Source organism: Cetorhinus maximus, chromosome 12, assembly GCF_964194155.1.
Source record: "Cetorhinus maximus chromosome 12, sCetMax3.hap1.1, whole genome shotgun sequence".
NCBI classification, from domain to species: Eukaryota; Metazoa; Chordata; class Chondrichthyes; order Lamniformes; family Cetorhinidae; genus Cetorhinus; species Cetorhinus maximus.
The window spans coordinates 45,793,770-45,865,858 of NC_135890.1; the positions used below are offsets into that span (position 1 = coordinate 45,793,770).

The 72,089-nt window shown below is 43.3% G+C and overlaps 1 long non-coding RNA gene across 3 annotated transcripts; it reads left to right on the top strand.

Annotated features, from left to right (window-relative positions):
* Positions 1–13,883: 13,883 nt before the first annotated feature.
* On the top strand, positions 13,884–43,821 carry LOC144687414 (uncharacterized). 3 transcript variants are annotated; one of them, XR_013578135.1, is made up of 8 exons: positions 14,481–14,717; positions 15,313–15,507; positions 26,326–26,400; positions 31,110–31,248; positions 33,176–33,335; positions 35,673–35,752; positions 42,912–43,000; positions 43,801–43,821. It is a non-coding gene; the product is annotated as an uncharacterized LOC144687414 (long non-coding RNA). The 3 variants fall into 3 exon arrangements; XR_013578137.1 differs by lacking the exon at positions 43,801–43,821 and having other exon boundaries at positions 31,110–31,240; positions 42,912–43,075; XR_013578136.1 differs by lacking the exons at positions 15,313–15,507; positions 43,801–43,821 and having other exon boundaries at positions 13,884–14,717; positions 42,912–43,075.
* The last annotated feature ends 28,268 nt before the right edge of the window (positions 43,822–72,089 follow it).

Below are 72,089 nucleotides of genomic sequence, written 5' to 3' on the forward strand. Positions count from 1 at the left end.
TTATTCTGAGTATTCTGAAATATCTCCTTAAATGTCTGCCTCTGCTTCTCTATTGATCTATCCTCTAGCCTAGTATCCCAGTTCACTTCAGCTAGTTCAACTTTGATCCCCATATAGTTACCCTTATTTAAGTTAAAAACATTAGTCATAGACTCACTCTCCTCCCTTTCAAACTGGATGTAAAATTCAATCGTATTGTGGTTGCTCCAACAAGGGGTGCCTTAACTCTGAGGTCATTAATTAATCCTGTCATATTACAAAAGACCAAGTCTAATATAACCTGCTCTCTGGTTGGTTCCAGAATGTGTTGCTCTAAGGAACTATCACAAAAGCATTTTATGAACTCCTCAACCAGGCTACTACTGCCAATCCGCTTTTTCCAGTTTATATGTTGATTAAAATCACCCATGATTATCGCTGTCCCTTTATCGAAAGCACCCAATATTTCTTCTTGTATACTTTGTATACTACATTGTGGCTACTGTTAGGGGGCCTGTCAACCATTCCCATTAGTGACTTCTTTCCCCTACTATTCCTCATCTCCACTCAAAATGATTTTACACCCCGATCTCCTGAACCAAGGCTATCTCTAACTATTGCACAAATGCTGTCCTTGATTAACAGTGCTACGCCTCCACCTTTATCCAGCTTCCTATTCTTCTTGAATGTCATATACCACTTAATATTCAGGACCCAACTCTTGTCATCCTGCAGCCACATAGAACCATAGAAAAGTTACAGCACAGAAGGAGGCCAGTCAGCCCCTCTTGTCCATGCCATCCCTAGGACACCCAGGTGCCCTTTCTAATCCCACCTTCCTGCACCCGGCCCATACCCCATACCACTTAAGGTGCAGATCCAGGTACTTTTTGAAAGAGTTTAGAGTCTCTGCCTCTACCACCAACTTGGGCAGCGAATTCCAGACTCCCACTACCCTCTGCGTAAAAAAGTCTCCGTAATGGCTATCAGATCATACTTATTTACTTCAATATACACTATCAATTCAGTTACTTTGTTATGAATGCTACGTGCATTCAGATACAGAGCCTTTAGTTTTGTCTCTGTGATTTGAATGCAGAATGTCATCTTCATAATACTGTAAACTGACTAGCAGATCTCATGCGATGTTGCACATAGGCAGTTTGGGATCTGGAGCTTTCAACCTTGATTTGGTGATTGGTTGGGGGGCGGGGAAGTTACAGATTGTCAAAGACCGAGAGGGGGATGCCTGGTGCAAGGGAGACCTATGGCTACATTGTGAGGTCTAAAGGAGCACCTCAATCCTCCTTGCCCTCAAGGAAGCCTAAAATAGACCTTTTAAACTTATGACCTGAGCCTTTTATGTTCCAGGATCCAGCACCCAACTTGTTTGCCCGACAGGGGAGCTAACACTACTCGTCTACTCCCTAAATCCAGTTGCCTCATCCCCACACTCCCCCCACCCCCGACCTTACTCCAGTCATTGCCCCCACACAGGTCAGTTTGAAATTGCAGATTGGGTCCTCATAATGTAATTGCCAATCTGCATATTTAAAGTAGGTCCCTGCTTCCTTCCTGCAAGTGCCCTTCACTCCTGCTCAAAAGAGCAGGTTAATACTGGGGCACAAAGAAAGACAGCAGGATCAGGGAGGGCATGTGACTCTTGTTATTTTAACTTTCTCCCAACCTTGTTTCCACCAAGTGTCAGGGCAGTTAAAATCAGAATCTTAATGCCTTAATGCCTAGGTGCTAAATTGACCTGTCCATTTTGGGTTACTGCTAAACCGCTCTCTGGAAATCTAGGCAGTGTTGCTGTTCGTAAATTCTCAGGGTGAATCCGATTAGAGTTGCCTGGGAAGTTCTCCATTTTCTGCCCTTGAAAGGTTTCAGTGGTAGCTCAGGAACTCATTCTGATGTGGGGGGTACAGGAGGGTGGGTGGAAGATCTTTCCATGTCTCCCCAGCAGACATAGGGATTTTGGGGCCAAAGGATATTGCAATGATTATAAGTTTGTTTCCCCTAAAGCTGTGAAAGGTAAAAAATGCAGTATGTTTTTATATTCTCCTTCCCCAAATGATCTTCAGAGCATTGGGCATTTGGGCTTCTGTTGTCCAGTGCCATCAGTATACTGGAACAATGCAAGTGGCTTTGGGCTGGAAAATGGCATACTCCTCTGGTAAGAAGACACAATGCACCTAACGTCCAGTGTCCCTGTTGGGTATCCAATGGGTGCCCATAGTGGAACCTTCAGTCCTATTTTCTCCTCTGCTGCAATTGGAATTGCAATTGAAACCAACTGAACAGTTGATTTCAAACTCTGGCCTGCTCAGAGAGGTACAGTCCTCTGATGGAGAATATTGTTACAAGTATTTCCAACACAGAAGCAGTTTATATTTTCTTTCCATTTTGTGTACCTTCATATATCCCAGCTTTGCACCTACCTTGCCCAAAATTCCCTGTATGAATGAATCCCTGCAGTCCAGGTTCCACCCTGCTCACAACACCAAATGACCCTAGTGAGAATTTACAAATGATATTCTCTGATTTTGAACACACTGCTTTATTCCTGCTCACCCTTCTTGACCTCTTCAATTCAGTACACCATGTCATCTTCCTCCAATCTTCTCCATGGTCCAGCTTCACAGAACTGTCCTCGTACAGTTTATTCCTACCTATCCAAATTTAGCCAGTACATTGCTGGTCAACGTTTCCTTCCATGGTTCTGCGACATGTACCTCAACCCTCTCCTCTTCCTTTTCTACATGTTGCCTCTTAGGTGTTGGAAAAGCTTTCACATGTACACTGATACCCATGAGCCATGCAATTACACAGGGCCTCACACGTTTGAGTGATGTACTTTTGGCTTGTACATTTCTTACACTAAAGGTGTTATACATATGTGATGCTTGAAATGTGGCATAGGTCCTGGCTTGGACCACAAAGAAAAATTCTCTGAAATTCCCCATAACAGTCCACCTACGCTGCCGAAGATGATAATTACTTTTTCAGCAGCTGGCTAATGCTATTTCTCCTAGCCCTCCCACCCACACCACCCATTCTAATGGGACCCAAGTTACTACGACAATACTGTAGAGACCCATTAACAATGTTTTAATTGGGTGACCTCCCACGGATTCTGGATACTTCAACTGGGTTGACTGGTGGCTGCTCCCTGGCACTCATACTAGCAGAACAATTCAACAGAATTTTGCGGCCATAGTATGCACATATGCCATTGAGAAATTTATACTAGCAGACCTCTCATTGCATTGCCTTTGTTGGGTTCACAGTTACACTGTTGCAAGGGATAGGGATAGTATTTGGAGAAAGGGGGAGGCACGCATTTCCAGGAAAAGATTGGGAAAGATTTTTTTGTAGCAGGTATACCCCAAAATAGTGAAGAAAAAAATTCTTGATAGGTTCCATGGAGGTAAATGGTGCTTTTCTTATACACTGAAAGGTGCTGGATAACTAGTATTTGTTTCTTCAAAGAAGTAAACTTACTTATGTAGCAATTAATTGGAGTGCACTCAAGGTAGTAGATTCAAACTCAACCAAATGTTTGAGCACATTTTCTACAATTAGCTCAGTGTAATATCAAGGAAGTACTGCATTGTTCAAAGTACTGTTCATTTAGTTGAACAATTAAACCAGAGCCTTATTTGTTTACTTAGGCAGGCATTTTTCAAGGTCAAGGAGTTATTCTGTGTCCCATCTAGCTTCTTCCCTCAACTAACACCAGCGAAAAGATTGTTCTGTCATTTACTTACTTTGGCCCTTGCTACGTCTAAGTTGACTATCATGTTTGCCTACAAAAATACATGGCTACATTTCAAAGGTAACCCAAAAGCAAAAAAAGGCAGATGCTAGAAATCTGAAATAAAAATTTAAAATGCTGGAAATACTCAGCATGTCAGGCAGAATCTGTGGAGAGAAACAGAGTTAATGGGCAGAATTTTGCCCTCGTCGGGCGGGTGCATTGAGCAGGCCCCGGCATGGATTTCACGTTGGCTGGCCAATTAGCAGCCTAATGTCCTACTTGATCTATTTATTAATGTTACGAAAACCCCCAGGCGAGGTTCCCCAAAGTTCCAGACGAGACCCCTCAATTTGTCACCGCCTGGCTGGGACATCCCCAAATTGTTATGCCCTGGGTGAGGAGGGATGAACTGGCTCCCTGTCTTTATTCAGCAGCCACCACCCCCCTTCTGTTGGTCGCAACAAGATTTAATCTAAAAAGGATCCCTTTCGCGGTTAACTTTTTCCCCCAGACCCAATCATTCTGGTTTTGAAGGAGCTAATTTGATCAGGCTTTCTTGAGTTAAAGGTAAGGGTAAGTTTATTAACTACTAAAGGCAAGGAAGGATAAAACACATGTATATATGGTCATAGAGGTTAAAAGTAAGAATTTAGCTTGAAGTAAGTGAATATATATCTATATAATAAAAAGGCATACGGAACAGCCCTTGACTTGTGGGGAGTAGATGATTGAGCATTGCGGCCATTGCAATTCGAGATTTCAGTAGAATTGACTCCGGTAGACGAATAGTCGGATTCAAGGTTCCAGTAGAGTTGACTCCAATAGACCAGTAGTTGATTTCGAGGTCCCAGTAGTGTTGAATTCGGTAGAGAAGGAGAGAGATCGGGTACCTGCACAATGGCGATTTTCAGGGGTGCGTGGCTATTACTTCTGAGTCAACTTCCAGCACTTGCTCCCTCAGAACACCCACCAACAGACAGACACCAGGGTAGCTTTTCAGCTACTTTTAACCCTCCTTTGTATATTCCAAGTGGGAAGTGAATTTACAAATCTGTCTGGACATTGCTCACAGGATTCCTTGATGAGATGATACTCATCTCACCCTATGTCCCATTGTGTCTACTGGAGGGAGCAATTAGTTTTTGGATGTCTTTAGAAGTACCTAATCTGGCAGCAGGGTGAGATTCCATTACCTCTTAGGGAGCCACCCTGCAGCATTCCAGCCAGTGGCTTCTGTGCATTTTTAAAAACTCAGGCCTTATTTTTAAAGTCCATTATTTTCAGACACAATTTGGTGATTTTCTTCATTATCATGACAATTAGTGTCGTGACTAAAACTGCCAACTTCCTTCTTAATAACTTCACCCACCAGCAGCTAAGGGCTCAGCTTCTCCACCGCTTCCTTACTGTTTCCCCTTGGACTTCTATCCATGAGACTTTGTTGAATGAACTGAACACATTGTGCTACAGTGAAGATACAATAAACTTGCAGTCCTCATTGACTGGAATCTCAGCATTGCTCATAAAAGTCAATTGCTTTATTTTAATTCCATTGAGAAGAGTTTATGTGGTATCCATTTAAATTAATGGATAATAAATCATGTGGAACACAAATTGAGTGCACTGACCTCTGCCAAAATTCCTGATATTAGGCCCATCAAAAGTTGTGTGCCAACTTGTAAAATTTCTTCCTTTTTAAATATTTACACTGACCAATGATTAAGACAAATTTCTCTTGCATGTTTGTGACACATAAATCCCAGTTAATAACGTAATACTTGCAATGTTATTGCATTATTCAATTTGGAGAAACAAACTTCTCGAAGTTTTGTAAATATCCTTGTGGATAGAGGTTGACAAAAGCTATTTGGGCCATTCTTACATTTTAATACATCAATAGTGCAATGTATTTGTGACGCATCATTTTTATCAAGGCTTCATTTTTAATCCTTGCAACTCAATTTCTCTCCCTTCTGACACAAACATAAGTTGCTCCACATGGAAGCTGGAACACCACCACCTGGAAGTTCCCCTCCAAGCCACTCGCCATCCTGACTTCTAAATATATTGCTGTACCTTCACTGTTGCTGGGTCAAAATCCTGGAACTCCCTCCCTAACAGCACTGTGGGTGTGCCTACACCATGTGGACTGCAGTAGTTCAAGAAGGCAGCTTACTAATGCCTTCTCAAGGGCAGTTAGGGGCGGGTAGTAAATACTAGCTTAGCCAGCAATGCCCACATCCCATAAATGAATAAAAAAGTGTTTATCTTCCATAGTTTCCTTTGGAATAATTTGGCTTATTTTTGGGTGTACGATAAAGAGGAGCTCCACATTTAATAACATCCAGTTGAACAATGTTTTGTTCCTAAACAAAAACAGAATTACCTGGAAAAACTCAGCAGGTCTGGCAGCATCGGCGGAGAAGAAATCAGTTAACGTTTCGAGCCTTCATGGCCCTTCGGCAGAACTGAAGCATAGTTAGAAGAAGGGAGAAATATAAATTGGTTTAAGGTGGGTGGGTGGGGTGGAGAGAGAGACATTGAGGGTGTGGTGATTGTGGAGATGAGCAGATAATCAAAAGATGTCACAGACAAAAGGGTCAAAGAGGTGTTGAAGGTGGTGATATTTGTCTGAGAAAAGTGCTAATTTGTCTTTTCTCAGACAAATATCACCACCTTCAACACCTCTTTGACCCTTTTGTCTGTGACATCTTTTGATTATCTGCTCATCTTCACAATCACCACACCCTCAATGTCTCTCTCTCTCTCTCTCTCTCTCTCCCCCCCCCCCCACCCCCACCCACCTTAAACCAATTTATATTTCTCCCTTCTTCTAACTATGCTTCAGTTCTGCCGAAGGGCCATGAAGGCTCGAAACGTTAACTGATTTCTTCTCCGCCGATGCTGCCAGACCTGCTGAGTTTTTCCAGGTAATTCTGTTTTTGTTTTGGATTTCCAGCATCCGCAGTAGCTTTTAGCTTTTTGTTTTTATCTTAATGTTTTGTTCCTGTTCATCTAAAAGGAGTTTGCATTATTGATTGTAGAATTCAACAATACTGAAAAATCATTTTACCATTTCTGAGATAAAAGCTGTGTGACAATTCAAATGCAGGTGTCCTAGCTGTGCTTATTGGTCATGAGATACTCAGTAGATTATTAAGATTCAAACAATCGTTGGCTGACAAACAAGTGGCAAGCTGAAAGATTCTGCAAAAGCTAGACCATGGAAAATGTGTTCAAAGGTAACAAGAATAGTACTAGAGTCCAATGGTGGAGACAGGTGATGACAGTGTACTGTGCTTTCTTTCAAGTTAGCTTTTAGTTTCTAGTTGTGGTTCAGTTGTGTAATTTCAGTGCATTGATATCACTGCTGTTAGGCGACATATCAATTTCAAGCCTTTTCCAGTATTGTAAATCAATATGTTCTCTGCTTGTTTTAGGTTCATTGCTGCTCTTCTAAAGTTACAGGACGGATACACCCTACACAAGTACCTTTATTTCATTGCAGTCAAGGTTACAAAATATTAGAACAACCCTTGCACTTTTTGCAAAGTTTGACAGCAGCTATATAACATTATATACGGCTAGTGTTACAGCACAACGGTTGGTAAATGCTGAGTTGTTCAAATCCCAGAGAAACTTGAAACAACTGCCACAACTATTTTACAATTGGTATTTATTTCAAGATGCGTGCCTCGTATTCAGTAGTAATAAGACCACCGAGTCTTATAGGTTTCTTACAAAACTAAATTAAACCTTTATTAATAGAAAAAAATGATTTTAAGCACATACATGGGTTTACAAGTCACTCCTATGATAACTCCTACCTCCCCTAGTTAATCTAACTCCCAGTTACACCTCCGTCAAGGCAACAGTAAAACACATAGGCCAGGGTTTTCAGCTTGGCTTGTGGGCACGCACCCGACACACGTGAGCGTGAAATAGTGCGTGATATTTCAGTCAGCGGGCGCGCACGGGAGTTGGCAGCGTGCCTGCAGACAATTAAGAGGGCTGTTAAGCCCATTAATTAATTAATTAAAGTGAAATTTTCCCTGCCATCCAACCTTACAGTTGGCAGGCAGGCAAAAAGGACAAGGCCCTTTGCATTTTTTGAGAAGCCTCATCTGGAGTGGGATGAGGTTTTGAACAGTGATTAACAAAATAAAATTTTATACTCATTTTTAACCTGTCCCTGCTCATGTGACAGAGCCACATGAGGGGACATCTTTTCCTTATTTTTGAATTCTTTATTTTTAATGTTAGAAATCTTCAGCTCCCTGAGGCAGCTCTGTCCCTTCAGGGAGCTTTCACTGACTGCACCCACTGCGCATGTGCAAACTTCAGCACTCGTGCTCCTCCCGCCTCCGCCCCGGCAACGCTGAGGTTATCGGCGTACGTTTCGCACTGGCTGGCCGTGAAATTCACGGTTGGGGCCTGATTGCGGGTGGTGGACAGTTGTGTGGCCGCTCCCGGGCCTGCCCACCGCACCCGCCCGACGAGGGGAAGATCCTCCCTATAGATTTTATAAGACCCTGGCAAAGCAACATAATACCCTGAACCGTCGAATTCAAAGTGAGTTTTCTTTCTTCACTTCAGTTTGTGTAGACAGCAACTTGAGGCTTACAGGCTGGAGGCTTTTCACACTTGATAGATCTTAGAATTCCTTCGTCTCACACATTGGACAGCATTTTCCCAGCGGGGAGGGGGCGCTCGCTGATACATAAAATGACACGCGGTGATGTTGGGTGTGCATCCCGACGTCACCATGCGTCATTTAGATTGTCAGCTCAGCGGGCGCGCAGCTGTCTCGGCTGCATGCCCGCCGAACTGTCAAAAGCTTATTAAGGCCTGTTAAAAACTAATTAAAACAATTAAATGAGCTGCCCGTCCAACCTTAAGGTTGGCGAGTAGATGAAGAGCCTAGGCGGCTTTCGCATATTTCACGGAACCTCATCCACGGACGGGGTAAGGTTTCATGAAGTGTTTAAAAAATCAGTAAAATTTTTTCCAAAATTTCATTAACATGTCCCAGCTCATGTGACACTGTCACACGAGGGGACATGTTTCAAAAGTTTAAAAATCCTTTATTTAAAAGTTTAACATTGAAACAAATCTCCCTGAGGCACCTCCTTGCCTCACGGAGATCTCTGCGCTCTTTAGCGCGCATGTACGAAAGAGTGCATGGAACCACTCAGGGAATACTCTCCCCGTCCACACAGGGAGCGCACAGCACTTCCGGGCGAGCATCACGATGGGCGGGCCTTAATTGGCCCGCCCACATAAAATGGTGGCGTGGACCCAATCGCGCCCACCCCAGCACAACCACCCTGACGGCCATAACCTCATCTCCTTTATACAGGTTTCTCCCTTTTTAATGTAAATCCCATTTTCCCAATATGTCTTTTCAACTCTACTTTTCTAATAATAAAAACCCTTCATAGTATGAATTTTAACAGTAAGCTTTGGGAAAAATAAACACACTGTTTGGCTTCTTCTGGCTAAATGTAACATTTCCCCACCTCTTTTGAAATTCAAATTACCCTGGTTTATCTAAAAATGCAACATTTCCCTTTACACCTCACATTCTAAAACTTCAGCCATGTTTACCTATTTAACATTTCAAACCTAGCTTCTCTTTTTGATACATCAAAGCCTTCTGACCAGCTGCCTTTAATTCAATTATGTCTCACACACAAATACACACACAAAAAAAACCACACACAGACACACCCTACTCCTATCTTACAATGAATTCCAATAACATTATGAAAATTGTTATATTATCCTAACAGCTAGGCAAACTTGATGGCGTATTACAACAAAAACAGAAAATGCTGGGAAAACTCAGCAGGTCTGACAGCAACTGTGGAGAGAAAAACATAGTTGATGTTTCAAGTCCATATGACACTTCTTCAGAGCTGGAGAGAAGTAGAAATGTGATTAAATTTGTACTGTTTAAGGTGGGTGGAGCAGGTGAAGCTGGATAGAAGGCCAGCAGTAGGTGGGAGTAAAGAAGAGACTGATAAAGATGTCATGAACAAAAGGACAAGGGAGTGTTAATGGTAGTGGTAAGGGCTAAAAAAGGTGCTGATAGTGGCAAAGGTTTTTGTTCGACATCTTTATCAATCTCTCCTTGTCCCTGCCTATTGCTGGCCTTCTATCCAGCTTCACCTGCTCCACCCACCTTAAACAGTGTAAATTTCATCGCATTTCTACTTCTCTCCAGCTCTGAAGAAGGGTCATACGGACTTAAAATGTCAACTCTGTTTCTCTCTCCACAGATGCTGCCAGGCCTGCTGAGTTTTTCCAGCATTTTCTGTTTTTGTTTCAGATTTCCAACATCCGCAGTATTTTGCTTTTATCTTGATGTGATATTAATTTAACCTACATTTAGTATTTTATCAGGCAATACTTGCAGAATGATTTGCATGTGGCCAGTTCAACAACGGCAGTGCCATGTGTTTGCCTCTGACCTCAAGCTGTTTGCCCATCTGGTGGTTTATCACCGCCTCCGTGCTTTAACATCTGAGTCAGCAGATGGAGATTGTACACTTCATGCTGCAAATTGTAATTTTTGCTTTGAGGGCACAGATACAGTTGGAGTGCCTTTATTTAAGTTTGCAGATTTTTTACATGTTGAGGGGAGAAAAAAAAGCCTGACTATTGCTGCATTTAATGGCGGAAGAGTGATTTGTTTAAAGCCAAATAAATATTGAATACCCCAGCTAAGTACTGAAAATTCCCCAAAATAGAATGTGCTTATCACTGAAGTATGTGAGAAGGCAGTCTGCAGTCTGTGTCCTCTGTGCAAATGTGCAAATGTTGCATCTGTGCTAAGGAATAAGAAATATGTGAATACTGTTTATTTAAATTAAATAATCTTAACAGCAGGGTCTCATTTAAATAAATCTTGATGAAGACCCATTCAATAATTGTTCGGCTTCACTCGCTGGCCAGCAGATGGAAGTGGGAATTTGGGATGGTGAATTGATTCAGCTGATTTATTCTTATGAGGCCCAACGATAAATTTACTTCAATCCTCAGGCCTCTTCATTTGGACACGTGGAGGGGGGCACATCCAGGCAATCAGTGGGTGGAGAGGTTCCACATCGCTTGTTGTGTTCAGTCATTGAGGACTGTGGATACCCTCATGGTAAGTGATTAGGGATGGCTGGGGACTTCCTCTCAAATGTAGGGGGGAGGTTTAAGGGATCCTTGAGGGGCCTGGGAGAAACACTCCATGGCCCACAAAAAGCTCAAAGAGAAGGACATTTATATCTTGACCCCTTCTGATCAGTTGGCTCCTGTGCCATAGTTCAACTATTGGGCAGCAGACAGTACCGTACTCCCTTGGTTCACCATTACTATTACATTGCAGAGCAATTATATCACCAGACTGTGACTTTTACATCTCAACGAGCCCACAACCTGCTTTAAGCACCAGCCTCATTGACAGCCTCAATCGCTGGTTTTAATATTATGGCAATTTAGAGGCAGGATTTAAAATTACAAGACTTAATCCCCTCTGACCCTTTCCTCCCGTTGGAGGAATTGGAGGGAGGGGGTGGCAGGAATGCCAGGATGGGTAAAAGCCGAGACTGTTGTCTCAGGTAGACAATGAATACCAGCCGGGCACCTGTGAACATTGAATGAAGGGGGGAAACTAAAGGCAGAGACTTGAATGAATGACCTGCACTTCCCTAACAAAAGAGCAGAAATTTGAAACCAGAATGGAAAATGCTAGAAATGCACAGGTCAACCAGCCTCTGCATAGAGAAAAGAGAACTTAAAGTTACAGATGTGGGGCTGAGTACTGATGAAGCGTTACCTGGCATTTACTGTTTCCAGTTGCTGCTACATGTTTCTGTTTCCAGTATTTTCTTTTTTTAATCTCCCATTCCTCTCTTTGCCAAGGAAAGAGTGTGGCAAAAACGATTCAAACTCAATGAAACGGTAGCCAGGAGAATCCCTTGGAAACGATCCCGCTCCTTTGGCATTACTTCACTGGAAGACCTGCTGAAGCCCACTTTTATGCATGAAAAACTGGGAAGTTTCCAGCACACATCTAGCTAATAACAGAAAGCTGGAAATAGCCAGCAGATCGGACAACATCTGTGGAGAGAAAAAGGGAGTTAACGTTTCAAGTTGAATTTGGGCCTTTTTCCAGCAGTCACCAACAGTCCCTTTATGGATTGCAGGTTGGAAATGCTTGCAAGCTCCAACTAGAAAAATTACATTTTGAATCTGGGCCTGAAATGAAGCTTGTGATCTTTTCCAACATTGCCAAGGCCCTGACTAATTTCGCAGTGTCCCGAATACAAGTGCAGATTGGGTGCAGGCCTCTGCACCGATAAATTGATCGTGTTTCTTATCTGCTGCTTATTTTTTTAATTTTGTGGGCTTGAGCTTTTTGTTAGCATTGTTGCCCCGGTGAATGCTTGCAAATCAGAACACCAGATCTGTTAGTACCAGTAACCAGAGATAAATTAATGGGAAGATAAACTTAAACTTTGTCTGTGTTCCTTGAGGCTCCTTGATGGTACACGAGAAGACAGTTGGCTGAACATTCCTGATATAGGACATCTGCTGTTATGGAACATGAATCATGACAGTTGCTCCCTGATAATGTTTGTGAGTTGAACTGGAAATCTGATTTTAGACAAAAGGGCCATAATTTCTACGGTGGTGAATAATTGCAAAAAACTATATTTCCTTGAAAAGAATGGACTATTAATTAAATAAGTAACTGAAATATACAGTGAAAATAAATAATTTCGATGAAACTGTAATGCTGTTCCTCTGTCTCTTCTTGAGCAGTAAACTGGCAGAAGATTCACCTGTCCGGGAATGCGCAATTATTGTGCAGAATAAAATCCTGGTTCACTGATCAGTTAGGGTAGACTACCCAAATTCTTGGGTAGTTTTTTGTCTGTGCCACATGAAATCTGTAAAGTCCTTTAACAGTGTGAGTCCTCAAAAAGGATGAGTCATCCACTCCAGGAGGTACTGAAGATGAAAATCCACTCGGTGTGGTCTCTGCTTCTCCATCAGAGACGGCCCCAAAAGTCGAACCTGCCACTTAATTTCCTTGTGCGGGGGTCCTCCAGGCCACTTGATTTTCCGTTGACTTTCTGCCAAGAATAGGCATGTGTTGACCAATGGGATTTAAATAAGGCCAACTCACCTTGCTACCTAAACAAGCCTCCCAGAGTTAAAATCGGAACCTCAGATTCAAAAATATTTGACTATCCTACAATTAAGTGAACAAAGCATCCTAATCTGTGTTTGTTTAATAGCTCAGTTCCTTTTCCTGAAGCCTGCAGTTTGAATAAAGTAGAATCAACATATGTATTGAATTCAGTTGGAATGCGGTTCTGTTTTTAAGCTACAGCTGGACTTAAACTCTTTGGCGCTGATTTTGCACATTAGAATGCATCACTAGCATCCTTTTCCTGAGTGATCAGAGAAGGTTATATCAGGTCAGTGTCCTGTTTCCACGTGATGTGCATTTCCAGGCTGGGACAGATGTGAGTGGGGCATGCATGCCTGAAGAAGACACAGAAACATAAATTCATTACAATGATACCAAAGCTGCAATGCCTTCCAAGCTATTCCCCTTCATTAACATTGCTCATTAGAGAGGTAAGAAAATGTTAATAAAACTCTGTGGTTGGCAGTTGCCATAGTGTCCCTGGGGTGCATAACTTATTAGAGAGATAGCAATTCTTGTGTATGTTATTGAAAGGGAGTCTTGATAATAGGTTGCACTGCGAAACCAGCAAATTTTAAAAGCTTATTTTTTTCTTTCTCAGCTGTTACCATTTCCCTTTGCACAATAGGTGTTTCCCTCAAGGGCCTATTGTACTTTGGTTGCTTGAAGGAAGAGGAGATGGGTGAGGAAAACCCTTTGGATGCTACAGAAGTGAAGCAACATTCTAGAAGTAGAGTTGGTACCTGCCATTACACTGGCAACAGATTAAATCAGCACTAACACAACTACATATATGGAGATGATGGGAGCGATTCTTTTGGAGGCTCCAAGGCACAAGAAAAGTGGTAACGTTCTGCTGAAGGATCTGCAGGTAATATCATGGCATTGGTGGCAGTGAAGGTGACAACGATTATAAACTTTTCTTTTGCCTCTGACTCAGAAATAAATGCCAGACCACAGTATATCAGTATGCAATGCAAGAGCAAGCCAGGCAATAGAGAATAGTTTAATACTTTATCAAATGGTATATTCCCAAAGTCTAGCGTGACATTGTGGCCACTCATATGCTCCAACACAGAAGAGTACCTCTTAAACGATTCCTAATTTTAAAAAAATCCTAACTCAGATCAAGTCTCATTCACTCATCACTCCTGTGCCCTCTGATCTACATTGGCTACATGTTCGACAATGTCTCAGTTTTAAATTTCTCATCCCTGTTTTTGAATCCCTCTCTGGCCTCATCACTCCCTATCTCTGTAAACTCAACCAGCCCTACAACCCTCTGAATTAACACTATTCCTCCAATTCTGGCCTCGTGCGCATTCTCGATTTTAGTTGCTCCACCATTGGCAACCATGCTTTCAACAACTTATGCTCTTAGTTCTCTAGAATTTCCTCCCTAAACCTCTCCACTTCCCTCTTCTCCTTTATAATACTCCTTAAAACCTCTCTTTGTCCAAGCTTTTGATCACTTGTATTAATAGTGCTTTGTGTGATTCAGTGTCACATTTTGACTGATAGCACTCCTTTGAAGTACCTTGCGATCTTTTACAATGCTATATTAATGCAAAATTGTTGTTGTTTACTGCAGCTATGTTCAGCTTGTGTGTGGCAGAATATTGCAAGTGAATTCCTGATTTTCCAGGCAGCATAATGCTTTCATTTCAAATCAGCACCAAATCTTGTGCAATACTCAACCTGTGAAAGGTTCAATCCTCAGAAGACCAAACGTGTGCAACTCATGACCTGGACACCAGTGGAGAACAGGTACGAGGTGCATTCTACCAAGGCTTCCATCACTGAGTAAACCACTGACCTACTAAAGCATCGAGTTTGATGCTGTGACAGGTCAGAGTGCATCCTTCATACAGCCCAGCTAACATTTCCAGGATATTTGTAGCATTCTGCATTCTCCATAACCTGGTAATTGAAAGTGACATGTAAATGGAGCAGCTGCAGTGAAAGGTCCTTTGAGGATCAGCTGAAAGATGGTGCTGAGGCACCTGAGGAACCTGGCAGACAGTTGCAAGTGTAATTTGACAGATATTGATATGGTACACCTTATCCTAATGTCCCCGTGGACCCTTTGCAGTTCCAGTCCTCTTTGCATCTTCCCCATCCCCTGCAATAATTCACAGACGAGACCTGTGCCACCATTCTACATGTCTACCAGACAGAACACACTTTTTGCTGCACACATCTTTTCCCCAACCACGCTCTGCCGCTCCTGTGCCAACATGCTTCATTTTCCAAACTGTGATGTGCCTGCTATCGAAGACCATCTGTTTTTTTGATTACCTCGCCTGCTGATTTTTCTCACTGCAGTCCGTATGGCTAGAGTTTCTTTTTATTCTTTTCACAGGATATGGGCATCGCTGGCTAGGCTAGAGTTTGTTACCCATCCCTCACCGATCTGGAGAAGGTGGTGATGAGCCGTCTTCTTGAACCGCTGCAGTCCATGTGGTGTAGGTACATCCACAGTGCTGTTAGGAAGGGAATTCCAGGATTTTGACCCAGCGACAGTGAAGAAACGATGATATATTTCCAAGTCAGGATGGTAAGTGGCTTAGAGGGAACTTGCAGGTGGCGGTGTTCCCATGTATCTGCTGCCCTTGTCCTTCTAGATGGTAAAGGTTGTGGGTTTGGAAGATGCTGTCAAAGGAGTCTTTATGAGTTGGTGCATCTTGTAGATGGTACACACTGCTGCCACTGTGCACTAGTGGAGGAGCAGGTGCCAATCAAATGGGCTGCTTTTTCCTGGATGGTGTTGAGCTTATTGAGTGTTGTGGAAGCTGCACTCATCCAGGAAAGTGGATAGCATTCCATCACACTCCTAACTTGTGCCTTGTAGATGGTGGACAGGCATCGAGGAGTGAAGGGTTGAGTTATCCACTGCAGAATTTCCAGCCTCTGACTTGCTCTTGTAGCCACAGTATTTATTCACTTCGCCCTTGCTGTTGTTTAGGAGAGTGACATTGAGGGGCTGGGTGGTGTATGAGGTGCATCTGGTTCAGAAGGCCCTGCCACAGCCTTACCTGCAGAAAGTGGAGAATGCCATCAATTGGTTGCTATTACAACTTATTGCCAAGCAACTTACATTAAAATTCTGGCAGGAAACTGCTAGTTAATGCGAGCTTTTATGTCAACGATAATGGCCTGGATTTTAATTTTCAGTGGTGAAGTGACTGGCATGGCATGGATTTCACTTTTCATGGCATTAATTTCATTCTGGCACCAACTAGAGGGGATATCTGGCATCCAGTGATACTGATGTCATCAAACAGGCTAAGTAGCCAATCACATTAAAGAATTCTCATAGCTAGCAAACCTGGAAGTAACAATCAGGTTTTATAATTGTTTTCAAAATAATTTTACAGAAAGCAAAATAAAGATTGGAACTTACACATGGGATTAAGGTGGAGCTGAAATATCATAAATAAACTTTAAAAATGGTATTTTAAAAACATATAGAATATTTATCATGGAATGAAGAAACTTGACATTCCCCAAATATAAAATAAAATTTTTAGGGCCAGAGATGCTACTCAGCAGTAATTATGACTTAATATGCCATTAAAAACTCAGTTACACGTCATTCAACAAGGTGTAACCTTTTCAAAAGTTTTTACAGTGAAAATAATAGTGGAGAAAGTGGAGGTTCATGTTAATTCAGTGATTTTTATTGATGTTTAGCTGCAAGGACTTCAATAGTGCACCTGGTGGAACAATGGGGAATCACTGACAGCGCCCTTTGCATTTTTGTGCATTTTAGCTGCGCATGTGTGGATGTCAGATGTTGCTGTCAGTTTCAGAGTAATGACAGCAATCACTGACAATTTTGACATCAATGCAGCCATAAAATTTGGGCCATTGTGACTAAAAGACTGGAGAGTGAAAGCAGACAAGTGTTGATCAAATCCTGCACTGGAGCCTTGCCTCCTGCTTCTTCATCCGAGTCCTGGCATTGTTTTTCAAATGACTGCTCCTTAAAAGGGGAAAGAAGACATAGCTTGGCCAGGCCTCCTCCTGTCATCATCATCATCCACCTCCATCTGGTTATGTGCAGAAAGTCAGAGACAGAGTAATGCATTGTGTAGTTAACTTTATTAGCTAGTCATATCCTGAAATTGTTGTGCTATCTGCAGATAGTGGAAAGACACTAACATGCAACATGCATGTACTGCACAGGGAAAGAACTGGCAAAACATTATGTAAACATAGAAAGCTGGATGTGCGTATGAGCAAAGACATGTTTAGGGAATCCACTGGTCATGGAGAGAGAGCTAAGGGCAAGAGCAGACAATTTTGAAAAGCAGCAGTCATGTCAGGCCAAATGTGAGGCTGGAGTAACTGGGACACCAAGATTATGCATTGTTAACTTCAACCTTACTGAGCAGTCAGGAAATGAGATGGAAGAAAATAGCCAAATAATGGGAAGGCTGCTTTAATTAGCAATTAATATTTATGGTTAAAAAATGAATTCAGTGCTAGCATCCACAAATAATTATCCACCCTGTCTTCGTGGCAATGTCAGGCACCCTAACTCATAAAACCTACGTCTTGATTCAATAAGCAAGTACTGGACGTCTGTCTATGAGATGGAAAGTGCCTTAAGTTCAGCACAACTCACTTTCTTCAGTTCCTCCTGGGGATATAAGGAGCTAAAAGAGGCTCTTGGATAGATTGCCTCTCCGGAAACCATGAGCTTCTTGGTTGTGATATTCTGACAAATCTTTTCAAGTCCCACTGTTGTTTTGTTTATTCCAATTCAGAACATTTTATACTTCATCTAAATTTCGCTCTCTTGTGTAAAGCCGTTAAATAAATCAGTGAGAACTGTAACCTTCAAGCTGTAGGGGGTTTAATGCCCTTTTTCTGATCTCAGCAACAAATACACTGATTTCAGCAAAGCCCGTAAGCCATATGGCAGAGAATTCCCTCATGAGCATCATTTGCAACTTATTGTTTTGAATTGATCTATCTCAGCACTGATACAGATCCGTGAAGTGAAAGTATACTGAGTAGTGTAGCAGTAATTTCAGCAAGTCTGTCTTAGTTTATGAAATGTGTCAAATTGTTGTTGAGATGTTTGGGAAACTCCTTATGGAGGAATATTTTGGGTGTGTGGGAAGGGAATTATTGTGTGTGCGTGTGTTTGTATATGCGTGCGCATGGGTCTGTCTATCTGTGTTGGGGAGGATTTTCTTGTCTGGGTGCCTTAGAGCACTTTTGATATCAATGTACTGCTGATCTATGAGTATAACATAACCTGCATTGTCAGGTCAAACTATATTGTAGGTGATCATTGGACCAGTGGTGAATTAGATGAATTTATGCTAATTTATTATATTACAGAAACTAGCTACTTAGCCTTGGTTAATACATTTAGCCTAGTTGTTGGTGCTGATAGAACATTTAAAATTAAAAAAACGGAAGTTAATTTGCCAGGGAAACCAAATTGAAGTTTGAGGTCTATTGTGCCTATGACAGCTCTTTGAAAGAGCTGTCAATTAGCCCACTTCCCTTCTCATCCCCCATAGACTGGAAAATTCCTCCTTTCCAAGTATATATTCAATTCCTTTAGAAAGTTACAATTACATTTGTTTCCACCAATCTTTCAGGCAGTGCATTCCAGATCATAACAATTCACTGAGTGAAAACATTCTACTCATTTTACCCTAGCTCTTTTTTAAACAATTATTTTAAAGCTTAGTGAGCAATCTCTGTTTTTTTATTTCAGATTTCCAGCATCCACAGTATTTTGCTTTTCTGTTCTTTCTACTTCCTTTAAAATGCGGTGATGGAAACCATCTGATCTTGAGGATGTGTTCTTTTTTCGTACCATTATTTTCTTCATTATTGTTTATTTTGTTTACATTAGTTTTGGTGAGCCCCTATTGTTCTTTGTATCTCTCTCAGTTGTCAAGATTATACTCTTTTGCATTTTTGTATGCTTATTTTTTTAACATTATGTTGTCCCTTACCTCTTTTGTCATCCATAGCGTTTTTTTTTTGGCAAGTAGACCTCTTGCCTCTTTGAGTATAAACTCTTCAGAGTATTTGCTCATTAACTGATTTACCTATGTTACATTGGACAGTCTCATGTTCATTCTGTTAAAGTCATCTTTACCTAAATCTAGAATCCCATTAGATCTGCTTTTTTACACTTCCAACATAAAGGAAGCAGGGGGCTCTGTAGCACTAAGGAAACTCGGAAATAAGTGCAATGCCTCTGTCAGTGGCTCTTTAAATCAGTCACAGTATTTATATTTCTGGGTTTCCTGACTAAATTGAGCGGGCGTGATGATGACCCACATTAATCGATTTCAACTCCCAAATTTAAATGGACACTGCAAATGTGAAATTTGATGAATTTTGGAGTTGGAAGCAGAATAAAAGAAATTGACAGAATGGGCTGCCCATGTGCAAAGGCTGTGCTTCACTTTAGTGATGACTCCCTGGATCTGATACTGGGATGGGGGGTGGTGTGTAAGGGCTCAGAGGGAGATGCTGTACCCCGCTGACAGGAGGAAGAAGCCAGAATGTGGAATAAACTCCATAGCTGGAGTTTGCCCATGAGGTAACCAGCAGGAGCATGGTGCCATGGTTGCGGATTCAGTGCCGAAAGTAGTTTAATGACCTAAGTAGAACAGAAAAGATAAGCACATTGCCAACCCCCTGTACTCTTCCTACTCAAACCTACTTCACACACCACCCTACCTTGCTGGTACACCCATCCCTCTCTGGTGGTGCACTTCCTCACATCCACCGCTACTCTGTCATTTTCATACAATGTCAGGCCTCTCCCTCATAGTCACCCTCAACAAATGCTCTCCATCTGTTCATTCATAAGTCTCTATTCCCCTCTTGCAGGAGAAGAGAACACAAAACATGAGGGAGAGACAGTGAACCAGTAGCCTTCAAATATCTCACAACTGATCCTTGTAGATGGGGAAGTGCTGGACATCAGTGGAGTCTCAGTAAGTTTGCTCATCAGAGACAGGGAGATTGGGGACTCCCAGCTACCTGATGGTAGAGTTAAATATTGGACAGTCATATGGCATACAACACTCACTCATGTTGATATGATGTCAGCAATGAATGAAATATGATCACGTGCATAATGATCACATAAAACGTCCTCACCTCAACAGTCCTAATTCGTGTCTTTAACCTGCTGGAGGGCCTTCTATCCACCTGCAGGAGGCAGTGCAGGAGAATATTGATGACTCCTCAAAAGAGGTCACTCTCTCAGGGTACACCATCACGGAACTCGTGTGGTTAATGAATACTCCCAGGTGAACTGGGGGTGCATTAATTAGCGCTTGTGTGCAGTCGATGACTTCCTGCTCTGTGGCGAGCCAATCAGTGAAATAAAGCCGGGTGTCCGTTCACTTTGACTGCCATGATTGGTGTATAACTGCTGGCCCTGGAAAACAAGCCATCAGCCACTTTTATTCTGCCTCTGTACAGCATGCAATGTCTCTGGCAGAACTGTGGAAGGATCCGGGTCAAGGAAGTTGAGCCTAGTGGTGAGTTTGACAATCACTAGTAAAGCATGGCCACCATGTCCACTTGGCTGCAGGTTTTGGGCTGCAAATGCCTGTCACCATCTGACGTGGGACCCTGAGACATTGGTGTTCTGACATATCGAGAAAGCTTATCCTCAACCTTTGGAACCCATGTGGCAGCAAGAGCCTCCTGTGAGTTGCACCTCTCTGCTCTCTCCTGTGGACAGGCAGGTTTGTGAGGAACAGACCCCTGCTGCTTTTGCTGCTCCTGCTGGTGCTTTGCTGCTGCTCCTGATTCTGCTGGTCATCTTGGTCCTTATCTGAGGTCCAAAGTTGAACAGCATAAGTGGCATCTGTGCTGATCTGATGGATCAGAGTTCCAAAGTGCAGTCGGACATACAAACCTCCAAGGTTGTCAAAGTTATATCACACGACAAGAACAAAGCCTTTCAGACAAGTAAACAAGAAAGTGGCAGTGAAGTTTCAGTACTCCCGACGTATTGTCTTCAGCCCCTCAAATGGTGCTGGCACTCACCAGTGCTTTCATTGGCAACTTCTGGAAGCCGGGAAACCTGCAGACCTCCTGTTAAATTGTAAAAGATATATTAATATCTGTGTAACTGAGCGATTAAGAGATTGAAAGAGGGTTGAATGCATGCAACACTGCAGCTAAATGCAGAAGCCAGTGAACTGGACACTTCTTAATGCAGTGTCAATTTCCCCAGTTTTAACCCTCCCACCTGCTCCTAAACCCATGTGCCCCTGCCCATTAAAATTCAACCCTCAGTAGCTGTTTTATATTTCTCCATTTTAAACATAACTTGATCATATTTTGATTGCTCTTAGACAAATGTTCTAGCTTAAACAATAGTAAAGAGTAAGATCATGGGAAAGTGCTAAATGAATAAAATGATAAAATACTGAAATTATAGGGAAACTAGAGATTAGTGAAGAAACTCACAGGGATAATTGAAAGCAGAAATATAGTAATGGGTAAAATAAGGAAATTGAAGCTGGAAAATCTCTCCACCAAGTTGGCTTTCACTATTCAGTGAACTGAAGGAGTAAGTAACCAAATCAAAATACATTAGTAATAAGGGCTGATTATGCAGTTCTGGCGCAGTAGTATTCAGACCATGGCTTCTCAGATATTGCATTCACCAAAAATACAGACAACTAGTCTCTTCAGATAATGGGATTAGGTCATTTACACTACCCAGCTCTCAGCTCAGGCTCAGGGTCAAGGAAATAATTTCCTGAATAACAGCTTTAAAAACTGTCTTCTCACTTAACAGAGGGCGAAATAATATAGGGTGGCGGTGGGGGGGGGGGCTGCATTTTCAACTTCACATCAGTGGAAAACTAATGATAACGGATTATCCGCTTGTTACCCTGCCTGATCTTTCTCGTCTCTGAAATCAGTCTGCTTCTGTTGAAAGAGAAGGTTCAGTGCTTGTTTCGTGCAAGAGACTTTGGAGTTTGAGATGGTTCTTATCTTATGACATCTGAATCATACAAAGAAATAGCAATCAGCTGCATTTCTTGTGCCATTGCTTGGGTGACCTGGCCCTGCTCCTACATGTTCTTTGAAGAGTCCTCTGAGAGACTAAGCCAAAGGCCATGCATGTGCTGCCATCATAAGAAACACAAGTCAAATGTCATTTAACTCCAGTTATGCTATTTTTACAAGGCCAAGGTTCAATCGGATTGAAACCAGACAGACCACTTGGCTTCGAGCTGTGCACCAAATATGACTGGCACATCCCGCCCTGTTGACTCTGCGAAGTCCTCCTTACTAACGTCTGGGAGCTTGTGCCAAAATTGGGAGAGCTGTCCCACAGACTAGTTAAGCAACAGCCTGACCTGGTCACACTCACGAATCATACCTTACAATGTCCCAGACACCACTATCACCATCCCTGGGTATGTACTGTCCCACCACCAGGACAGACCTGCAGCAGTAGGGTTTGGTACATACAGGGTTAACTTGGGAGTACAGTACCACCCACAAAGTGATGTAAGAAGGCACATGACCCAGAGCCAGGGTCACTCTAGAGATTTGTAAAGACCTAGGATGGAGTCAGTTCCATTCCTGTACCCTCAACTGTATATATGTATATACCTACGAGCTGTTAATAAAGACTTGCTGTTAATATTCTCAAGATTACGAGGCCTAACTTATGGTGTCCGAAGCAGGATTATTCAAGACCCACCAGTCGCAGCGGCACAGTGGTATAGAGTTGGGAGGGAGTTGCCCTGGGAATCTCAACATTAACTCTGGACCCCATGAAGTCTCATGGCATCAGGTCAAACATGGGCAAGGAAACCTCCCGCTGATGAATCAGTGCTCCTCCATGATGAACACCATTTTGGAGAAGCACTGAGGGTGACAAGGGCACAGAATAGACTCTGGGTGAGGGACTTCAATGTCCATCACCAAGAGTGGCTCAGTAGCACCACTACTGCCGAGCTGGCCGAGTCCTGGACATTGTTTCTAGACTGGGTCTGTGGCAGGTTGGTGAAGGAATCAACAAAAGGAAAAAACCTACTTGACCTCGTCCTCACCAATCTATCTGTTGCAGACACATCTGTCCATGACAGTATTGGTAGGAGTGACCACCGCATAGTCCTTGTGAAGACGAAATCCCGTCTTTGCATTGAGGACACCCTCCATCGTGCTAAATAGGATAGATATTAAATAGATTTAGCAACTGAAAACTGGGCATCCATGATGTGCTGTGGGCATCAGCAGCAGGAAAACTGTACACAACCACAATCTGTAACCTCATGGCCTGGCATATTCCCCCACTCTACTGTTATCATCATGCTGGGCTTTCAACCCTGGTTCAATGAAAAGTGCAGGAGGGCATGCCAGGAGCAGTACCAGGCATACCTAAAAATGCAATCTGCTGAAGCTACGACACAGGACTACTTGCATGCTAAACAGCAGAAGCAACATGCAAAACACAGAGCTAAGCGATCCCAAAATCAACAGATCAGATCTAAGCTCCCAGTCCTGCCACACCTGGTCATGAATGGTGCTGGACAATTAAACAATTGACTGGGGAGAAAGCTCCACAAATATCCCCATCCTCAATAATGGGGGAACCAAGCACATCAGTGCCAAAGGCAAGACTGAAGCATTTGCAACCATCTCCATACAGAAGTGCCAAGTGTAAGATCCCATCTCAGCCTCCTCTTGAAATGCCTAGCATCAGAGATACCGGTCTTCAGCCAATTTGATTCACACCAGGTGATATCAAGATACAGCTGAAGGCACTTGTCACTGCAAAGGCTATGGGCCCTGACATTATTCCTGAAATAGTTCTGAAGACTTGTGCTCCAGGACTAGCCACACCCCTAGTCAAGCTGTTGCAGCATAACTACAACACTGGCATATACCTGGCAATATGGAAAATTGCCCAGTTATGTCCTGTCCACAAAAGGCAGGACAAATCCAACCCAGCCAATTACCGTCCCATTAGTCTACTCTCAATCATCTGCAAAGTAATGGAAAGGGTCATCAACAATGCTATCAAGTGGCACTTACTCAGCAATACTTCGCTCACTAATGCTCAGTTTGGGTTCTACCAGGGCCACTCAGCTCCTGACCTCATTGCAGCCTTGGTCCAAACATGGACAAAAGAGCTGTAGTCAAGAGGTGATGTGAGAGTGACTGCCCTTGACATCAAGGTAGCATTTAACTGAGTATGGCTTCAAGGAGTCCTAGCAAAACTGGAGTAAATGGGAATCACGGGGAGAACGTTCCATTGGTTGGAGTCATACCTAGCACAAAGGAAGATGGTTGTGATTGTTTGTTGTGGTTGTTGGAGGTCAGTCATCTTAGTTCCAGGACATCACTGCAGTAGTTCCTCAGGGTAGTGTCCTCGGCCCAACCATCATCAGCCGCTTCATTAATGACCTTCCTTCCATCATAAGATCTGAAGTGGGGATGTTCACTGATAATTGCACAATGCTCAGCACCATATGTGACTCCTCAGATACTGAAGCAGTCTATGTCCATGTGCAGCTAGACCTGGACAGCATTCAAGCTTGGGCTTATGAGTGGTAAGTAACATTTGTACCACACTGGTGCCAGGCAAATACCATCTCCCCATGACATTTAATGGCATTGCCATCACTGAATCTCCCATTATTAATATCCAGGGGGTTACCATTGACCAGAAAGTGAACTGGACCAATCATATAAATATTATGTCTATAAGAGCAAGTCAGAGGCTGGCAATTCTGTGGCGAGTAATTCACCTCCTGACTCTCCAAAACCTGTCCACCATCTGCCAGGCATGTCAAGAATGTGATGGAATACTCTTGCCTGGATGAGTGCAGCTCCATCAACACTCAAGAAACTCCACGCCATCCAGGACAAAGCAGCCCGCTTAATAGGCACCCGATTCACCATCTTAAATATTCACTCCCTCCACCACTGACACACAGTGGCAGCAGTGTGCACCATCTACAAGATGCACTGCAGCAATGCACCGGCTTCTTCGATAGCACCTTCTAAACCTGTGACCTCTATCGTCTAGCAGGACAAGGGCAGCAGATGCATGGGAAGACCACCACTTGCCAGTTCCACTCCAAGCCACCCTGACTTGAAACTATATCGCTGTTCCTTCACTGTTGCTGGGTCAAAATCCTGGAACTCCTTTCCTAACTATACTGTGGGTATATCTACACCACATGGACTGCAGCAGTTCAAATAGGCAGCTCATCAACCACCTTCTCAAGGGCAGTTAGTGATGGATGCTAAAATCTGACCTAGCCAGTGACACCCAAATCCTGTGGAAAAAAAAGGCCACTAATCACTGGCATGACAGGTCTAATGGTCCCCTGCAGATCCTAGTTTCACCATACATGCCATCCCACCTATCCTCATAGAACTGATGAAGTTAGAAGTGGGCAAATGCTCACCAACTACCAGGCCAAACAAGAATTTTCTCAAAAGTCTGCATCTGGCATAACAGCTCCAGGCTTAAATTCCAACTCTTCCAGAATATTCCTACTGGATTTATGGTAGGACTGCACTAGCAGGATGTGGTTTTCCAGGCCTGCAATTTCCTCCAATTTATCCTCATCCTTATTCAAATATTAAATGTAGACAGAGGATGGTGTGCGACAGGATTAAAGGGTACAGTAGTGTTAGTCATTAACAGTTAGCGCAGGTCCACGCACAGATCCAAAATACTATTGAAAAGGTAATTGGGTTGGCCCTAGTTAATACTTTATTATGAGCTCTTGACCCATGTTAGGCCTGTTACTAGATACTCCCCAGAGAGAGAGGCAGCAGCAAAATACAGAGGGCAGTGGTCATTTAAAGGGGAGTGATAACCTGGAGGGAAGAATTCCTTTCCACGTTTACAGAGGCTGTAATTGTTCAAAAGTATATATATTTGTTTATTTGTTCACGCTGTTTGACAAAAAATACTTAGTCAAAAATCAGTGGCTGGTAAAAGTAAATATGGAGGCAGGCAATAGAGTCTGTGGGCAAGTTACAGAACAGTGCAGCTAACAGCCATTGTGGGGGAAAGAAACATTTTCCATCTCCCCCCCTTATTCTCGTGGCCATTTGATGGGTAGTGAAATGCAGGCGGTGCTGAATGAGGTGGCTGCAAGGAGAGTTGTCTGGTTTGTCATTCTAGAGCACCTTCCCTACAGGGTAGTATTGCAGCATTCTTGGTACAAAGTATGATAGGGTTATCTAAAGTAGGGTGGGAGGAGGTGTTTGTGGAGCGTAGACACTAGCATGGACCAGTTGGATTGAATGGTCATTTTCTGTGCTGTACATTCTATATAATTCTATGTAAAGTGATGCCCAAACTGAAGATTGTATACTCTCTCCACAGAGCTGGGAACAGACTTTGAAGAAGACGGCATATCCTAAGAAGCTGTCAAGATATATCAGCAGCACCATTTCCCAGGTGGATAACCCAAGCACGCAATACCATAAAGTGATTGTTGTAAATGTATTCCTATATTATAATTCTTTCAGGACTTATGAAGTATCTATATTGGAACCCATAAATCATAAGATCATAAGAAATAGTAGTAGGAGTAGGTCACTTGGCCTATTGAGCATGCTCCGCCATTCAATAAGATTATAGCTGGTCTGATTGTGGCTTTAACTCCACTTTCCTGTATGCTCCCCATTATCTTTGACTCTCTTTTAGATCAAAAATCTGTCTAGCTCAGCCCTGAATATATTCAATGACCCAGCCTCCAATGCTCTCTGGGGAAGAGCACTCCAGAGAATAATGACCCTCTGAGAGCATAAATTCCTCCTCTCCGTCTTAAATGGGAGATCGCTCATTTTTAAACTGTGCCCCCTAGTACTACATTCCCCTACTGGGAGAAACATCATCTCAGCATATATCCTGTCAAGCCCCCTCAGAATCATATATGCTTTAATAAGACCCAAGGGCAGAATTTTCCGTCCCTATTGGCATCGGGTGTCATGGCGGGTGAATGGACAATATGGTGAGAAGTCCAAAAATCTGTTTCACACTGTCATGAAACCAGTTTGCCATCGTCTGTTCTGCCTGTCAAGAAAGTCATTTTAATACAGCTGCATATCATCATAAGCCCTGCTCGTTGGAATCATCCTCCATGTCAAATTTGCCGCCCACGTCAGCGGGAAAACACACCGGTGCAGAACACATCTCGACAAGTGTGATGTGCAGAAGTCAGGGCTTACCATCAGGGCCTTGCTCACATGGCAGACATCTGAGCAACAGAGGATGCTGGAGCCCTACAGCTACCGGACCCTGGAGGAACACGTGCATCACATGCTCGGTGGATTCTGATGCATATGGCTCTGCTGTGAAGTAGCTCATGGAAGGTAAAAGGTCACCATTGGGGGTCTGCTTCAGGACATCAGTGTCTTGGCCATGGTCTGCTACAGGTGATCATCAAGGGGGTGAAGAGGGTGGTCCATCTGTGTGTGGGAGAGGAAGGTGTACCGGGGAGGGTGAGGTTGGGAAGGAGGAACAATGGTGCTGTGCGGAGTGAAGTTGGGAGGGGGGAACGATGGTGTTGGGAGAGTGGGAGGTTGGGAGGAGGTTAGAGGGAGTACGGGGGAAGGAGGGTATAATGGGGGAGAATGCGGCAACTGAGGAGGTAGATGTAAGGGGGAGGAAGGTGTAAGGGATGGAGTTTGGAGGGGAGCAGGCCTTTGAGGGAAGGAAGGAATTTGGAGAGGGACAGGACTTTGGAGGGAGGAATGAGTTCGGAAGGAGGAATGAGTCCAGGAGGAGGAAGGAGTTCGGGGAGGAAGGTGTAAGGGGGAGAAAGGAGTAAGGGGTGGGGGGATGTCCAGGTGAATGTGCAAGGGAAGAGTTTGTGGAGTCGTAGACTGCTACCTGGGGAGTGAAATGAGGGTGGGAGTGCTAGGAGGGAATGGTGAGAATGAGAGAGGGCAAAGTGAGCCTGTGGGGCGGGTGGCTGAGGATGCAACGATAGCATTAGAAGGGACGGCATGGGTAGTTGGTGGGGACTCGGAGGCAGACACAGACCCTGGCGATGGGAAGGAGGTCAGGGAGGTCAATGTGGATGGGGGTGGGATTCTCTGAAAGATAGGGAACGTGTATTCACTTGGATATCCCAGAAATAAAAGGGTTCTGGCTGGTAGTGGAGGTGGAAGGTGATGCCAGCAGGGTCAACAGTAATGGGGAAAGGACATGGGTGACTGGGGAGGGGAAAGGACGGGTGAGCTGAAGACATACTTCACTACAACCATCTTGCAAAATCAAAAGTGAGCGGAGCCTCATGTTGGGCAGGAACAAATGCTGCATGGGAGTGTGATCAGTGGGTGGGCAGGGATGCAGGTCAGCTCAGATGGATAATTGAAGCATTAAAAATGCTCGGGACATTGAGATGAGTGTGATGGAGGGAGGATCCGCATGCGTGGGAGAAAGACCCTGCCACACACACATTTCCCTCCAGAATCAGTCATGGGCTGGCTGCGTGCAGCTGAACTGCTAGTGCGGGGGAAGCAGGGGAGGATTTGCCAAGCTTGTCAATGAAGCTGAAAGACAACATTACACATTATTCAGTGGAAGTGAATATATTTCCGATTATAAAGTGACAAAATGTGTCCACCCGTGCAACCACTTGTGACCATAACTTATTAACTTTTCTAGGCCTACCATTTCTTCTAGGTGCTGCCCTGACAGCTGCAGCAAGGCTGGAGGCAGCCTGTATAATGGTTGGCCCTGTTTCCTCTGATGACTTTGGCGTGTGTCCTCTGGAGAGCCAAGGCCTTGAGGGGCCCCAACTTGCTTTGGCCGTCCTCCTGTGGGCCAGCTGCTCCCTCTGCGGTGACAGAGGACAAGTTTGAGGGGGTCACAGGCAAAGGGGACTTGCAGAGAGCGGATAACCTCTGAGATTCCTGAGTGAATGGCCCATGGGTGCACAGCTGCTGCACCCCTCCCTTCGGGTGCACAATGGCCTCGGCCTAACTCCTTGAGGGGAAAGAGCACCTGAAGGGACTTCGAGGTGCCCCGTTTCCCTCTCGAGTTGCCACTGCAGAAACTCACCCATAGCTATCACGATGGAGTGCAGGCCTGTGCACATCTCCACATTCTGCTGGACCAGGGTCTCTATGGCGTCCACCATCCTCCCCATGGAGACCTCCATACGCATCATCAGAGAGCTCGCAGGGGCTTTCCTCCAACTCGTGTGTCATTATGTTGAAGGCTTCCAACAGCTCTATGTGATGTTCCCCTGCTTTCTCCTGACTCTCCATGATGAGTTGTAAGGCTGGATCTAGAGGCTCATCATCTGAATCGGACCTAATAGATGCTTCTTCCCCAGCAGTCCTCTGAGCTCGGCTGAACTTGCCTCCTCCTGCTGTGGACATGTGTCCATGCGGTGACCACAAGATTGTGAACCCGAGCCTGCTCTAGACCGAGGTGTGTGTCTCTGCACTGGTGGAGGGTGTGGGTAAGCACTGTGACGGATCTTCCAAGCTGATTACTTCCAACTCTTCAATGGAGGAGGAGTCCTCTTGGCTGGAGGTGAGGACCTGGATGGAGCTGAGGGATTGATTGGCTGAGGGCGTTGGTCACTCGGCAGAGCTCCCTGTGAACCAAAGTAGAGATAATTAGTGCATGGCAGCAGAGTCAAAAGCAGGAGAGAGAGCACTCACAGTTGTGTTGAGAGAGGGATGATGTGGTGTAGGATCCTCACGTGGGTGGTCGCCGCTGACCTCACTGTCACTGCAGGCATGGTCCACACCCTAACCAGAGTGTGATGGCACACTTCTCAAAGTGAGTGAGGAGTCTAATGTGGGCCACTCCACCACCCCCCCCCCTCCCCGTCTGTGACCTCTCCCTGTTGCTTTGATCCATGCAAACAGGTGGAGAGATTGTGAGCAGGATACATGGCACCACGTGGAATGTTTGTGTGGTGAGTGGAGCCATGGACGGGATGAGGACGCGAGTTCCTGAGGATATGAGCCTGATGGAGATGTGAGGCTGTGTGTGAGAGTTAGTGGTGTTGTCCCTTGAGGTTTGAGATCCCTGTGGATGTGTGATGAGTTTGTGAGTGTGTGAGTTGAGTGTGTGAGAAGAGTGACTTACCCTGGCGGAACAGATGAGACATTCATCCTCTTTCGGCACTGGGTGGCTGTCCTATTTTACAGGGTGCTGGCGCTAACCACAGCTGCCACCACCTCCCATGCTGGATTGGTGACCTTGCTTGCTGGCCTTTGTCCAGAGTGGGGTAGAGGTCTTCACGATGGGCCTCCACTGCATCCAGTAGGTACTCAAGGGAAGCGTTGCTAAACCTGCGGGCAGCATTTTTCCTCCCTTTGGCAGCCATCAGTTCCCAACAGCTTCCTATCCCTTGTAGAGTGCTGGCGCTTTGCAGGGGCAGCCTTTAAATATGGCACCCACTTTACTGAAGGACTAAGGTGACGGCGGGGCGGGCGAATGAGAAGATGCCCCACCAGCGACCCAGCCTGTTTCCCGGGAATGCATGATTAATGAGGCGGGATTGGGATGATATGGCGCAAAAACCTGCCAGTGTGACCAATGGGTAAAACGTCTTTTTTCCTGCCCGCTATCTCACTTAGTGAAAATCTGGGATGATTCCGTCCCACCTCTCATCCTTCTAAACTCAATGGGTTTAGGTCCAACCTGCACATCCTTTCCTCATAAGACAACCCCTTCATCCCAGGAATCAGCCTAGTGTATCTTCTCTGAACTGCTTCCAATGCAAGTCTCTCCCTCCTTAAGTAAGAAGGTGTGAAGAGGGAGCTCATGAAGGCTTTCCCGAAGTTTACGACTAGTATTATTACTTTTATCTTATTTCCTGCTCTTACTTCACAAAAAACAGATTATCCAGTGATTATCCCATTGCTGTTTGTGGAAACTTGCTGTGAGAAAGTTGGCTGTCACATCTCCTACATTACATCAGTGACTACACTTCCAGCACACCTTCTTGGCTATAAAGTGCTTTGGCACATCCTGAGGCCATGAAAGGCACCATATAAATGCAAGCTTTTTCTTTCTTGCTTACTTACTCAGTACTGCACAACAGCAGCAAAGCAGGAAGTATAGAATGTCATCTCTGTTTGAAAGGACTCTTGATGGTCACAATTCTAACACATGTGCCTCTTTTTTTTCTGTAGGGAATCTGCTAAGAGGATGGCTCAAACTCTGGTGACAATGAGCAGATGGCACCTCGCAACATCCATTCTGGAAGATTTAGGATCTGGAAGGATTACTGGATGAAGCACTGAGCTGGAATGAACAGGAGCAGGTGAAAGTGTAGGTGACAGCCGGGGAGCAGGAACATGATGGCTGAGGCACAGCTCAAGTATCTTCCTCAGTTTCTGAATCTGGGTGTTGTACCCCACAGAGCCTGCATTTGGAGCAAGGATCTATTTCAGCATCACTGTTTCATGCAGTCATTTAAGAATATGCATAATACCCTGTGAGGTACAGCAGGAACTACAGAGAAGTTCATGTGTGCAGTGGTGCATGACTAGCATGTACAGAATTGCAGCCCACTCCGTGCCCATCTGCAGTGGAGTCCCTGTGATAGATCCTAAACCCAGTCCCCCAGTTTCTATCTTGGGTATTCTGGCCGGGGCTGTTCAGACCCTTGCTCCAATGGAGAGGAGTCTCTCTTTCCTAGGTTTACATATACTGAGATATTGGATTGAGAGAATGTTGAAGTAGGGCTTAACCTGACTCAGTTTCTGCCAATGGCTTATTCCTATGCAGATACCTGAACATATGGAATGAGTGTCCTGCAGCTGTAAATACCAGTCGTAGGTACCGATGAGGCAGCTGCCTTTTTGGGTTCAGCCATAGCAATTTCAACTAGCTGGCCTGGTTGTAAGGCAGAAGGAGGGTGAGACAGCAGGTAGGACCAAATTCACATCAAAATATCTGAAAAATAAGCAGACCAAAAGAATGACAAGCGATAACCATAAAACACATCAAACCCACTCTCTATAGTAAATGAGGTGAACCTGTAAACACTCACTCATCAATTTAGTACCTGAGCACGATAAGCAAAAAAATCAGGAAATACTGTGAGAATTTTCTCTAACTTCCTAGCACAATCAAACAAACTCCAGGAGAATGTGAAATAAAAACCAAAAATGCTGGAAGCACTCAGCACATCTGGCAGCATCTTTGGAGACAGAAGCAGAGTTCTTGGGCTGAATTTTCCCACAGGCTTTGGGACCCCAGTGTTGGGACCAAATGGGAGTCCCAAGCCCACATTTGCCAGCAGCAAGACCGGCAGTGCTGTCTTCCCGGAGACAGCCTCCTAATTGCCCTCCTGCACAGGTGGGCTCTCGATGCTGCTGACTCAATCAGAGTTTCAGCACTCTGGAGCCACGGCAGCCTGACTGGGAGAGATTGAGGCTGCTGAGGCTGCTTGGGAACCACAAGGGTGCCTCAACATGGAGGCATCCTCGCTGGGCCTGCACAGTAGTGAACAAAAGAACTAAATCTAATGGCGATTTTACAACCTTGCTAGCATTTTCGGACCCTTGCTGTGGGCGGAGGCTCCATGGAGGTGGCCTCCCTGTGGCAAGCTGTGGGGGGGGGTGCCGTCATCAAAATTAGAGACTCCATACCCCATTGACAGGGCCAGCACATCTACTGGGAAAGGAAACCCTCTGCTAGGTCAGGATTGGCCATGATTGTGGCAATTCAGGTTCGCGGCCCCCCAGCCTGCCACCAGGAAGGTTCTCTGGTGGCAGGAATGTGTCAGTGAGCCTTCTTGACATGACACCCACCCCACTATTTTTCGGTTCCTCCGCCTCCATACCTGGCGCCATGGGGCTGGAAAAATTCAGCCCAATGTATCAGGTTGATGACCTTTCATCAGAACTACATAAGTTAGAGATGTGATAGATTTTAAGCAACTCTTCCCAGTTCTGATAAAAGGTCATCGACTTGAAATATTAACTGTTTCTCTCTCTGCAGATGTTGTCTGACCCGCTGAGTATTTGCAGCATTTTCTGTTTGTATGTCAGATTTCCAGCATCCACAGTATTTTGCTCCAGGGGAGGGTGGTTGCAATTTAGCTTCATAGCTGCAAGTGCACTCTTCTCTCAGGAAATTATTACTTCCTTTTTAAAGGATTGTAGTCATTCCAATAGTTACCGTACATTTCAGCAATTTGTTTCAGAGGTGTTACTGAACTCAGAGCACTTCTCTCTCTCTCTCTCTTCAGGTACCACAGCCCTAACCTATGCCCTAAGAGGGCATTGGCGACAGAACTTCCATGTGTTGGTCCATGGTTATGCTTAGCAAGATACTGCAGTGGTTTGATGGTATAGAGCACTTCGTCCATGATGTATTGCAAGAGTTCAGAAAAGATGTCCATACTGAAGGTACATGGCAGCATTCAGGGTGTTTGCTAGGTGCCAATAATTTGTTCATAGCTTTAGCAGTTTGTCAGGTGTGCCATTTCTTGCATGATAGACCATTATGCAAAAAGAGATGAACAATCTTTCCAGTATAGTGTGACCTATTATCATCTGTTCCATTGATCTTCATTAGTTTTCAAGCAAGGGCCACTATAGCAAAAAACCTGCAATGTGAGAGCCACATCAACTATTATAATAGAAGCCATGGCCTGATTTGCTCCTGCTTGCGATAACACAAAGGAAGAAAGGACAATAATCGAAAAGCAGAATACATTGTTCTTTCTGGGCGAATGGAGGCTTCAAGTGGACTAACCGGGCCTCAGCGCTAGGGTGAGGGATTTACCTGCAGAATGTGCTTCTCTCTCCCAGTGAGCTGGTGACGCACTCCTGTATGCCGCATCCTACTGCGATGGTGGCTGCCCCTTGGACAATTCCAGTGGTCAGCTGCATTGAAATACCAGGTGGCGCCACCCTCGGTGGAGGCCACTGTCAGGATCAGCTCACTCCTGAAGGAGCAGGCCCGTTTCCTGATACAAATGGATCTCCCACACACACACTCTCCCTCTCTCAGTCCCACACACAAACACACTCACTCTCTCTCAGTCCCACACACACACACTCACTCACTCCCATGCACACACACACTCACTCACTCACTTCTACACACACACCCACTCACTCGCTCCCTCACTCCCCACACACACACTCACTCACTCTCTTACACCCCCCCAACATACACACACACTCACTCCTGCACACACACACCCACTCACTCCCAAACACAAACATACTCACTCTCTCACTCCTACACACACTCACTCACTCACTCACTCCCATTCACACTCATTCTCTCCCACACACACATACTCTCACTCTCCCCCACACACACGCTCACTCACTCACACACACACACACTCACCATTCACACACTCACTCCTACACGCACTCACATACACTCACTCGCTCCCACACACACTCACATACACTCACTTGCTCCCATACACACTCTCTCTCACTCCCACACACACTCACTCACTCTCCCACTCCACACACACTCACTCACTCCTGCACACTCTTACACACATTCACTCACACACACACACACACATGTACTCACACACACACACTCACTCACATAATCAAATACTCACTCACTCACTCCCATACGAACACTGAGCGTTTAGCCTCTTCCTCCACCCCCCGCACCCCCCCAACCCCCCCACAGCCGCCACGACCTGTGGCTCCGCTCCACAACGGCTCATTCCCAGACCTCGCAGCCAGCCTCTCCTCCCTGAGCCCTGGCACTCCACTCCATCGCACTCTGCTCTCCAGGCCCTGGTTGGAGGTGCCGGAGCTCTGCTCCGGCAGCATTACACCACTGGTCTGGAAGCCGCACTTAGCGTCGATTGGAGCCGCCACTGGCTCACAGGCCTTGCAATGAAGAACACTGATCTATTCTGTTAAAGAGAGAAGGAAACTAATGGCTAGAATCATAGAAATTACAATACAGAAGAGGGCATTCACAGTCTCTGTGATAGACCTTCAGTTGCACCTCTCAGGGCTTATTTCCCTATTCCCCGCCCTGACCCCTTCCTCCCAACCAGCCATTAGATTGGAACAATGCATCAAAGTCCAACACTCCTATCTGGGCCAAGAATATCAACGTTTCCTGTCTGAGGAATCCTTGGCTAGGCCTGCTCCTATGGGAAGGCCAAGCTGTGGTTGCATGCCCACACCTGCCTCCATCTCCTTGGAAGCCCTGGAGTAGTGCAATGGAAATGGGCATCAGCCACATTTTCCTAATTTTCACACATGGGGAAATGGCTATTTGCTAGGGGCAAAGTTGAGGAAAACACTCTATTACCTGCCTTTTACCTTTTGTAATTGCTAATCCAATTCCCTTTTTAAATAATGCTAGCGGCTCTGCTTCAAGAGTCACTTTTGACAATGAATTCCATGCACCATTAAACTTTGGTGAAAAAACTTCCTCTAATGTCCGTCTTCTGTAGTAATGATAATATTGAGCCACTTTGTTATAGAATTGCCAGCTAATTGAAATAATCATTCACAATTCATCCTCAATCTCAAAACTGTATCAGATTTGACCTTAATCATTTCCATGCACTGAAACTGCATTACAACACCAGATCTCAGTAGAATTGAGATGTAAGATTGACTGGCTATTTTTAAGAATGAGCTTTGCATTTTGACCTGTGCAGTAGAAATTGCCAGACAATTACACTATTGTTTTGCAATATGCAAGGTTATCATCTCCTGTTTTCTTTATTTGATCCCCTGCAGAGACAGGATCCATCATCACTTTGCAGAAACAGGAACTGCTAAGCAATCCGGTAGCCTACTTTTTGAAGGATGATGGCAAGGTGAGAAACCAGGGCAAGAAAACTGGCACAGCCTGCAGCAAACACGCCACAAAACAGTGAGACTAAGGATTGGAGCAAACAGAAGTTACTGTCTGAAAATAATCCTCACATTGAGCTAGCTATGTTAGCAGGGACAACTAAATATAGCCACCAGAAATATAAGATGAATGCCATATCTTGCAGTGGAAGCTGATGTATTCAGGGGAACGAACTTGAAACCTGCAATGTGACAGCCACCTTTTTCTCTGTGATGCACTATTATTTATTGAGGTGTGTGCAGGTGCTTTAATGCTTATTTGTCAATTTGCGCTCTGTGCAACATTGGTGTTGCCAGCTGCAGCCACAAAACTGCAGCAGCATTGCTCATTGGTGAGTGTGCAATCGGGCCACAGCTGTAATGACAAGCCCATCCAAAGACTGGAAACAGCTGCAGAACCCATTTAAACATTGCAGAACTTGTCCATGCAGCTGCGGAAAATCAGCGTTTAGTGCAATGGCTCAGTGTCATAGACAGTGGCTTTCACTGATGGAAATCCTGAAATCTTACGGCCACTCAAAATGCGAGCAGCTGGTCAGGGTCAGTGGTAGAAAGGTTTCCGCATGGAAAGTGGTTGGTGAACGTATCCACGCCAAATTCAGCACAAGAATTCAGGAAGAAACAAGGGAATTATTCTGTAAGAGGATAGTTGTAAAAGCATTCTGATCGAGTTAGCAGAATGAAAAACTGTTTGCCTTCATACATATGGTAGATACAGGTACTTGGAATGTAAAGGCGAGTATTAATTAGATCTAGCAATTTAATTCACATAGAAAAAGTGTTTATATAGTGCCTTTCACAACCCTAGGACATTCCAAAGTGCTGTACAGCCAATTAAGTACATAGACCTAAATGATGAAATATGTAACAATGAAGATAAGATAAAGGTAAGTGCTACAATCATGTTCATTGCTTCACATATGAAATTATAGTACAGGGTAGTCAATGAATGAAGGTTTTGACCCAGGTGAAAGTACCCTGCATTGTATTAAATGCATTAAAGTGCATTGTTGTTATTGTTACAAGTAAAAAATAGCCCATAATCATTGTGTACATTTGACACTGATACCTAAAAGCCACTGACATCATTTCAGTAGAAGAAGACGACATTTATTATACCTGAGACTGTCAGAGGCACAAGCCTGCTAGAGAAGGGGAGTTACATACAGACCAGCTGAAATACAGGCTACCTGTAGAATATATAGGCTAAAAGAAAATAAACGCTTTTTATAAACTACAACTTATCAGTAATGACATTGAACTACAGAGGTCCCTTTCTATACACATGAATGATGCGTCTGCTCTCACATGTAGCAGCAGGCAGTGTGATGTGGTGAGGCCCTTAAGAGTACAATAGGCAATGCAGTGTGACCACAATGGGTATTATGCATAAGCAGCAGCCACAGTCAGACACTTTGAGATTGTCAAAAACAAAAAACTACTGCAGATGCTGGAAATCCAAAACAAAAACAGAATTAGCTGGAAAAACTCAGCAGGTCTGGCAGCATCGGCGGAGAAGAAACAAGTCGATGTTTCGAGTCCTCATGACCCTTCAACAGAACTGAGTATAGTTAGGAGAGGGGTGAAATATAAGCTGGTTTAAGGTGGGGGGCGGTGGGGGGGAGAGAAATTGAGTGTGGGGTGGTTGTAAGGACAAGCAAGCAGTGATAGGAGCAGATAATCAAAAGATGTCACAGACAAAAGGATCAAAGAGGTGTTGAAGGTGGTGATATTATCTAAGCATCTGCCCTCACGCCTTCTCCTCCCTCCCAGAAACATGATAGGGTCCCCCTTGTCCTCACTTATCACCCCACCAGCCTCCGCATTCAAAGGATCATCCTCCGCCATTTCCGCCAACTCCAGCATGATGCCACCACCAAACACATCTTCCCTTCACCCCCCCCCGGCGGCATTCCGTAGGGATCGTTCCCTCCGGGACACCCTGGTCCACTCCTCCATCACCCCCTACTCCTCAACCCCCACCTATGGCACCTCCCCATGCCCACGCAGAAGATGCAACACCTGCCCCTTCACTTCCTCTCTCCTCACCGTCCAAGGGCCCAAATACTCCTTTCAAGTGAAGCAGCAATTCACTTGCATTTCCCCTAACTTAGTCTACTGCATTCGTTGCTCCCAATGCGGTCTCCTCTACATTGGAGAGACCAAACGCAAACTGGGCGACCGCTTTGCAGAACACCTGCGGTCTGTCCGCAAGAAAGACCCAAACCTCCCTGTCGCTTGCAATTTTAACACTCCACCCTGCTCTCTTGCCCACATGTCTGTCCTTGGCTTGCTGCATTGTTCCAGTGAAGCCCAACGCAAACTGGAGGAACGGCACCTCATCTTCCGACTAGGCACTTTACAGCCTTCCGGACTGAATATTGAATTCAACAACTTTAGATCTTAAACTCCCTTCCCCCATCCCCACCCCATTTCTTTCCCCTCCCTTTTGTTTTTTTCAATAATTTATATAGATTTTTCTTTTCCCACCTATTTCCATTATTTTTAAATCTGCAACTAATACCTTGTCAGTCTTTCCACCCTACCCCCACTAGAGCTGTACCTTGAGTGTCCTGCCATCCATTCTTAATGAGCACATTTTCTTAGATAATATCACCACCTTCAACACCTCTTTGATCTTTTTGTCTGTGACATCTTTTGATTATCTGCTCCTATCACTGCTTGCTTGTCCCTACAACCACCCCACCCTCAACTTCTCTCTCCCCCCCCACCCCCCACCTTAAACCAGCTTATATTTCACCCCTCTCCTAACTATACTCAGTTCTGTTGAAGGGTCATGAGGACTCAAAACGTCGACTCTTTTCTTCTCCACCGATGCTGCCAGACCTGCTGAGTTTTTCCAGCTAATTCTGTTTTTACTTTGAGATTGTCAGTTGATAAAGGGGATGAGACACAGCTGGTACTTCAATGCAAGGAGTATTACAAACAAGGTAGATAAGTTAAGGGCACAGGTAGACACATGGCAGCAGGATATCATTGCTATAACGGAGACCTGGCTAAAGGAGGGACAAAACTGGCAGCTTAATATCCCTGGTTATAGAGTCTTCAGACACGATAGAGTAGGAGATAAAAAAGGAAGAGGGGTAGCATTAATGGTTAAAGAATCAATTCCAGTTGTGAGAAGGGATGATATACTAAATGGGTCAATAAACAAGGCTTTATGGATTGAGCTTAGAAATAAAAAAGGGGCAGTCACACTACTGGGAGTATACTACAGACCCCCAAATAGTCAAAGGGAGATAGAAGAACAAATATGTAGGCAAATTTCTGCTTGTAAGAACAAGAGGGCAATAATAGTAGGAGACTTCAACTATCCTAATATCAACTGGGATTCAAACAATATAAGGGGCATTGAGGGAGAAAAATTCATGCGGTATGTCCAGGAAAATTTTTTCAACCAATTAGTGACAAACCCAACGAGAGGAGATGCAATTCTAGACCTAGTCTTGGGGAACTAAGAAGGGCAAGTGGGTGAAGTGACAGTTGGCGACCATATCGGGGACAGTGATCACAATTCAGTTAGATTTAGCATTACCATGGAAAAGGACAGAGATAAGGCAGGAGTAAAAGTCTTGAACTGGGGGAAGGCAAATTTTGCAGAAATGGGAAGGGACTTGGCTGAGGTGGATTGGACAGCACTGCTGGAGGATAAAACAGTGGAAAACCAGTGGGAAGCACTAAAAAGCGAGATCCTCATTGTACAAAGTAGACATGTCCCTTACAAAAATAAGAGTGGTACTGCCAAATCTAGACCCCCCTGGTTGTCTAGAGGAATACAGGGGAAGATCAAACAGAAAAATAAAGCATACAATAGGCACAAAGAACTAAGCACTGCAGATAGCCTAGACGAATATAGGAAGTGCAGGGACAAAGTAAAAAAGGAAATAAGGAAATCAAAGAGAGGGCATGAAAAAAGATTAGCAAGTAAAGTTAAAAACAGCCCAAAGATGTTTTACCAATACATTAATGCCAAAAAGTTAGTTAAGGAAAAAGTGGGACCTATCAGAGATGAAGATGGAAACTTGTGTGTAGATGCAGAGGCTGTGGGAAGGGTTTTGAATGAATATTTTGTCTCTGTGTTTACAAAGGAAAGGGAGGATGTATATATAGTAGTCCAGGAGGAACACTGCGAGATATTGGATGGGATAGTCATAAAGAGAGAGGAAGTACTCAAAGGGTTGAAATCCTTGAAAGTTGATAAGTCACCAGGGCCAGATGGATTGTTTCCGAGGCTGCTGAAGGAAGTCAGGGAGGAGATAGTAGATGCTCTGAGGATGATTTTCCAATCTTCACTAGATACAGGGGAGGTACAGGAGGACTGGAGAAATGCAAACGTTGTTTAAAAAGGGATCAAAGGATATGCCAAACAATTATAAGCCAGTTCGTCTTAGATCGGTGGTGAGCAAATTAGTAGAATCAATCCTGAGAGATAGGATTAATGGTCATGTGGAATGGCATGGACTAGTCAGGAATGGTCAGCATGGATTTGTTAAAGGAAGGTCTTGCCTCACAAATTTGATTGAATTCTTTGAGGAAATGACAAGAAGGGTTGATGAAGGTAGTGCAGCGGATGTTGTGTACATGGATTTTAACAAGGCATTTGACAAGGTCCCACATGGCAGATTGGTCAGGAAAGTAAAAGCCCATGGGATTCAGGGTAATGTGGCAAACTGGATAAAAGGTTGGCTTTCTAACAGGAAACAAAGGGTAATGGTCGATGGATGCCCTTGCGAATGGTAAGTTGTCTCAAGTGGTGTTCCACAGGGCTCGGTGTTGGGATCCTTGCTGTTTGTGTTATATATTAACGATTTGGACGTGAACGTGGGGAGCATGATTGGGAAATTTGTAGATGACACAAAGATTGGCCAAGTAGTGGATAGTGTAGAGGATAGCCATAATCTCCAAAACGATATAGATGGGTTGGTGGAGTGGGCGGTAAAGTGGCAGATGGATTTTAACATAGAGAAGTGTGAGGTCATACATTTAGGGAGGTCAAACAGTTACAGGGATTACAAAATAAATGGGAATATACTATGAGGGGTAGATGAAATGAGAGATCTTGGCATACAAGTACACAGGTTCATGAAGGCAGCAGTTCAAGTAGACAAGGTTGTAAAGAAAGCATATGGAATTCTCTCCTTCATTGGCAGAGGTATAGAATATAAAAGTAAGGATATAATGTTGGAATTGTATAAAACACTGGTAAGGCCACAACTGGAGTATTGTGTGGAGTAAAGTATTTATTTTCGATCTACCTGTAGTGGTAGGAAAAACACTACTCTCCAGGATAAAATAAATGTCCTTCATCAGCTTTTGTGGATCATTTCAGTGGAAATGTGCACTCCCAGGCTCAAAGAGCATCAGCCACTGGAAGCAAAGTCGTGAGACCAGCCACTGTGGGGACCACTGGCGATTTCTTTCTCTCGCGTAAAGTTGGGCAAATTGGCCAACTTATTTTTCCCTCACACGAAGTGAAGTGAGCTGTAGCCTAGACAAGATTAAATCTCTGAGAAATAGGCAGATATATTAAGCAAAAGAACCTTCTAAGCTGTACAGCCCATCTCTATGGCAATGTTAAGTAGTATGTCATAAATGATCAGCTGTCCTTTTTTACTAACAGGCATCTTGATGTTCATTCTTGATCATGCACAACTTAGAATTATCAGAAAGCCAAACATGATTTTCTTTAAAAAATTAAAAAAATAAAGTTCATTATAGGAAGGACGTAATAGCTCTGGAGAGAGTGCAGAGGAGGTTTACAAGAATGTTGCCAGGGTTAGAAAAGTGTAGCTACGAGGAGAGATTGGATAGGTTGGGGTTATTTTCCTTAGAACAAAGAAGGCTGAGAGGTGGCTTGATTGAGGTGTACAAAATTATGAGGGGAATAGATAGAGTGGACAAGATAAAATTGTTTCCTTTGGTGGAGAATTCTAGAACCAGGGGACATAGATTCAAGTGGCAGAAGGTGTAGGGGGGGACATGAGGAAGAACTTTTTTATGCAGAGGGTAGTGGGTGTCTGGAATTCGCTTCGCAAGTTGGTGGTAGAGGCAGAAACTCTAAACTCTTTTAAAAAGTACCTGGATCTGCACCTTAAGTGCTGTAAGCTGCAGGGCTATGGGCTGGGTGCAGGAAGGTGGAATTAGAAAGGGCACCTGGGTATCCTCAGACTGGCATGGAAAAGATGGGCTGAATGGTCTCCTTCTGTGCTGTAACTTTTCTATGGTTCTATGGTTTATGCACAGAGGGCTGATGGGTGCAGGAGAGATGTTGTCTTATGAGGTGAAGGATGGAGGCATAGCTTGGAGCTGCATGATACTGCAGCATTGAGTAAGGATGATGCTAGACTTGGATTATGTGGAAAGATCATTTGAGTTTCTACCTCAAAGGATGGAAAGTAACATGATTAATGCAGATTGTCTGGTAGCTGCAGTGATTGCTACTTTAATGTGGCCTTAGAATCTACAGAGGAACAACAGAAGACAGATGTCAAGGAATTATGTCAAAACCTCACAGATACAGTGTCCTGTGCTTGCCAATGGACACTCAGGGAATGGGAAGCAGCAACATGATAATTGTGCAGCCAGTATCATACTTCTGAATTCACAAACACTGGCACAGTTAACACAAAAGATATTCCTGGCACTATGAAGACAAATCGTGCTGGTTACTTAGACATCCACAGACAATCATAAGAATCTTTTCATTTGGCTCAGGAGCACCAGCCAGTCTATACACTCGTCCAGGGAAGCTCATTGTTTGGTACATTGTTTGGAAGCTTTATAATTTCATGGAATGAACACAGTAGGAAAGATTGAAATAGTACATCATATCCACAGAGGGACCACATATTTAAGTAATAGCACCAAAAACAGAAACATTTGTCCAATAGTCACTGGTGTTTATTTTGCTATTGGTGCTTAACATATGAGCTTTCTGTTATGCAGAAAGGCAAGTGTATAGGTCATAATCATTCTGAAGATCAATGTTGTCCATTTGCTCACCAATCAGTCAAGAGATCTGAATCATTGCTTTGACAAATAAATATTTACTCAGAAACAAATCTGATATTTGGACATGTTTCTCAATGTGCTCCTGTACAGGTATTCATCAAAGTGGTTATCAACCTTGGATTCACCATTCATTCCAGATCACCTGAGAATTCTTCGATTCTTCCTTCCTTGCTAAACAGGTGTGTCATATTGCATTAGCAAAAATGAAAAAAAAATGTATACTGCAAGGGAACTGCATGCATGCACTATTTTCACTTCCATGCCATTTATACATGTAAAGAATTTTAATTGACCTGTATTTCCGGGAATTACTTGTGATTAACTAGTCATATCTGCAGAGTCAGAGATCCCCTGTACTTCGGGCAGTTTTGTCATTATAACACTATAGCTGTCTCTGTTGCTAATGTTGGGATAGCTATTGTAGTGGATGTCTATATGAGTGGCAAAGGAGAGCTTTAACATAATCTCTAACACAACCATTGTGCCTCCTGTTGGTGCCTGGAATGGAGCAGTGACATAAACTATAAGATGATAGTGACATTCACCTCCACTGAAAGGGCAATGCTGATGTTTTATTGTGCTTACAGGTCACTGTTAACCAGACGGCAGAGTTTTCTTACTACATATGTATTAAGCCTTGGCCTCGTGAGGAATGGCTCTTTTGTGAGGTCCACATATCTTCATCTTGGCTGGTAGTGCCTTACCCTGTAATAGATTGTAGCAACTGATGTACCTCCTGTGAACTCCTCACTCCCTCTCTATAGTTCCTTGATTTAGCACTCCATAATTTAATAATGAATTACAACATCCCCTGCAGTGTTTGCAGAAGTCACCAATTAAACTATATGCGCAATATTACTTTGCCTTTATTTGTACAGTCAGTTCTTCTTTCTCCTACTGAATGTCGAGTGTGTGTGTGCCATAGCAACACATGCTTTTTTGCTGTGCCCAGAATAATTGCATACATTTTTCTCCACAGTTGCATCTAATGAGGGTTCCCAGCAGAGAGAAGCCAGGGACAAGAATTTCTTATATTTCCCTTTTGCTACCTAATTGTACTCAAGCATTTGAAGACCTTGATGATTTCACTGAATAGCATCACTAATGCCAATTTCTATAAATTCACCCATAGTGCATGCACTTCTCAGCACTACACATCTAATGATTCTTAAAGCCACACCCAGAGGAAAACATCATTCCTCATTTTATTTATACATCACGAAAGAATAAGAAATCTTCATATCTACTCTATTAAGCATGAGCTTTTTGAACTTGATAAATAATCTACTTCTCTTTGTTTGATCTGTTTTTATCTATAATCAAAAGTGAAAAAGCACAACAAAAGCACAAGTACATTTTACATTACCCCATTACTTTTCAGGAAGTACATTGGCTTGTAATTTTAAATATGTCTCTAATTTACACATTCCACCATTTCACTATTCCTCTTTCTCGAAACCATGCAGTTCAACTCATTTATCATAGAATATTACAGAAGGAAGGAGGCAACTCTGTTTCTCTTTGAAAGACCTATCTAATTAGTCCCATTTCCCTGCTCTTTCCCATAGCCCTGCAAAATTTTCTTTTTCAAGCTTATAACCAGTTCCCTTTTGAAACTTATTATTGAATTTACTTCCACTACCTGTTCAGACAGTGCATACGAGATTATAATAAATTGCTGCAGTAAAGAATTTGCTCAATTATCCGTCATTCTTTGGATAACTATCTTAAATCTGTGTCCTATGATTATTGAGCCTATTCACTCCCTATGCACTCCATCAAAATCCTTCATAACCTTGAATACTTCTGTTAAATGACCTCATGATGAAAGGTTACAAGCCTGAAACATTTGCCTGAATTTTCCCGTAGGCGATTTGGGGCGGGGCCCGCTTGCCAACGGGAAAATGACGCGGGATGACGTTGGGAGAAACCCCCAACATCATCCCAGTCCCTTTAAATTTTTAGGAAGGTGGGCAGACAGCGAAATCAGCTGTCCGCGCCGCCGACCTGTCAATGGCCAATTAAGGCCATCGACAGGATAATTAAGATAATTAAAGACCTGCCCGTCCAACTTTAAGGCTGGCGGGCAGGCCAGAAGCCCCAGCGGGCTTCTGATAAAACATGAAACCTCATCCCATTGGCGGTATGAGGTTTCATGTCCATTTTTAAAAAGTCTAATAAAGTTTATGTCATTTTTATTAACATGTCCCATCTTGTGTGACATTGTCACATGAGGGGGACATGTTAATAATTTCAATATTTATCTATTTTTAGACTTTACTTACCTGTCACTAATCTCCCTGAGACAGGACTTTGCCTCAGGGAGCAGTGTGCTCTTTGACAGATGGGGAATCCCTCCCCTCCGCACAGGAAGCACATAGCGCTTCCTGCCGGGCAGGCCGCTGGGTGGGCTTTAATTGGCCCGCCCATTCAAAATGACGGCAGGCCCCGTTTCGGTGGCGGGGGTCGGCTGTCTGCCCGCCGCCGAGCCGGTGGGGCCCACCCGCCATTCGCGGGCAAAATTCTGCCCATTAACTCTGTTTTCTGCTCCACAGATACCACCTGACCTATTGAGTATTTCCAGCATTTTCTGTTTTTATTTCATTGAATAGGTTACATCTGCTCAGATATCCCACTCTTCCATTTGACTAGAGATGGTGGTGTAGCGGTAATATCATTGGACTAATAATCCAGAGACCCAGACTAATGCTCATGGGACAGGGGTTCAAATCCCACCACAGCAGCTGGTGGAATTTAAATTCAGTTAATTAATAATTCTGGAATTGAAAACTAGTAATGGTGAGCATGGAACTATCATCTGGTTTACGAGTGTACTATAGGCCCCCAAACAGTCAGAGAGAAATAGAAGAGCAGATATATAGGCAAATTTCAGAGAAGTGTAAAAATAATAGGGTAGTAATAGTGGGGGATTTCAACTTCCCCAACATTAACTAGGTTAGTCATAGTGTGATAGGTTTAGAGGGAGCGGAATTCTTAAAATGCATCCAGGAGAGCTTTTTAAGCCAGTACGTAGAAGGTCCTACAAGAGAGGGGGCGGTCCTGGAACTAAATTAAGGGAATGAAGCCGGGCAAGTGGTAGAGGTATCAGTGGGGGAACATTTTGCAGATAGTGATCATAACTCCGTTAGATTCAAGGTTGTTATGGAAAAGGACAAGGATGGGCCAGAAATCAAAGTTCTAAATTGGGGGAAGGCCGATTTTAATAAGATCAGATATGATTTGGCCAGAGTGGACTGATGCAGCTACTTTGAGGTAAATCTGCGTCAGAGCAGTGGGACTCATTCAAGAAGGAAATAGGGAGAGTACAGGGCCAAAATATTCCAGTAAAGACAAAGGGTGGGACCATCCAGGGAACCGTGGGTGTCGAGGGATATACAGGATTGGATAAAGAGGAAAAGGGAGATTTATGGCAGATACCGAGGGCTCAAAACAGTGGAAGCCCTAGAGGAGTATAGAATGTGTAGGGGGAACTTAAAAAGGAAATTAGGAGTGCAAAAAGGGGGCATGAAAAAACATTGGCAGGTAAAATAATGGAAAATCCAAAGTTATTTTACAAGTACATTAAGAGTAAGAGGATAACTGGTGAAAGAGTAGGGCCCAGTAAGGACCATAGTGGTAATTTGTGTGTGGAGCCGGGAGATGTAGGTATGGTTCTAAATGAATAAATTGTGTCAGTGTTCACAAGTGAGAGGGACGATGTGGGTATGGAAATCAGGCAGAAGGACTGTGATATAATTTTTTAAATTAGCATAGAAAGGGAGGAGGTTTTAAGTGGTCTGGCAGGCTTAAAAGTAGATAAATCTCCAGGCCCGGATGAAATGTATCCCAGGCTGTTGAGTGAGGCAAGGGAGGAAATAGCAGTGGTGCTGGCAATAATTTTCAATACCTCTCTGGCCACAGGCGAGGTGCCAGAGGACTGGAGGACAGCCAGTGTGGTACCGTTATTCAAGAAGGGAAGAAAGGATAAACTAGGGAACTACAGGCCAGTCAATCCAACCTCAACGGTGAGGAAACTATTGGAAGCAATTCTGAGGGACAAAATTAATCTACACTTGGAGAGGCAGGGATTAATCAAGGACAGTCAGCATGGTTTTGTTAAGGGGAGGTCATGTTTGATCAATTTGATTGAGTTTTTTGAAGAGGTGACCAGGTGTGTAGATGAGGGATGAGATGCATTTGATGTAGTCTACTTGGACTTCAGCAAGGCTTTTGATAAGGTCCCGCATGGGAGACTGATAACAAAGGTAAGAGCCCGTGGGATCCAAGGCAATTTGGCCAATTGGATCCAGAATTGGCTGAGTGGCAGGATGCAGAGGGTGATGGTTGAGGGGTGTTTTTGTGACTGGATGCCTGTGTCCAGTGGGGTTCCACAGGGATCGGTGTTGGGTCCCTTGTGTTTGTGGTATATATAAATGATTTAGACTTGAATGTAGGAGGGATGATCAGTAAGTTCCCGGATGACACAAAAATTGGTGGGGTGGTAAATAATGAATAATAATAGTGGCAAATGGAATTTAACCCGGATCAGGGTGAGGCGATGCACTTGTGCAGGACAAGGAAAGTACGGGAATACACGATGAATGGGAAGTACCGAGGATCAGAGGGACCTTGGTGTGCATGTCCATCGGTCCCTTAAGGTAGTGGGACAGGTAGATAAGGTGGTTAAGAAGGCATATGGGATACTTGCCTGTATTTGCCGAGGCATAGAATATAAGAGCAAGGAGGTTATGCTGGAACTGAATAAAACACTGGTTAGGCCACAGCTAGAGTATTGCATGCAGTTCTGGAATCCGCATTATAGGAAAGATGTGATTGCACTAGAGAGAGTGCAGAGGAGATTTACCAGGATGTTGCCTGGGCTGCAGAGTTTTAGTTATGAGGAGAGATTGGATAGACTGGGGTTATTTTCCCAGGAGCAGAGGAGATTGAGGGGGGACATGATTGAGGTGTATAAAATTATGAGGGGCATAGATAGGGTAGACAGGAAGGAACTTTTCCCCTTGGTGGAGGGATCAATAACCAGGGGGCATAGATTTAAGGTAAGGGGCAGGAGGTTTAGAGGGGATGTAAGGAAGAACTTTTTCACCCAGAGGGTGGTGGGAATCTGGAACTCACTGCCTGAAAGGGTCTTAGAGGCAGAAACCCTCATAACATTTAAAAAGTATTTGGATGTGCACTTGCAATGCTGTGGCATACAAGGCTATGGGCCTCATGCTGGAAAATGAAATTAGAATAGTTAGGTACTTGTTTGACTGGTGCAGACCTCTATGACTCTATGAGTGCCCTTTAGGGAAGAAAATCTGCTGCCCTTATCTGGTCTGGCCTACACCTGATCCCATTTCTACAGCAATGCAGTTGACTCTTAATTGCCCTCTGAAATGGCCTAGCAAGTCACTCAGTTCAAGAGTAATTACGGATAATAACAAACACTCGCCTTGCTAGTGATGCCCACATCCCACGAAATAATAAATAAAAAAAAACTAGAGTAAACCCAAGCCATAGGATCACCTGGCCTGCTGTCAGGCCCTGCCTCCACCCTGATACCTAGCAGGTCCTAAGCTGAAACTAAGGCCCAGATTTTTGCTCCCGGGTTAGGTGAACAGAGATGTGAGAATTCCCTTTAAAAATGGCAGCCCACAGTTCCGATTTTTGTTCTAGGGGTGCAGGCTGGATTAGAAGTCGGGCCCACCTCCTTAGAATGAGTGTGGAGGCTGCTGGGTGCAGGCTGGGCATAAGATTGCCTCTGTGTTCAGGCACTTTGATGAATTTAATTTAAAAAATGATTTAAACAAAATCCTCCCTCCAGCCCTCACCTGCTCTCATGCCACTTAGATGCCAACCTATGTCACCTCAGTGCCCCTCTACCCACTCCCATGGCATCTCATATCCTTTATTCCAATCCATTCTCTCTATCCAACCCCATAGCCCTCGTATCCCCTATGCACCCACATCCCCATGGCCCTTTATAACTTTATTTATTCCAACTTAGTGCCAACTCATGCCATTGCATACTCCCCACCCACCACCCGTTGCCATTCCCCCTTCCATGCTAACACGTCTAGTATCTACCATGGGCAAACCTCAGGAGCCATGCTGGCATAAAATAAAATTGTGTCTATTGATGATGTCACTATTTTAAGCAAAAATACAGGCTCATTGATACAAAAATGTAATGCATAGAAATACCTTCAACTAACCTCTTATGAAAACAATCATTTCTATTCTATAACCTCCTGGAGCTGTCAGTCAAACTGCTCACTTAACAGGCACTACACTATAATAATCTTAGTTTGTAAAAATTAGCCATTGCAGCACAAATCCTATAATGATAACCCTCAGGCTTATGTCAACAGACAGAATGGAGTATCAAGCACTGATCTTTTTTAACCTCCAGGCTGTTCTTTTAAATTTAAAGCCCAGCAGTTAAATCCATCGACAGCTTTGACAGTTCCAGTGGGTTTTGGCAGTTTTCATGAGTTTTGACAGTTATTTGATAGCTTTGACAGCTCTTTGACAGTTTGATAGTTCTTTGACAACCTGACAGTTCTTTAACAACTTTTGACAGTTCCAATAAATTTATGCACTTTTTACATAATCATGTTTACTTTTAACAAAAAGGGTGTCTTACCTCTCCCTGGACCATATTCAGAGGGGTATCCTATTTCTCCAAAGGGGTACTCTGGCTATCCAAATTAATCCACCAAGTTCAGACCAGCTCTTAGCTGTTCTAATCTGCAGACGTCAGGTTTCGCACTTCTGGGCTACAGAAATCTCACTTAAGTTGAGGTAGCTGATGATTTAAATGTCCAGTTGCCTCTGTAAAACATGCATGTGCAAACCCTAGCCTGACTCCAGTCCTGCCCCCACGAAAATAGGAAATGTCCTGTTCGGGGGCGGGACTTAGGATTTTCAGCCATTTTTACTATTTTTGTCACGACAGAGAGCCTCTCCATCGTAATGATAAACTGGACCTGAGCGTTCCCAATCCTGAGCACTCCCAGATACACCAGCTATTTTATAATGGCCATATTCTATACTTATTCATGATCATTTTGTTCACATGTTCTGTTTTTCCTCTTCCAAAAATACATACTGACCCTAATGTGGGTTCAGTAAAAGCATTTATAGATTTCTCTGAGCCTATACTCAGTCTTCTCCAAATCTAAATTTATTAATTAAATGCCTGTAATTATGATGGAAAGCTTTTGCCATAAAAATAAGCAACACTATTTCAGTATTATGTTTAAATTTCATAATGAGATATTTATATCTATAATCATGTGCAATTGCATGGAGAGAATAGCCTTGATTTTCCTCTCTGTTCCCTGTAAATTTTTGATTTCCAAGCAGAAGCAGAGGGAAAAGGTCAGGAGGCCTGATATAGTGGAATAGAAGCGGGGGGAGAGAGCGGTGGGCAGTGGAGGGGATGGGGAGAGGTCCCAGGATGTGCAGAGTATTTCTGCTCTAAGCAGGTAAAGCCATGTGAATGGGGTGAGTTGGGTTGTACTCAGAAAAATCTGGTGGCAGCTCTTTCAACTGAACTTTCTCAGATCAGAGGATCTAAAAGGAAGAGGAAGCAAGCCTTGGAGGCCATGACACCAAGGTCACCGTTGTAAGCATATTTTGTCTGTGGTAAACAGACATTTAAATAAGTTTTTGCTTTTGTTCTCTTGCTTGACAGTATTGAAAGCCCAAACCTAATAACCAGCAAGAAGATATCTGGAGTAGGAGGGACACATGGTTTGCAACACCTCCTTAAGATGGTGTAAGAGCAGCCATGCTGTCGTGTTGCCTTCACACCCAATTATATACGGTGCCATGCCTTCTGTCAGCTGAAGGCAGGTTTATCAGTAAAGGTGACATACTTTCTAATCCACCTTTGAGGGATGTATACTTTTTAAAAATTAAAGAAGGCTGGTGGAGACATTTTTGCAGTTTTCTCAGAGATTTTGAATCCAGGGGGCCATCTGGCTGCTCTTACCTGCCCTTCCCCCACCATTTATTGATGCAGATCTCTGCCAAGTGATGGTGTGTTGGATCTATTGAAATTTACCTGACCCTGCAAATATGAGTGGGTTGAGGTCAAGACAAATGGAGTGCACTTTATATTGTATCATCCTCGTGTGGAGAGGGAGTGTGAAAGAGAAAATCATGCCAGTAGTTAATGGCCCAAAACTCTAAAGCCCTTTTTAAGAGCCAGAAACACTGTGTGGCTCAATATGTTTTCAGGATGTTGTAAATTGCAGACATGGCTATTTATCTATGGAGTAGAATTTACGTCCCATGGGTGGGCGTGCGCCGGACCCGATCGGGCGTAAAATTGCACACGATGACGTCGGGTGAGCGTATTAAGGCCATTAATGTAGTAATTGACCAGGCTGACTTCAGTGCTCGCTCTCCTGCTGCCCCCACCCCGGCAGCTCTGGGCCTATTAGCACATGTTTCACGCTGGTTGGCCGTTAATTGGCCATTCAGCGTGAAATTGTGGTCAGTGGCCGATTGCGGGCGGCGGCCATTTCCCGGTTGCCCCCGGGCCTGCCCACCTCACCCGCCCAACGACCCAAAAATCCTGCCCATGTAGATGGACAGAAGCTCCTTCTCTGAGTTGCTGCCACAATATTAGCGCTGTAACCTGCTGCTTTGAGGGAGTAGTTAAGACCCTTATTGGATTGACAATCGAACAAAAATCATTCACTGCCGAGTACAGCAAGACACCGTTTTAAATGTAATTCAACCATAAATGTCTACCCCCCCTTCAAAATCACCACTGTTGCTGTTCCCCATTCTCATCTGATGCCTTTCTACCTTCAGCTGTCACTAACATCAGGACTCTGGGAATAAATGGACAGGGCATACCTGTTATTAAACAGGTGCAATAGTATAATAGTTATGTTCCAGGGTGTAAATCTAGAAGCCTGGACCAATAATCTGGAGAATGGGAATTCAAATCCCACCAAAGCAGTTTGAGAATTTGAATTGTTTAGAAAATATGGAAGTAAAAAGCAGATATCAACAAAAATGACCATTAAACTCTCAGACTGTCATAAAAGCCCAACTGACTCACTAATGTTCCTTAGCAAAGGATACTTATAATTAATCAGTCTGGTTTATATGTGACTCTAGACTCTAGTCCAGTATCTCTTAATTGCCCTTAATTTGACCTACCAAGCCCCTGAGTTCAAAATTGACCACCAACACTTTCTCAGGTCAACTAGGAATGGGCAATGAATGTTGACTTTCCAGAGCCACCCTTATCCTGTGAATGAGTATAAGAAATGTCTTACTTTGGCACATTTTTGGATGGCTAAAATAACTGGCACATCTTGTGTGTGTGCTGCATATTACTGCTGGTATTCAGAATTTCTACTACCTTTTCCCAAACACCCTGCTTTGATCTGCCTTGAGAGGGTACCTTGGGGTGCTGAACCACCATCGTTGCACCCCTTGCAGCAGTATTCGTCAGGGCAAATAAAAATCATGCTGCAACCCTTCAAATGATCTTCCGTTCAAATTTTTTTATTGCAATCTGCAGTGTGTATAAAAGTCTTTTAGGAGTAAAATAGAATAGATTTATAGAGACAGTTGTTAATTTAAAACCTGTGAGTACTTAGCTTGCTGGCAGACACAGGAAACTTGTCTTCCTGGAGTCATTAGTTTTGTTTGTTTTCATTGCAAATGCTGCATTGTTGAAAATTTTTAAATATTACTGTAAAAGCTTTACACAATCATTAGAAATAAACTTGCATTGACCATCAACTGCTAAAATAAACCACTAGGACACAATTTAACAAAAAAAAACCCAGCATTTATACACCCTCTGTGTTTGTCTGACTTTCCATTCTTTTCGTATCCTCACTTCCCTTTTCTCTGTGTTCTCTTTCACTTAATTAGAATTTCCCCACTCTTCTAACTAATGTGCTCAACTATCTTTCATTCTTTTTCTAAGTTTAATATAATTTTTTCTCTTCTTCTTTCTATTCCTATGTCCAATTTCGAAAGATAAAGCAACGATTTCATTTAAAGAAACATCTTTTGGCTGGAATTTTCGCCCCCGTTAGCGTCGGGCATCATGGCGGGCGTGAGTGTACAATATGGCGAGGAGGCCAAAAATTGGTTTTACGACGTCATGAAACCAGTTTGCGATCATCTGCTCCGCCCGTCAATGGCAGGTCACGTTTCCCGCCGTCAGACGTCGAGAACGTCATTGTAATACATTTGCGTCTAATTATAAGCCCTGCTCACCGGAATCATCCCCCCCCACACTGGATCATCTGGGCACATTGGTGTGTTTCACAACTGTACATAAGCAACGTGCATCTGGCGCGTTGCACTTCGCTCGGGGCTTTGAGGTTTGTTTGCCTACATTTCTTCAGGTAGCACTGGTGGTCATTAGCGCCAGGCTTTGCAGGCAGTACCACACCACTTTTAGGGGGTCTCACGGGCAGGCCCCTACCTACCAGACCAGCCGTGAGGCAGGGTTGGCTTTTCAGTGGCTGCAAGGCTAGGGCTTGCTTGGGTCAGGGGGAGAAGTGGCCTCAGGAAAGGGAAGAGGCTGCAGGGTGAGGGCTGCACTGGGCAAGGGTGGTATCCCAGGGTGTGTGAGGGTGGGCACATGTTGATCTGTGCAAGTGGCCTCAATATGGTGAGGGTGAGGAGGCAGTCTCGGGTGGAAATGAGTCCATATGGAGATGTGAGGATTTGTGTGAGAGAGTGAATAATGATGTCCCTTGAGCTGGTAGTGAGTGAGATGCCAGTGATTAAGTGATGGTCTTGTGAGTGTGTGAGTTTAGAGTGATGAGATGGTTGCTTTACCCTGGCAGCATGGATGAGATCATTCATCCATTTTCTGCACTGGATGGCTGACCTCTTGTGTGCAGCATTGGCACTGACCACTGACCACCTCTGCCACCACCTCCCAAGCCAGAGTGGTGAGACTGATGGGCCTCCTGCAGCCAGAGCAGGGGTAGAGGACATCGCGGTGGGACTCCAATGCATCCAGAATGCGTCCCAGGGATGCTTCACTGAATCAGAGGGCCGCACTCTTCTTGGCTTTTGGGGACATGTATTCACCAGCGCCCTCCTGAGCTGCAAGCATTGAGAAGTGTGCGCGTAGCTGCAGTTTAAATATGGTGCCCTGCGTGCGGAAGCGGCGAGGTAACGGTGTAGTGGGCAAATCGGAGGCCGCCTGCCATTGAGATGGCGTGTTTCCTGTGGCTGCATAATTAATGAGGCAGGAATGGGACAATATAACGTGAAAAGCCTCCATTGCGGCTGGTGGGTAAAACAACCTTTTTCCTAGCCGCTACTGCACTTAGTGCAAATCTGGGATGATTCTGCCATTTGTTTTGCTAAAAAGTATTTTTCACCCAACTAAGTAACAGGTGTTTGAAGATTATAGGAACAAAGTGACATGACTGAAAAGGACCACCATAGAGCAATCTTGACAGTCCAGTGCACAGGAAACATCACATCCTCAACGCTCGAAAAAAACTTTCCACCAGGTAAGTATCCATCTCTCTCTTGAGATTGCTGATATAATCAACCTTCACTACCTCTCTTAGAAATCCAGCTCTCTCCATAAAGTGTTAAATCTAAACTATCTTTCAGCGCCCCTCTTCTAAGTTTGAGGCTATCCCCATTTGGTAAAATATATCGGCTATGAAATTTTGTAGGGCTATGACTAGTCTCCTACTGTAACTTTGCCAGGAAAGTGGCAGAAATCCCTGAGAAATTGAATTTTAAAGACATACCCTTTTTGATCTTGAATAAAATTCCCTGTGAACCTTCACCTCCAGTGTAAACGTTCCCCGCTTCAACTTCCTCTCATAACTCAACCTAATACCCAGTTATCTGTTTGGTTTCCCTTTGCTGCAACCTCTCCAATGATTGGATGTCTTTCTCATGTTACAGTGACTAGAATCCTATACAGAATTCCACCTGGGGCCACACCAGCACTCTGCAAACTCAGAATCACCGAGTGCTGAGATTTCTACTCTATTCCTCCTGCTATAGGACCTAAGGTCCTATTTGCTCGCTTTATTATGCATACACACAGTGCTGATGCTTCGGACCCACCCACCAATAACTCCAATCTCTCTGTGTCATGCACTGAGGCATTATCATGGCCAACAGATGCCACCTGGTGAATCTTTGTTGCATTTTTCAGCATCAAAACCAAAAAGAATGCTGTCAATGAGTGCATTTGTTTTGTTGCCCGAAGTCCAACAGCACCATAATTAAGTGAACTTCTATACCATGAACAAGCTTACATAATGGAAACTATTGAAAGCATCAATTGCATTTCCAGATGTTTGCCATTACATTGCATGTACAAATGTCACAATTTCGAATGTATTGATGGCTTTGCATAGTGTAATCGGAAGCTTGGTTGTTTAGTGCTAAAATGGAGCTGCGCCCAGAAGATTAGTGTTCAGGTAGTCATTGTAGGAAGTTAATGTTCCTGAGATCAATTAGGCTAATTGTCATTGTTGCTGAAAGTTTCTCTAGATTGGCAGCTGCGTAGCTTCCCCTCTTGCGGGCAGTGTTGGGGGCTTGTTGATGGGAGAGGTCAAATTATTCAAAGATCAGAGAAACCAGATGACTGGCTTTCTTTCTCTTTGTGTATTCTTTTTACGAACATACAGTTTTGCTTTGTATAAAATGTGATGCCTGGAGTATGACAGATCCTCTCAACATTCTTCTATATATAAAAGTGAATGTTTCTATTTCAGGCTGAATCAGTATCACTCAAGTAGCTTCTATCCATTCATTAACTTTGTTGACAGGCTTATAATCCTGGGATTTATTGGATGGAAATTTCTCCGAGTTACATTTATGCCAAGGGCAAAGTCATCGTGGGTACACATAGAAGAATTCCTGGCCATATATGTGCAATGAAACTGATAATTAATTACAAACCTACTCCAATGGATTATGAGTTATATTCTTCCAGTATATGGAAATACTTGGGAAAATGTGTAAAAATGTTTGAATTACATTATACAGGGAAAGAAGCAAAATAGCAAGAGGTCAGTTGGCTCAGAAAATGCTAGAAGCAGAGAGCAAATCTATCAGATTCTGTAAAATGAAAAGTTCCTCTTGAAGGCTTAAGGCAAAAACATTAACCTGTCCTTTTCTCTGTATTGAGGATGATGATTCTGCACTCACAGTTTTACATGACACTCTAGCTAATTTTCACACCACAGAACAACACAGACAGGTGTGGTTCAGGAATGGTGTAGCTGTTGCCATTGCACTTGGATGGCAGTTCATTTAAAGTATTTGATGCAGATCAACGAATCAAGCCATTCCATCAATGCAAACATCCCTGACAAACTTCTTATCTAATACAGTTGAAGGAATGTTCTTTTCTCAATATATCTTCAAAGGATTTTGAAAGGCCTATCTGTAGTTGACTTTGTGCCAATTGATAGTCAAGCTAAAGCCTTTAGATGTACAAAGCTGTTTAAGGCTTCTTGGTAACAGTTCACCAGGTGAAAATGAAAGTCTATATTTCAAGTATCAAGCTTATGTTGAGTTAATACCGGAGAGATGCCATTGTTATTTTGACATTTTGTGTAGAATAATAAAGCTTAATTGAGGAATTCATTTAGCACCAGAGGGCAGCACAAATAGGCATCATGTCTAGAACGTATAGCTGGAGACTTCGGCCTGAGGCTCGCTAGAAATTGGGCCCTGGGCCTTACGTTTGTAGAACGGGTGCAGTGTGAACACCAGTTGGGCACCCGTAAGCACTTACTGGTCTGAGCTTCAGGAAAGACCTCAGAGGAGGTGGAGGGTGGGGGAAAGGGGAACTAGGAGAAACCTGCTCTTTATAAAATTCCTTACTCATTACCCTTTCAATTGATATTGACGCTTTGAGCATTCATCGATTCCAACAGTACAAAGAACGAACGTGAGCACCTGAAGGTCAAATTTTCCTCTTTCTTAAACTCAATAGCGTAAAAAGTACTGTATAAATGCAAGTCTTTCTTTCATTGTTTCTTTCTTTCTAAATATGATCTAATAAGTTATTTTCCAACTTCACACTCATCTTGGAGGGTCTCACCCCTGAAAGCACATACTGAAAATGTCTTTGTCACTTCTCGAAACTCTAGAACAAAACGTTCAGTTTTCAATTTTATTTTGAAGCTGCACGAGTTCACAAAAAAATATTTGTTTCTACTTCTGACTCATGCTGATGAATCCATTTTTGGAGGAGCAGGTGCTCTCCACATTTTCCACAATTTCTTTTGGAAAAACAGTAGAGAAAAAATATGATTTCAGCTACAGAGACAAAAACTGAATTAATTGTATGCAGAAATGTGTACAAAATGCAAACCACTGTAGTACTAAAACACGCATTTGTTAAAAGGTAATAATTTACAAACTTCCTGTACTACACAGAATTATTAATGGCCCTACTCCTACACGGTACATCCTATTTAGCATCTGTGGAGTCACATAAGAGACTATGAGCTGAATTTTTAAATCCGGGTCGGGAACCTGACATCCAGATGAATTCCAGGTTCCAACCCCGCACCTAAGCTGCATTGCTCTTGCAACTTTACTTTTAAATTCAAATATCTCAATTAGCCAGGGCGTGAGCTCGCTGCCCAATTAGTCGCGCTGAGCGCCTCCAGGAGGCGGGAGCTGCCTGCCTCGCGTCAGCAGTAGAGGCAAGCTGCAACCATGTCAGGGACTTGCTGATTAGAATGGGAAGGTCAGCAGATGGCCAGGAGGTCGAATATGGCAGAAAGTGGCCATGGAGGACAAAGTTAGGAGCAGTGCTTATGCCAGCACTAGTTGGCCCCACATTTTTGGATAAATATCAACTACAAAACTTCTTACTTGGGACCCACCTAGAACCCAACAGCACAAGATTGGACTCTCCTGAAAGAACGTTGAAAATTGCAATGCCAAAGAGACAAGCCCCTGAACATGCTCCATAAGGAGTTTCCTGCTCCCTTCCCCGCTGACTCTGAAAATTCAAAGCTCTTCCGGAGGTATCGACATCTTGAGATAACTCCAGAACTGTGATTTTGAAATCCCATGCACACTGGGGCCTGATACCGTGATCCTTTGCAAATCTAGCCTTTTACATCAGGGAAAATGTTTCACTTGCACACTGCTGGCATGGCACCACTCTCACTGAGAGTAACTATCTAGAAATGCTTATGATGTCTTGACATATAGTTCTGGCAAGCTTCTACACTATGCAAACAGAAATTTATCATGTCTTCAGTGCTGCATTCTGACGTTTTTATTCTGTGGAGAAAAGAAGCAATATACTGCAGAAACAGAATTTAGCAAGTCTGACAGCAACTTGAACCAGGTCTGATTCCAACCAAGTCTTGGAACTTTGTGAAAATGTTCTGTTAAAAGTTTCTCTGGCAGTGTTGTTAGTGGCCATGTTCAGAAGACCCGAATATCCATAGGAGCTGATCTTTGTCTCTTAATTCTGCAGAAACATTCCAGGCTGTCCTGTGTGTTCTGCTGATCCTGAGAAACTTATCCACTGTATTTTAGATATGGGTAGCAGACTTACCCATTTGTCCATGATCTCAATCATATTAAGTGGAAACTATCTCCAATGTCTATATTTGAGATGGATACACACATTAATTTTAATTCCTTTGAAGACTGGGCACATGAAACATGGGCCCAGGGTGGTCATTTCATCACTCTGGGGAAAAGCAACATTCTCCCACTCTGCCACTCCCAAGTTCACATTCTCATTTGTACTGAGTGTTTCACCCAATGACAATCCTATGACTCACTAGCTACTGCCTCCTAAGTGGACATTTCTGCACTCGTGCTTGCACGGGTAGAATACTATTTTTGTGATTGGTGAGGAAGTGACAGAAATTGAGATTGTGATTCTGGCAGTTAATTCCTTGGTGGGAGAACCTGGTCATCATTGTAGTTGGCCTCTTCGTGAAAGGCAGTGGAACTTGGTGAACTCAGTGATATTTCCCTTTGAAGAAATAACTGCTGAATGTAAGAGCATGTAATAGTTTAGGAGCTGCATAATGTTGACACCACCTACAATTGTTGTAAGACTGTATGTTGTCTCATGAAGAGGTCTGGAGGCTTGTATAGTTGAACAATTATTTGTTTATTGATAGCACATAACTATATACATATATACAGGTGCTATCTTCATGCCAACTTCTACCAGTCTCACTTCTACAATCTACTACTCCCATGTGACTCTCTACATCATAATGTGGGGGATATTGTTTCCCCAGTCCCACATTAACCCTTACAGTTCCAAACACCCTAATACTACACCATCCCCCAAGTCTTTACCCAAATGTATTTACAATAATACTTACATGTTATTCCTTCTCCCTCCAAGTCTCTGAATTTATAGATTCAGATGGTCTGGAGGCTTTATGACTCTTCCAGATCTTGTTCTTTTCAAGTTTGGGGGAGCGGTAGTCTCAGCTGCTTTGGGCTGACTTTGTTGATCTGGAGTTGAAGTTGTAGTACTTAGTGTTTCAAATACTCGGGTGTCAACATCTGATTCACTTCTTGCGCTCCTTGGTGTTGTATTTTTATTTGTCTTCTTTGGTCGGATACCAGGGGCTTATCCCTCTCCTTCTGAAGGGAATGTTCGCTCTGTTCATTCATAGGGTGGACTCAGGTTTTCTTTCTCAGTGTGGTCCGTTATGTTCTTCCTGGAAGTTGAGAGTTTACTGCCCTTATGTTTGTATCTTCCTCACCCTTGAGCTCAACCTACAGTTTGACTTCTAATGCTGCGCTCTGTTTCTTCGTGTGCACTTGTGCTTCACTGAGTTTTGTCTTGGTGAGTTGGTCGTTGCTTCTCTCCTGCTCCAGGATCGATTTCATGTTGTGCCTGTGAGCTTGAGCTCCACCTTCATTGCTGTAGTTTTTTCCTGGTTCTGTGACAGCAACTGTTTGACTCTGAAGTTCAGGCTCAACCTTCTGCTGCTGCCCCTTCTCCTCTGTATCTTCTGTTTTAAGTATGTTGGTACTAATCTGGAGGCTTGGCTGGCTTGACTGAAGAGGAATATTTTCTGCGGTCTGCAAAGGAGCTGGAATAATTGCCTCTGCAGAGAGTGAGAACAATTCTGAACGGAAGTCCCAATTGAGATCATCAGCACCGGTGGACCTCTTGGGAGTCTCCAATATAGTGTAGTTGACTACAGTGGTTGTTCTAACATCTTCTGCCATTTTGAGGAGGTTGAAGGCAACACAGGCATCACTACTGAAGGAGGAAAAGGAATTGATAGTGGATGACATACAGAATTTTGATCATTTGCTTGTTGCCATACCGAATCAGCTCTTGAATCATGCCAATGACTGGTAGTTGGATTCCTCGGGGACCATACAGTGGTGTGTCTGTTGTCAGTAACCAGAGGTCTTTTAGCCATGGTTCCTGCTACGACGGGACCATCACACTGGCTCCTGTGTCTAACTTGAAATTCATGAGGCGACCATTACAGATAAGTCAGCATTCCGAAATGTGAATCTGGGATCCTTAACTTCTCCAAAGTATAATGGTTAGACTTCTTCTTGGTGTGGCTCATCTATCTCATGGACTCATTTGGGATCCTCTGCAAATCTCAATGCTTTTGACTTAAACATCTTTCCAAAGCGTGCCTGGTGGTTGCGGTGAAATCACTGCACAGTGATTGCTGGACACTGCTTGCACCTGTGAGGTCTTTTGGTGCCACAGCACTGACATGGTCTGCCACCATCTTGTGTTTTGCTTGGGTATTGCTTTTCTTGCCCTGGAGTCTCCTTGCCCTTTTGTTGCTTTATGAGCTAGACTGTTGAGGTTGTTGTCTACTACGATTTAACTTCACCACACAAAATGGATCGGTTTTGCTGGCAACTTGGATGGCTCTTTCCAAAGTCAGATATTCTTTAGACTGGAGTACATCCAAAAGAGTATCATCAGCCACTCCCACTACTATTCGGTCTCTTATGAATTCTGACTTAAGGTCACCATAGTCACATCCTTCAGCCAATCTGTTCAGTCCAAAGTTTTATTCCTTCTTAGGTTCAAGTAGGTGTCAAAGGACTTCATGGCCTCTTCAAAGTTATCGGAAGATTAATTTATTCCTTGTCTGGCAATTTTGTCATTGGCTATCGGATCCACTGAATATAATAGTGTATTAACTTGTTCAACCTCTGTTTTCTTATTCAAGCCTGATGCTAGCATATATCTTAAAAATCTTCTTCTCCATAATGCCCAAATTTGCACTTGGTCTGGTCCTTCCATCTGTATTAATTGGTCTGGCACAGTTGGCTTACTATCCATGGTTGTTTTCAGCACAGGGGAGTAAAGCTTTTTTTTTTAAAATGGCACTGCAGCAATCATTTTTTTCTCTTCCCATGCTTGTCAGGATTTGGCGGGCTCCCATCATGGTTACGGAACCATTTAAAACTTCAGCAAATCTGCAGAAAATCTTTTGAATGAATCATTTTGGTTAGCTAATTGCTCTCCTAAGCTTGGAGAATCGAATTGAAGCTGATTTTTTGCTCTACCTTCTCTTTAAAAGGTTATTTTTCCATTTGCATGCAGTCCCCACCTGTTATGGCGCAGACTCTTCAAGCTGCACTTGTTAAAACAATCGGTCTGCCAATGCTGTCTGATTATTGCGTTGAATTTAAAAGCTTATTTTAGCATTATTTTGGAGTTTGCTCACCTTTTTGCGATGTGGCTAGGTCCTTTGACTGTTTTTGATCGGGTCTTGCAATGGACCTCCACATGGTCTAGTAGGGCCCTCTTATACTGCATTGTGGATCTTTCTTTTGTCTTTCAGCCTCCACACCTGTAATGGAGCTTCTTAGGTAATCTCCACTGTACTCGAGGTTTTCAAGTTAGATGCATTTACTTCTCTCATGTCAGACTGCAGTTTCTTTACTTCTTTATTCTTAGGAATTTTGGGAGCCTTCACCTGCTGCCACCATGTTGTAGGGTTGTATGTTGTCTCATGAAGAGGTCTAGAGACTTGTATGGTTGAATAATAACTCATTATTAATAACACATAACTGTATATATAAAAGATACAGTCCTGACTAAATGCTATCTTCATACCGACTTCTGCTAGACTCACTACTACACTTTACTAATCCCATGTGACTCTCTAATATAGGTGGTACTGTTTCCCCAATCCCACATGAACCCTTACTGTCCCGAATACCCTATTGTTACAAAAATGAGTATTTACCAATTCTTACCAACTGTTGCCATTTTACCTTCAACCTCACTCTCGGCTGCTAGTTTTCCTGTCTGTCTGCCCGCTATCTGCCTTCCTGTTTATCTACATTCACTGATGGACCTCTCCTATTTATATATCTTTGTTGCTACTGTGGGCAATCTTTTTCTTTGGAGGAGGAAAGAGAATGTTAAGGACATGTAGGGAGCATAAACATCCTTGATGATGAGATGCAGTGGTTCATGTCTCTTTAATTCAGAATGTTCTTGAAAACCTGATGTAGCCCTTGTGGGAAGCCATGTGTGTTGGCAGAGTGGTTTTGATAAAAGAAGGTGCTTAAGTGTTGGCAGAGGCTGTCATTTGCAGAATTGAGTTCCTGACACCGAGGTGCTGAAAGAGCATGAGAAGTAAGGTGTTGAATGAACAGCATCAGAGTGGTAGAGGATGTGCATTGCCAAGAGTGCTTTGACCTATCTTAGCTACATTTTGAAGGCAGTGATTGCCTCTGCCACCTCTCTCCAGCTAGCCTGCACCAGCCACTTACAGAGCATCTTGTCCCTCATTGCCCAACAATGTTCCAACCTTGACAACTTCAAAATTACCTCCAAAGATTCACACAAAACTTTAAGAACTCTTGTTACTGTTGACTACCACACCCACCCCCCACTCCAACCATCCCCCCGAGGCTGCTGCTTTTTAAAGGTTGCACCAAAGCTATATTTTCCTCCCCCTCTTGTGGTAGTACATCCACCAGGAGCAGGATTGCCTCTCCAAACTCATCTGGATAGCAAATGAAGTCCCTGGGAGGAATTTGCAGTCAGTTAGTGGTGAATCAGAAAGTGTTCCTGCCCCATCTCAAACCGGCCAATGGGAGGCAAATCCATCTCCTTGTTTAGTTTATTAACTTCACATGAAGCAGATTAATTTCTAAATCTTCCCAATAATTTTTGCTTTTTCTCCTGAATTTTATTCTGTGAATCCTGAAATGTTACATGTTACCATTTTGTAATTTTTTTAATAGGACCTTGAAATTATATTGTGGATTGTTAGTACATAAACACTTAATGCTTTCATCTGAAATAAAGTGATAATACCTCCAATGAAATACCTGAAAGGGGATGTTAAGGTGGCCATTAAAGCATCTGTACACTAAGAATCCACTGTGTCATTTCAAGATCAAAGCTGGTAGAATTTAATGGAACTAAAACCTTTTACAATTTTGATCTTCAAGTTGACCCATTTATTAAAGGTTGAGGATTCCATTTTGTCCTATTGCACTTAAAGTATTTTAACTTTAGCACAAGTGTTACATAGAAATATAGAAAACAGGAGCAGGAGTAGGTCATTCGGTTCTTTGAGTCTGCTCCACCATTCAATATGATCATGGCTGATCCTCTATCTCAATGTCATACTCCTGCTCTCTCCCCATAACCCTTGACGCCTTTAGAGTCTAGAAATCTATCTACTTCCTTCCTAAATATACTCAGTAACTTGGCCTCCACAGCCATCAGTGGTAGAGAATTCCACAGGTTTACTACCCTCTGAGTGAAGGAGTTTCTCCTCATCTCAGTCCTAAATGGTTTACCCCGTATCCTGAGACTGCGACCCCTTGTTCTCAATCCCCAGCCAGAGGAAACATCATCCCTGCATCCAGTCTGTCAATCCCTGTCAGAGTTTTACATGTTTCAATGAGATCCCCTCTCATTCTTCAAAATTCCAGTGAGTATAGGCCTAGTCGGCCCAATTTCTCCTCATACGACAATCCTGCCATCCCAGGAATCAGTCCGGTGAACCTTCACTACACTCCCTCTATGGCAAGTATATCCTTTCTTAGGTAAGGAGACCAAAACTGCACACAATACTCCAGGTGTGGTCTCACCAAGGCCCTGTACAGCTGCAGTAAGACATCCTTGCTCCTGTACTCAAGTCCTCTCACAATGAAGGCCATTTGTCTTCTTAACTGCTTGCTGCACCTGCATGCTTGCTTTCAGTGATTGGTGTACAAAAATGCCCAGGTCTCTTTGTACATCAACATTTCCCAATTTATCACCATTTAAATAATACTCTGCCATTCTGTTTTTCCTACCAAATTGGATAACTTCACACTTATCCATGTTATACTGCATCTACCATGGATTTGCCCATTCACTAAATCACATTGAAGCCTCTTAACACCCTCCTCATCGCTCAGATTCCCACCAAGGTTTGTGTCATCAGGAAACTTGGAAATATCACATTTGGTTCCCTCATCCAAGTCATCGATATATATTGTGAATAGCTGGGGCCCAAGCATTGACCCCTGCGGTACCCCACTAGCCTGCCACTCCAAAAAAGACCCATTTATTCCTACTCTCTGTTTCTGTCTGCTAACCAATTCTCAATTAAACAACCTCTGTTAACCATGTTGCTGGCAAAGGTTACATATGTTCATTGGAAGGTGCAACCCAGTAAAGGTTGGGTTTGGAAAACCTGATGCAGTAATTTTTCTGATCAGCTCTGGAATCTGTGAGCAAGAAACAACTACGCAACGTGAATCTCCTCTATGAACACCAATATTTTAAATACCAATTTTCAATAGTATAATTAATGCAAAATTCATGCAGGCTGTGTGCATTTATTCTTCATCATTCTCAAGCATCCTTCAAACACGGATACAATAGGTAAATACACATAAGGTACAGTCTCCTTTTAACACTTATTGGGCTGTCCAGAGTGAGGAATACGACAAAAGATGTTTCAGTAGCAGACAAGTACAGTTGCATAGGGATTACCAAAAATTAGAACAAACTGCTTCCAACATTCTGTCCTAAATTCAAGGTCCAGACCCAAACAATCCTGGACCAACTGTTGATCTCCCAGTGAAAGGGATTGATGCACGTCTTTCCTCCTTTCCCAGTCATGGTGCAAGCAATTTGCAAAGTTTCAAGAGAGGAGAGAGTAGTTGTTCTTATCACATTATATTGCCCACATGACTTAGTTCATGGACTGCTGGTACCGAGTATGAATAAGTCTTAAAGGAAGACCTTCTGAACAGATAGCTCTTCATGATGACTCAAAGGGCTTCTATCTGATTAGATGGAACTTTGGAAGGACCAAATTAAAATTGTTTGGGTTCAGCAATTGGTAATGAATACCAACCTATCTTCCAGGAACATCCCATAATAAAAATCTGTAATGCAATGTCTGCTAAATGAAAGGGTCTGGATTACAGTCTTTTGTTTCCTGGATTGTGTCAACACAGGACTTGTGTACAGTTCTGAGTAAGTTGATATCAACATCCATAGCAGCTTATTATCTCATGGTCCTGTTGTTTAAAAGGCTTGTTTACTAGCTTTCACCTTGGCATGCAATTAGTGCACTTCATACATCTGAGGTGGGTATACCTTCACTAACTGAAAATGTGTAGATGTTTATTTACTTCCCAAATGTAATGTTCGACTTTCAAACCTTTTGAAATGGGTCAGATTTTGCTGTCAGCAATCCATGAACAGCTTGAGACTTTTGTTACACTTGAACTTGCCCATAAGCTTTCTATGGAATTTTACACAAAGTTCCTGTCAGCCAACTATCCTAAAAGTACAGTGCCCTTTACAAAGCATCTAGGAACTTTGTGAACAGGGTAGCCAACTGTGTATCTCCTTAACCAATCCGATTGAAAAATTGATAATGAGCAGTGCAATGTCTGAAGCAGGAAGTGTAAGTTAGAATAGTGAAATCAATGTCAAATCAGTACTGAAAGCAAAATTAAAAGTAAGAAAGAAATATTGGGTTAAGAGACTAATAAAAAATAGGCAAAGAGAAAGAGTTTTTTAATTTGTTAAATTTCCATCAGTAATTAAGATCAGAAGAAATGAGACTCCACATTTGTAAAAGTTAAATTTTAGTACCAGGAAGGTTGATCAGCAGTAATTTTGACTTACCACTGTGAGGAACTAAGACCTCACACTCTATATTTTTATATAAAAAAATATATATGGATACCCTCATGGCTATTTCTAAAATTTTAAGAACTGAACAAAGATCCTTAAAGTGGCTGAAACTGTGTCTGCCTTTGACCACAGAACAAAAGAAGCCACTTGGCAGTTTCAGAAATCTCACACCTCATTATCTCTGAGGAGCTACTAATGACACCTGGGCACTGCCTAATTTCAAAGGGAGCTACATGAAGGCCATTTGTATTTGATAACCCAGGCTGGCCAGTGGAGACAGAATGTCTACTAAGACAATGATCTCCCAAACATTCCTTTTAACCCAAAATGGCTGAGACTTTATCAGCCTAGAACACAAAGCCAATTTCCAAACACTGGATAAACATTCTTCGTTGGAGAGATAAAGTCAAATGACCTAGACCTCTGGCTTGTTGATCAAATAATATTGCTTTGCTGGGTTGAATAGCTCTGCCTGCTGTTTAATATCTGACTAACAGGCCACACCGAAGGAACTCTGGCCCAGATTAGACACCTGGCCCCATCGACCCTGCTTCTTCTGGAAGTCTGTTCCATCGCCTACAAGACTGATTCATCTCTGCATTGCCTACTTCTTCATGTGAGATCAATACCACTGGAAAAGTGAATTATCCATTATTGGTTTTCAACCACTGACTTCCGTGAAGGAATGCTTCATTGGACTTTCACTCTAGACTCTGGATTGGACCAATTGAATTGCACCAAAACCAAGAGGTTTGGAAAAACGTCACCGCTTATAAAGAGGTAAACAAATTAAAAAAACCTTTCTGTTTACAGATAGATGGTGAGAGGAGAAATTAATTCTGTTTAAATTAACTCCCCTCCTGACTGTAACACCACACTATTAAAAGGGTACAGACACTAGAATGGGCATGACCCTAACTTTTTCTAGTGAGGTTGTTCTGTATCTTGAAGTAAAAGAGTACAGCAACTGTTGCATGTATTGAAAAGGGAGCCAGATGGCGTGATGCCTTTCGCGGGCAACTTTTAGAGGACTCTGCACCTGGGACAGCAACTTCCAGTTTTCCGTGTTAACTGCACATGTGTGGGTACTGGAAGTTGCTGCCCAATTCCCAGATAAATAGTGGTCAGTGCTGTTAGTCTCAACAATTTTTTCCACAGCAAAATCTCACTCAATATTTTGTAATTATTGGTCTTGAAATCCTAATGCAAGTGAAGCAGAATGAAACTTCTGTACACTCAGTGTGAAGGCTTCAGACCAAATGCCTCGGATGGAGACATTTATATAGTAGGGCCCAGTGAGGCTGCCAGGCCCAATCTGCAGATGTCAGAGTTATCCACAGTCATTTCGATGGGGTACCTATCAAGCCATCCCAGCTCAATGAAAAAGGTTTCTTCATATATTTTTAGTCTTTAAGGGAGTCATGCCTGCTGGGTGATGTTGTCACACTGCTTGACAACTGCAGGGAAAATCTATCTCTTGATCTTGGACTCTGCGTATTCTAAATCCAGGAAGATAGTGGAATTGACAAGCAAGGTCACTCTCCAGGACTGACCATCAACTACAAGGCATAAACAATATTTAATCTAGATCTATGTTTGCGTCAAGAATACAGGAGGATCTGTACTGTGTTTCATCAATTTGCACCAATCTGTAAAATCCACGCAGAATGTCAGTTGTGATGTCTTGCCCACAGGCCTCTCTGTCAGACATTGTCACCTTCTGGTGCTGAATTGTAAATACAGGTTTCATCCGCATTGGTTGAAACAGGCTTGACGCAGGCTATGGGAAATGTGTTCCCTAGTGGTATCCTGTACTATTTGTCAAATCTCAGTCTTTTCAGCAATCATCAGGACAAAGTGTATGAAGCATCAAGATGCATCTGAACACATCTGTTTTTATGCCATCTAATATGCAAAAAATCCTTTCTAGTGAGACAGAGACAGTTTAAAAATATATTTGCCAGTAGAATAATCATCATCACCAAGTGTGAGCTGTAACCGTGGCAACTTTTTTTCAATGATTGTTCATAAACATTCTACAATGTCAACAGTGTACACAAAATTTATTGATGTTACACAGCTGCCCCCAACAATTTATACAACCCATTGTATAAGTATAACCCGTTATACAGTGATGACAACCACCATCTAAACAACCTAATAACAGCACTGACACACATCACATACATAGCCTCGCACATTTACATTCCACATCAATATGTATAACACATACATATTCTCACAACATTCACAATTATGCATACCAACACACAATCCAACAGACACACTGATATGTACAAAATGCACATACTTAAACAACATGTACACACAAATATCCACAACATATACTACACCAATATATATACATAAAGGCACAAATGGATAACATATACACAGAACATATACACTTGAAACACATTAATGCATACTGTAGTATAAGGGTCTGGTATATACAGGGTTAATGCAGGACTGAGTACAGTACCACCCACACAGTGATCTAAAAAGGCATATGACCCTAGACCTAAGGTTAGTGTGGCGTTGGCCAGAAACGTGAAAAAACCTAGAGTTAGAGATCGCTCCTTGCCTGTACACTTTACTGTACATATGTATATAGTTACAAATAGTTAATAAAGACTTGTTGTTATCATACTGAAGACTATGAAGACTTCTTTAACAGACACGTCTGTAACCAACACCATACAAACAGGGTGATAGTTCAGGATCAAAAACTCTTAATCTCATAAGAATGCTGAAAAACTAAGAAAAAGACAATCTTCAACAGATTCTGAATTGAAAGAAGCTCCCAACTGAAGCTACTGACACTGAGAAAATTCACCAGAAAAAGTTTCAGACACGACAGCCTGGAAGCTAAAGGCAGAGATTTTACTGCAGCAGAAGACTCCATAGAATCTCCCTTGAAAGTCCAGCTTCAACACAGAAGAGTCCAGAGCTTGCAAGAGAGAGCTAAATCTTTTTAACCCAGGCTGTAGCCAATCCTGAGAATCCCCTTTCACTAATTCAGTCAGAAGTGCCATTTGAATGAAACCCGTCGCTAATCCCAATCCCCAACTCTGAGCCTCAACACGTGACTTCCAAGTTGAAAAGGAAGAAAAATAATTAACTTACTCAACTCTAAGGAATCTCGCAACCATCCAAATCCTTAAACAGCAAGCCCGTGATTAATTTAAATGCCTTTCTACACACAACACATTGCTGAATAAACCAGGTTGGCAGACAGCCGACTCATGCAGCCATTGTGAAAAATTCTCCTTCCAGAAGCATGTCGCCACCATTTTGCAAAGACTGCCGGAACCAGCAAGCGTGGGAGATCCATTGTTATGCAGTGAACAGTGACGCCATCTTGGAAGCATGTAAGCTCTTAAAGCTGTAGCCATAATTTTAAAATCTTCAACATGGATCACAATCCCACACTTCCAACTCCGTTGGGACTCACCCGAGGCACATACCAGTCACAAAATTGAAGTGTTTGAAGGAAACGATTTTGAAGATATAGCATTGTTTCAGGCTTAAATAAAAAATCAGAAGAGGAACAAGCAAACACGCTTCTTTACTCAATAGGGCCAATTGCCGATGACATCATTGCATGACAGGATATTAATAAGTCATCCACCAAATTTGAGAAGATTTTAAAATCCTTTGATGTTTATTGAAGCCTGCGATCCAACAAAATAATGGAAAGAGCTAAATTCAATAAGAATGTCCAACTGTCAGGGGAACCTGTAAACTCATTTATAAATGATCTCTACAGGATGGCAGAGTCTTGTGAATATGAAGATTTAAAGTCTGAGCTCATGCAACACCCAACACAGAATTGTGGTGGGTGTTGCAGACGATTCACTCTCTGACCTCCTACAAGCTTTAGATGATCTTACCCTAGACAAGACAATCCAGCTAGTTAGACTGAGCTACATGAACAACACAGAACCATCCTAAGGGGAGAGAACACCACTTCGGGCAGAAACCAACCCTCTGTCCACCATATTAGATCACAGAAACGCAGGGACCATCCAAGTCAAGGAAAACAATTCCTGAACTGCCCAGCAGAGCGACCATGCCAGTGCTTTGGCGTGAAACCATAGGAGCCACCCTCACAGGAGAAATCAGCGTCCTGCGAGGACAGCCCGATGCTTCCACTACAACAGGCAAGTCAAAACCCCAGCACCGCACAGATAGCCTGAAGGTAATCGATGAGTTCAAAACCGAAAACCCAGAAGACACACAGTCATGCTCCTTGGGTGAGGTCAGAGTTTGTGATTCTTCATTTTGGAATGCAGACATCCTGGTAAATGGTCATCTAACAGATTTTAAATTAGGTTCAGGTGCCAGCGTGACAGTCCTGCCAGACAGGAAACCATAGCCCAAAGGCCTCTGGCTTCAAACAACGGACACTCCACTTTACAGAGCATGGCGAGTCCGACCCCTGGTCAAGGGCATGATCCTGGAACCACTGAGGTATGGCAGCAAACAGATCATTGAGCTGATGTACATTGTCCATAACCAGCCTTCCTCTCTCCTGAGCAGGGATGCCTGTGTAGCCCTGGGTCTCCTCCAGACGGTGGATCGTTAGACATTCAGAACAGCACAGTTCTGAGCACTCAAATACTAAAGAGTATTCAGACTCGGATTTCACCTTTGATCTCTCTTCTCTCTTTACAAAGCAGGCTTGTCCATCATTATTCCAGTTCCTGGAAAGACCCCAATGATCAGACCAACCTACTGTCCATGAAATTATCCTTGCATCTCCGGTGGAAGTGGTACCGGAGAAGGATCAGCAGTCTGAGAAGCCTCTATCTCCAGCTACGACGATGATACAGCTGGTCGACACAGCAACCACTATGCACACATTGCAACTTCCAGCCAGCATGCCACAACCACAAAGGATGCAGCAACTGGGTAGCAGTCTCTCACCATCGACAACAAAGTGTAGAGGTGAGCGTACCACTAAGCCTTCTTCTCGCCACAGGAACTCCTCAGCCTCAGAGGCTTCCAGGTGGTCCACATGGAAAAAGAAGAAGAAAAAGCAATGTCAAGCAGACAAATATCAGCTTTGTCCACCCCACAAGAAATGATCGACAGTAACAGCAACTATAGATTAATGCAACAGCCAAACTGACCAGGCATGGTTCAACATAAATCAATTGAAGAAAAGAATGAAAGCAACCCAAATGCCAGTCTGACCCCCAAGCCAACAAGAACCAGAACCAACTTCTGCTCTTCCAACAGAATGGCAAACGAGATGTGGAGGGTTATAAGGCCTCCAGACCATCTGAACCTTTAACTTCAAGGACTTGAAGGGGGAAGATGGGGTAGTGAGAATGTTGTTAATGATAATACAGCAATAGCAATAATGTTGGAATAGCATTAAGGTTGTACCAATGAAATGCATAAGACTTATTACAGTGTAAGACTTGAAGTAAACTAATGTAACTATATCCATGGAATAAAGATTTGGGGGAGATGTAGTATAAGGGTCTGGTTTATACAGGGTTAACATTGGACTGAGTACTGTTCTGTCCACACAGTAATGTAAGAAGGCACATGCCCTTAGACCTAAGATTAATGTGGTGTTGTGAGAGATGTGATAAGACGTAGATTTGAAGATAGATCCTTGCCTGTACCCTTTACTGTATAAATGTATATAGTTACAAGTAGTTAATAAAGACTTGCTGTTATCATACTGAAGACTACAAATACTTCTTTAACACGCGTTTTGTAACCAACACCATTCCAAGACAAACAAAAACAGCTACATGCACATGCTCATGTGGCATAATACACTTACATATATAGATAAATATGTTAATTCATAGTATGGCCAATACTCTATATCAAAAATTCACATCTTGTACATAATTAATTACAGAGAAAGAGAAAGGTTGCTAATTAAATTATCATAGAAGGGGATTGAATCAGTTTTAGAATTCTGAATCTGCACACAGATACCCATCTTAGCTTTGCTCCAGTCTACCCCCTGCTGACATTGGGGACAATGTACAACAAGATGCAAACATACATTAAGTCCAATAAATTTCCCAAGTCAAAGCATTGTACCTGTAAAATGATATCTGGCCAGTAGCAATCAAACTAGTTTTATTCATTGAAGG